This window comes from Primulina eburnea, chromosome 7, assembly GCF_022965805.1.
Source record: "Primulina eburnea isolate SZY01 chromosome 7, ASM2296580v1, whole genome shotgun sequence".
In the NCBI taxonomy this organism is placed as follows: Eukaryota; Viridiplantae; Streptophyta; class Magnoliopsida; order Lamiales; family Gesneriaceae; genus Primulina; species Primulina eburnea.
The window spans coordinates 27,882,729-27,954,817 of record NC_133107.1 but is presented as its reverse complement, the minus strand read 5'-3'; the positions used below and the strand labels follow the sequence as shown (position 1 = coordinate 27,954,817).

At 38.7% G+C, this 72,089-nt stretch overlaps 1 protein-coding gene across 1 annotated transcript; it reads left to right on the top strand.

Annotated features, from left to right (window-relative positions):
• Window positions 1–41,084: 41,084 nt before the first annotated feature.
• LOC140835824 (uncharacterized) lies at window positions 41,085–41,723 on the top strand. The gene is made up of 2 exons (XM_073201233.1): window positions 41,085–41,507; window positions 41,586–41,723. Exons 1-2 carry the CDS (start codon window positions 41,085–41,087, stop codon window positions 41,721–41,723), a joined length of 561 nt encoding a protein of 186 aa, XP_073057334.1.
• Window positions 41,724–72,089: the final 30,366 nt, after the last annotated feature.

The window sequence follows — 72,089 nt, the reverse complement described above, 5'->3', positions numbered from 1 at the left end:
AGCACCTCGAATCCTCCCATGGATATGACAGCGACACCCATAGAGACATTGTTGAAAAGGTTTCAGTCGTTTCATCCACCCACTTTGAAGGGATCGAAGACTTCCGTGGATTGTGAGAATTGGCTGGATGATATTGAAATGTTGTTTGAGTCTTTGGAATATACTGATGAGCGGAAAGTGAAACTGATAGGACACCAGTTACGCGACGTTGCAAAGAACTGGTGGATTACGATGAAGAGGTCATTTGAACACCGAGTTACGATCATTACCTGGAATGTGTTTAGAACTGAATTCTATCAGAGGTTCTTCCCAGTATCGTATAGGAAGGACAAAGGAGCCGAGTTTGAAAACTTGAGACAGGGCCATCTTAACATTGAGGAATATGTGGCCAAGTTCTCTTCACTGTTGCGATTTGCTCCACATGTGGCTGAACATGATGAGGTCGTCGTTGATCAGTTCATAAATGGCCTAAATCCGGAAATATTTACGTTGGTAAATACTGGGAGACCGAAAAATTTTACCGACGCCTTGAACAGAGCCAAGGGAGCTGAAGCCAGTCTGATGAGACAGAGAGGAGCTTTGTTTATGCTTCCAGCACCGGGACCACAGCAACCACCTCCTCGATTCGAAGGTGGCAGCAGCAGTGGTGGAAAGAAGGATTTCTTTAAAGCTATAGGAAAGCAATTCAAGAAGTCCTCGACAAAGCCAGAGCTATACGGGACCTTATTGCAATACTTGTGGAGGGAGGCATTCCACTGAGCAGTGCCGAGGAATATTTGGCAGATACTGTATCTGCAAACAACAGGGACATTTTTCCCAAGTATGTCCACAGAGAGGTGCCCAAGGATCCCAGGCAGCTGAATCATCTGGATCAGTGTCTCAGACAGGTATACGACCATCAGCTGTTCATTCTTTCCAGCCAGCACCATCTACCCATTCACAGCAGAGGCCAGGAAGAAGCCAAACAGTGAGCCAGCCTCCGAGACAGCAGGCCAGAGTGTTTGCTTTGACTGAGGAGCAGGCGCAGGATGCACCTGACGATGTTGTTGCAGGTAACTGTTTTATTTCTAGTTATCCTGCTTATGTATTGATTGATACTCGTGCATTTCTTAAATTATATCTGAGCGATTTGCTTTGATGCATTCTTTGCCTATTGAGTCGTTGTATGCGAAGTGTCTGTCTCTTCTCCGTTAGGGACATGTTTGATATCAGTGAAGTGTGTGAAATCTTGTAGATTGCAGTACGATGGGCATGAGATTGAGATAGACTGTATTGTGCTTGGGATATCTGATTTTGATTGTATTATCGGTATTGATATGTTAATCAAGTACAGAGCCACAGTCGATTGTTTCCACAAGATTGTTCAATTCAGACCTGAAATGGCTGAGGAGTGGAAATTTTATGGTAAGGGTTCTGGAGCCAGAATTCCTTTGATATCTGCAATGAATATGACTCGATTATTGCAAAAAGGAGCTGATCGATTCCTGGTCTATTCAGTTGATTTACTGAAATCGAGCCCATCATTGGCGGACTTGTCAGTGTTGTGTGAGTTTTCTGATATCTTTCCAGATGAGATTCTTGGATTACCTCTGATTCGAGAAATAGACTTTAGAATTGAGTTGATGCCAGGAACAGTTCCGATTTCGAGGGCTCCGTACAGGATGGCACCGATCGAGTCGAAAGAGTTGAAAGAATAGTTGGAGGATCTACTGGCCAAGGGTTACATCAGACCGAGTGTATCTCCTTGGGGTGCTCCAATATTGTTCATGAGAAAGAAAGATGGTACGATGAGGCTCTGTATCGATTACCGGAAACTGGCAACGGTAAAGAACAAATATCCCTTGCCTCGCATTGATGATCTGTTTGATCAGTTGCAGGGTTCTTCGGTGTATTCCAAGATCGATCTGAGATCTGGATACCATCAGCTAAGAGTCAGGGATTCTGATATCTCGAAGACAGCATTCAGAACCAGGTATGGACACTATGAATCTAAGGTCATGCCATTTTGTTTGACGAATGCACCGGCGGTATTTATGGGATTAATGAACCGTGTGTTTCAGAAATATCTTGATGATTCTGTGATTATATTCATCGATGATATTTTGATTTATTCCAAGAATATGATGGAGCATGCCGAGCATTTGAGAATAGTGTTGCGAATTCTGAGGGCTGAGAAACTGTATGCTAAATTGTCGTAATGTGAGTTTTGGTTGAGACAAGTAGTATTTCTGGGTCACATTATATCTAGAGACGGTATTTCTGTTGATCCCAGTAAGGTTGAAGCTGTGATTTCTTGGCCGAGACCGACACATCAGTGCCCGAAATTCGCAGTTTTATGGGTTTGGCTGGATATTATCGACGCTTTATTAAAGATTTCTCCAGCATTGCCAAACCAATTACACAATTGACTCAGAAGAATGCTCCATTTGTGTGGTCTGAAAAATGTGAGACCAGGTTTATAGAATTGAAGAAAAGATTGACCAGTGCTCCGGTTTTGACTATCCCGTCAGGTACTGGTAATTTTGTTGTTTATTGTGATGCATCTCATCGCGGATTAGGTTGTGTATTGATGCAGCGAGAGCATGTGATTGCTTATGCCTCGAGACAGCTAAAACCCCATGAATCTCGCTACCCAATTCATGATCTTGAATTGGCAGCCATTGTATTTGCTTTGAAGATATGGCGACACTAATTTTACGATGAGAAATTCGAAATATATTCTGATCACAAAAGCTTAAAGTATTTGTTTTCACAGTCCGAGCTGAATATGAGACAGCGAAGATGGCTGGATTTATTGAAAGACTTTGATTGTGAAATCAAGTACTATCCGGGGAAATCCAATGCAGCAGCAGATGAACTAAGTCGAAAGGTATGTTTTCTATCCTTATCGGCGATTGGTGTTTCGAACATGATAGAATACTGCTGTTTGTCTGGATAAGCCTTTGAAACAAATCCTCAGCCTTTGAGATTATGTGCTATTCGGGCTGAACCAGAGCTGATATTGAAAATTAAAGCGGCTCAGAAAGTTGATCAGAATATTCAGAACTCGATTGTTATGGTCAGAGCTTGTCATCAATCGGAGTATCGGGTTCGTGACGATATTTTGTATGTGAATAATCGTATTGTTGTGCCAAATGCTTCAGAATTGAGACACCGAATACTGACAGAAGCGCACAACAGTCGTTTTAGCATTCATCCTGGTGGCAGAAAAATGTATAATGATTTGAAGAGACAGTATTGGTGGAAGCAAATGAAATCAGATGTTATTGAATTTGTAGCCAAGTGTCTGAATTGCCAACAGGTGAAAGCTGAGAGGAAGAAACCAGGAGGATTGTTGCAGAGTTTGTCAATTCCTGAATGGAAATGGGATCACATTTCCATAGATTTTGTGACACAGTTACCGAGATCCTCCAGAGGTTGTGATGCGATTTGGGTCGTGATTGATCGATTGACCAAATTTGCATGCTTTATTTCATACAAAATGACATACCGATATGATCAGATGGCCGATATTTATGTTAGAGAAGTTATTAGATTGCACGGAGTGCTGAAGTCGATTGTTTCGGACCGTGATCCTCGGTTTACTTCGCATTTCTGGCAGAGTTTGCAGCAAGCTCTAGGTACAAAGTTACATCTGAGCACCGCATATCATCCACAGACTGACGGACAGTCAGAGCGGACGATTCAGACATTGGAAGATATGCTGAGAGCTGTAGTGCTCGATTTTAGCACAAATTGACAAGATGCATTGTCGCTTTGTGAATTTTTGTACAACAATAGCTATCAAACGAGTATTGAGATGGCACCATTTGAGGCGTTGTACGGAAAGAAGTGTCGATCCCCTCTTTATTGGGACGATATCTCTGAAGTTTCGGAGACTGGAACTGATATGATCAGAGATATGACTGAAAAAGTGAAACTGATTCAGAAGAAAATGAAGGCAGCTCAGGACCGACATGCCAAGTATGCCAATGTTCGACGCCGACCGTTGGTATTTGAGACTGGAGATCGAGTATTTTTGAAAATTTCACCTTTCCGAGGAGTTGTTAGATTTGGCAAGAAAGGGAAATTGTCTCCACGATACGTTGGTCCATATGAGATTCTTGAAAGGATAGGAGATCGTGCCTATCGACTTGCGTTACCGCCTTCATTATCTGGGATACATAACGTCTTTCATTTATCTATGATGCGGAAATACCTCCCCGATGATTCTTGTGGGGACCCGGGCTCTAACTCTTTTCTTTGGGATTCAATGGATCGTTAGTATAAAAAGTGGGTCAAATTTTTTGCTTTTCAACATTTATTCTAATGTTGTATAAACAAGCATAAAGTCTTTATTTATTTTACAAACATAATGTATAAACATAAGGTACAACATGTCTTGTTCCATCTATTCTCAACAACTAGTAATTAAATACAGTACATGTCAAAAGGACAACTACTAGTTCTTCTGCTATGCCCGAGATCACCACACTATGTCCATCTCTCATCCTCTGTGTGACCCAGATCCTGCCCCACCTGTTGTTATGCACACATACAAACATAACAACAGCCGGAAACTCCGGTGAGAACAAATCCCAGTATAAACATGTATACATGCGTATAATCAATCTAAAACATGAAACATGATATAATGAATGACATCCATATAAACATGCAATGCAATGCGAATCAAACAATGTCTGGACTCGACTCGACTAGAACACTAGGGATCCCGGTGTGAATAAGATGTCAATGGCTGTCACCTACCCTCCCACTCGGGGTGACTGTACGTCTTATTCCTAGACTTCGGTCTGAGCTGTATCAACGACCACAATAGGAGTCAAGGCTGCTCCTAAGCTGAGATACACCGAACATCTAGATAGTTGACAATGGCTGTCAACGACTCTCCTATCTTAAATGCAATGAATATCAACCTGTAACAAAGCATGCTCATATTCATATCTGAATATCACAATGATCTTACATGCTTGAATACAATTCTATAATCAAAGCATAATCATGTAACAAGATTTGAATATAACTCTATAATCAATTCATAAACATGTTACCATATATAAAATAATTCTATTATGTGATTTTGGTTGGGAACTCAAATAATATCTTATTTGAGTTGTGGCTTCCCAAACAAACATGGCTTATACCTTTCTTGTCGTTAGAATCAATCGAAGTCTCGAAGTCAATATCAAGTCTGTCAATCAAATCTGAAAGAGATACATTGATACACATTCTATCAATTCCTATTCCATTCAACACATCTATGAATCAATAATCTATCTTAATATCATTCGACGGCATAACTGTAGATTCTCGATAAACCAAACAACTCACACCTCAATAATCCATCATAAATCAAGCTAGAACACAATAATTCTGCACCATCTATTCGTAAAACATGCTGGAATTCATAGCAAACGCATAAGATATTATTTCTTCGTTCCGGTTTCGATTATAAACTCATAATCATCTCAAGAACATTTATCTCCAAGCATAATACATTTTCTCCAATATCAATATCCCAAGTCATGTAGAAACTGAGTGAAACTTACATCCTCTTATAGCCCTTGAAGCAAGGAACAAAAATCCCAACTCGGAATATAAATCGGAAGGCTAAATCTTAAGATATCTTACCCCAAACTTTAAAGAACTTGAGGATTCTTGGAGAAAAGTCTCGGTTCTCTGTGCTGGAAGTGAAGAAAACATGAATCAGCACAATTCTATATATATACCGTGCCATGTGTCACGTTAAGAAGAAGGGTGGCTTTCTCGCATGCAGCACCGCGGGTGCGGTCACGTTAGCACCGCGGGTGCTCTATGCTCTCGGCAACCCTATCATTTTCCCCAAAATAGCGACCGCGAGTGCGGTCTTGTCACCACGGGAGCGGTCTTTCTGCACCGCGGGTGCGGTGATGCTACGAATAAAATCTGCCAACTTACTGTCTATGCACCACGGGGGCGGTCTAGGTTGCACCGCGGGTGCGGTCTGGCTTCGATTTTTCTTGCTTAATTCTATCATTGCATGACCGCGGGTGCACTCCTGTTTTGGGCGCGGGTGCGGTCTTGCAAACTCTTAATTTTCATGTCTTTTCTCCTGTCCTCGCACGTCATGCATTCCCATATCTTCCAAATATCATTTTAACGAAAACTAATAATCTCGAGCCTTAAAATTCTCATATTATGCAGCCAGAAGAGACCGAGCAGGATGAGACTTGGAGTTATGTCGAGAAACCGATTCGGATTATCTATCGTAAAGAAAAACAGCTCAGAACAAAGACGATTCCTCTTGTGAAAGTTCAATGGACTCGTCAGGGCATTGAAGAAGCTACTTGGGAGACAAAATCAGATATGAGACAAGAATTCCCAGCATTGTTTCACTGATGTAAGTTCTATTTAGTTTCTATTGCATTCCTTCTTATTGATATGATGGATTACCTTTGATTTCGGGGACGAAATCATATCTTGGGGGGGAGAAATGTAATGTCCGGAAATTTAATCCTAGTAATCTGTAATTATTGATTTATAATTTGATATGATTATGAGAGGATTAATCGGGACACGAAATAAGATTACATGTGAAAAGTTGTGTGCGAGGACAGTAGCATAGGCACACATGCGCGACCGGATGCGCGCACATGCGCCAAATTGGCAGAAGACTTCGCGCATATGCGCAGAGGGTGTGTGCGCATATGCGCGAAGCCTATGCGAGGAACTCCAGAGAACCTCGCGCATATGCGCGGAGATGGGTCGCGCATATGCGCGAGGAGATGTGCATGATACGTGCGGAGACATAGTGTCTCGCGCATATGCGCCGAGTGATGTCGCGCATATGCGCGAGACGTGTGTTGCAAAGAAGCGAGACACTTGCCTTAATGCATGTAACGTATATATATATATATATATATATATATATATATATATATATATATAGACACACACATGTCTTCTTAAGCCTCAGAAAAAGGAAATCGAAGGAAACGTTGTCAAAATTGTTTTTGAAATCGTGGAGTCGTGATTGTGTACAATCCATCCGTCCGAATTGTAATCTGACTTCAGTACTGCAATCCTATCGACGTAGGCTACAACATGACGTAAGTTTTGTTACGTTTTGACATGTTTTGAAATTATGACATTGTCAGAATTGAATAGGATTCATATATAATGTTCTTGATATATTAGACATCGTAGAATCAAAGTCAGATTAAGAAACAGATCGATTATGGAATTGTTATGAATTTTCAAGGTATACTGATTTATACCGGACATATTTGAATTGTGACTGGATTATAGATTTTATTGGATATTGGTTATGGATTGTAACTGTTATCTGGTGATGTTATATTGATCGGGATATCGGGATTATACGGTTATACCGTTGATTTTGAATTATTGATCAGATTGGGATCGATTTGAGCAGTATATTGATATGATATTATTGATATTGCCATTGACAGATTGTGGGATTGATAGAGTTTGAATTCCGGACAGGAACGTCATCAAAACTGCGATAAACAAAAGGTATAAGTCAATGTGGTGTTGGGAGATCGACTCAAGTAGGATATACTTGAGTTTCCCTAAATCACATACTTATTATTATGTTTTATCATTGGGTTCATTGACTTGATTAAAATGCATGTTCTATGGATTTATAGGAGCATGCATTAGATGAGTAATCTTGTGACAGAAGTACCTGATAGTGGCGGGATCGCCACGGGCACATTGCACGATGTCACAAGATAGTATATTGATGATGGGACCACAGTCTATGACGGATAGGTAAGGACACTGGATGTTTGGTTATATCGACGTGGATAGAACTGAAGTCTTTTCTATTACTGTTGGTCGATATAGGAATACCAACATCTGGAAATCGGGATTCCTAGACTAGGATTGAGTCTAGTCTGAGTCGTGGAGTCACGAGCATTGTCGACAGTTTTATATTGATTATGTTTCAGAATTTGATACATATTACTGTTACCTGTTCATGATTTTATGTTTATCATATGATTGCATGTTTCATTGATTTATACTGGGATATCTTTCTCACCGGTATTATCCGGCTGTTGTCTTGTCTGTATGTGTACATGACAACAGGTGGGACATGAACAGGGTCAAGGAGATGAGGATAGATCGTGATAGAGTGGAGACTATGGACTTGGATTGTTAATAGGGTTTAAATACTTGATATTAGTTGTTGAACTTTAGTTTTATTAAATGTAGACGGTACAGGACTTGTACTTTATTTTATATAGATTTGTATATTCGGTTTATTCCATTAAGTTCCGCATTTAAAAAAAAATTAGACTTTTTTTATTATAATGGTTTTAATTAGTCCCAATGACGATTAAGAACTTGATTAGCGTCCGGGTCCCCACAGCATCACACCCTTAAGAGGTGCTGTCTTCAAAAACACATGGTCTCCAACCTCAAACTGCAATGGCCTACGACGCACATCAGCATAACTCTTCTGTCTCGACTGTGGTGTCTTCATCCTCTCTCGAATAACAGCAACAACATCAGCTGTGTGTTGGACCAACTCTGGACCCAACATCTTCCTCTCACCAATCTCGTCCCAATACAAGGGCGATCTACACTTTCTGCCATAAAGTGCTTCATATGGTGCCATGCCAATCGTCGCTTGGTAGCTATTATTGTACGTGAACTCAACAAGATGCAATTTGGAATCCCAGCTACAAGGATAATCGATAGTACAAACTCTGAGCATATCCTCTAGAATCTGAATAACTCTCTCTGATTGACCGTCGCTCTGGGGGTGATATGCTATAATGAATGCTAACCGTGAACCATAGCTCTGTACAAACTCTTCCAAAACTCTGAAGTAAATTTAGGGTCACGATCAGACACAATCCACATAAGGACACCATGAAGTCTAACAATCTCTGCTATGTACTCTTCGGCATACTGGTTCATGGAATACGTCGTCTTGACTGGAAGAAAGTGCGCTGACTTGGTCAACCGATCAACAATAACCCAAATGGAATTAAAATCTTTCTGCATTTTGGGTAGACCAGTCACGAAGTCCATCGTAATATGCTCCCATTTCCATTGAGGAATTGGCAATGTCAACAATGTCCCAGCAGGTCTCTGGTGCTCGATCTTCACCTACTGACAAATTAGGCACTGAGAAATAAACATGACAATATCTTTCTTCATACCTGGCCACCAATAGAGTCTACGAAGATCCTGATACATCTTGGTGCTGCCTGGATGTATCGAGTATGGGGCGGTATGTGCCTCTGTCAAGCCGTCTCGTCGAATATCATCACTAGTAGGAATACAAATACGACATCTGAATGTCACAAAACCATCTCCATTCAACCCAAATTCTGAATTACCTCTATCCTCTACTCTGGCTCTCAACTCTGTCAACTGTAAATCATTGACCTGCTCTCTACGGATCCTATCCGTCAATGTAGCCCGAATGACCAATGCTGAAAAGCGAGCAATGGTGCATGGGCATGGGCCGTCAGTGTAGCCCGAATGACTAACGCTGAAAAGCGAGCAATGGTTCCCCGAACCACCAAAGTTATCTCCTCTCGTTGCAAGTCCAACAACAACGGCTTCTGAATCATCGAACTCAAAGAAGAACTCGAATTACGGCTCAATGCATCTGCTACAACATTCGCTTTCCATGGGTGGTAACTAATCGTCATATCATAGTCTTTGACAAGCTCTAACCACTGTCTCTGTCGCATATTGAGTTCTTTCTGAGAAAACAATTACTTCAAACTCTTGTGGTCCGTGAAAATTTCACACTTTTCGACATATAAGTAATGTTTCCAGATTTTCTGGGCGAAAACCACAGCTGCCAGCTCTAGATCGTGTGTAGGATAATTCTTCTCATAGTCTTTCAACTGGCGAGAAGCATAAGCTATGACCTTTCCACGCTGCATCAGCATTGCACCAACACCTTTCTTTGACGCATCAGTGTAAACAACAAAGTCCTCTGAACCACTGCGCAATGCAAGTACAGGAGCTGTCGTCAACTTATCCTTCAACTCTTGAAATCCACTTTGGCAATCATTGGACCACTCAAACTTCATAGTCTTCCTCGTCATATTGGTTAACGACAGGGAAATCTTTGAAAAATCTGAAATAAAACGACGATAATAACCCGCCAAACCAAGAAAACTGCGTACCTCTGATACAGTTGTAGGAATAGGCCACTTCTGAATTGCCTCTATCTTCACTGTATCAACCGCTATACCATCCTTCGAGACAACGTGGCCTAAGAAAGAAATTTGCTTCAAGCAGAACTCACATTTCTTCAACTTTGCATACAATCTCTTCTCTCTCAGCAACTGAAGAACGACTCTGTGGTGCTCTGAATGAAGCTCTCTAGTCTTGGAAAAAATCAAAATGTCGTCTATGAAAACAATGACAAAGCTATCCAAATACGGCTTGAACACTCGGTTCATAAGATCCATGAAGACTGAAGGAGCATTAGTCAGACCGAATGACATCACAAGAAATTCATAATGACCATACCTAGTCCGGAACTCCGTTTTAGGGATATCAGACTCCCTAACCTTCAACTGATAATAGCCAGATCGCAGATCAATCTTCGAAAACACTGTAGCCCCCTGCAGTTGGTCAAAAAGATCATCTATCCGTGGCAACAGATATTTATTCTTGATAGTCACTTTGTTGATCTCTCTGTAATCAATGCAAAGCCGCAAAGACCCATCTTTCTTTTTGAAAAAAAGAACCGGAGCTCCCCAAGGCGAAGAACTCGGCCGAATGAAACCTTTATCCAAAAGATCCTGCAACTGCGTCCTCAACTCTTTCATCTCTGTAGGGGCCATTCTATATGAAGCCTTAGAAATAGGAACCGTACCCGGAACTAGATCAATCACAAACTCTACATCTCTGTACGGCGGTAAACCCGGCACATCATCCTCAAATACATCAGGAAACTCTCTCACAACATGAATATCATCAATATTCAATTTAACCACTCTATCAATATCAACAATTGAAGCCAAAAACCCATCACAACCTCTAAACAACAACTTCTAGCCTCAAGACATGAAATAAAAGGAAGGACCAGCGAAGTACCTGCACTGGCGAGCATACCTTCCTTATTGCCATCATCTGCAAATTTCACCGTCTTAGCAACTTAATCAATCACTGCACGATAGGCTGATAGCCAATCCATTCCAAGTATAATATCAAAAGCAACCATTGGAATAGCAATCAAATCGGCATAAACCACTCCCTCGTCAATTTGAACAGAGCACGCATACACAATAGATGTCGGGCACAACACATCCCCCGAAGGCAAAACAACATTAAACTGGAGGGGAAGAACAGAAGGGACTATGCCCAAAGATCTCAAAAATAGTTCAGACATAAAAGAATGAGTAGCACCTGTATCAATCAATGTCGTAGCTACTCTGCCTGAAATTTTAATAGTGCTAAAGATCATAGAAGAATCATGGTTTATACCTTCCTTCGTCATGGTGAAGATGCGACCCTGCACCTTCTCTTTACTCGCTCCTCTTGGACAGTCTTTGGCAATATGGCCTGCAGTGCCACATCGATAACAAGTATGAGTACCAAATCTGCAGTCTCCCCGATGATGTCTACTGCACTTGGGACACAATGGCTTCTCAGGATCAAATGGAACTGCCGGTGGTTTAGGACTCGGCTCTAACTTGCCTTTCCCCTTAAAGGCGCCCTTTCCTCTTTGACTCGAACCCTGACCTCTCTGAGCAATAGCCTGTTGCCTCGCCTGTCTCTCTCTGGAAATGTCTTTCTCATCTTGCTCGGCCAACAAAGCTTTAGCCACAATCTCTTTGAATGTCACCGCCTTAGACATATTGATGTCTCTTCTGATATCTGCTCTAAGGCCTCTAATGAAATGCGCACCCTTGTCTTTGTCGTTGGAAGCAATATATGGGGCAAACAGACAGCCCTCCTCGAACTTCAGAATATACTCGTCAACATTCATCCCTCCTTGACGAAGTTCCAACAACTTAGTCACCTTCCGAGCTCGAAGTGCATCTGGGAAGTACTTATCATAGAAAAGATCAGTGAACTCTTGCCACTTCAATGCCGGAACATCTACACCCACCTTGGTAGCATTCCACCAAATGCGTGCAGCTTTGACTAACATGAACACTGCACAACTGATTATGTCCTTGTCTTCATAGTTGAGATGATCGAAAATCACCTCAAGAGCTTTGATAGACTCTACAGCCACCAAAGAATCAGTGCTTCGTACAAATTCCGGTGGATCAATCCTCTTGAAAGCAGTAAAGATCCCATCGTTTCCAGCTGCTTGTGCCACTTGGCCATTCACTGGACCTCTACGTTGGCCTGTTCCTTGCATACGGAGCAACTGTTGCATCTGCTCACTATGGACCTTGGCTTGCTCTTTCAATAACTTTCCGAACTCGTCGACAACTCTAGATGAAGAACTATCCTCACCCTCTGCAGCTTTCCTCTTAGGAGGCATAACTCCTACAATGTGCTCACGCAATACATATCAACCAATAACAACGAGTAGATGTAGAAGAAGACACCGGACAGTTGAAAGTAGACGAAGTCATATGCATTGATCCGAAGAACGGGGCTCTGATACCACTAAATGTGACAACCTCGACCGGTTTTAATAAAATAACAACGGAATTTAAAATTTTACTCAAAATGGAAGAAGGATTTAAAATACATTTCAATGTATAATCAAAAGTATATACATGATCAATCAAATGATACAACAAAATACAAAATATCATTTTTGTGATCATGTCAAAAATGCTATCAAAATAGCCTTCTTCCTTGCTTCTCTTATGCATATGACTCCGGCCCCAATCAACGTCCTGGCTCGTCGCTCTTATCTGCATCACATGAAATAACTGAAATGAGTATAAAACTCAGCAAGTGGAACTCTTACATAGCAATGAATACATATATCATTCTCTGTAAAATGTGGCTTTGAAATCATTAAATACAATCAACTCTTAAAACATGAATAACATAGCATAATATAACAATAAGATGGTATTTCTCTTTTCTCTATTGGATTGATATCTATATAGTATCTCTGTCTCTGTACCTATATCCCATCGATATACATCGAAAACTGTAACGTCCCGAAAATTTAAAGGTTCACGCGAACCACATGCATGCAATTATTAAATTCCTTCGTATTTTAATTAATTGTTTTAACTGCATTACTTAATTATGTTGTGCATATTTACATGTTTAAAAATATATTTTCTACATTGTTGCATTAAAATGTAATTCTTCTAAATGATATTCGAGTTGCGATCAAGGAACGGGGACCGAGGGCTGAAAATGTAAAATATTTTTAGTAAATAATTATTTTTAATTATTTAAAATATGGCCGATGTTTTTTAGTATTTTTGAAAATAAGGGTTTTGAGGTGATTTTATACATCGGGACGTAAATTTTATCGGTGTTGGTTTTTCAACTAAAATACGAACTTTTTTGGCAACCCGGCTAGTAAATTCACATGTTTAATTAAACAAAATTTTTTTAAATTTTATTAAATCCTAATTAAACTAATGGGCTTAAATTTTAAGGCTTGATAGGCCTAAAGCCTAATTAAGTGTTAATTAGATATAAAATATATTAAACCCTACAATTTGCACCTAAAAAACAATCGGCCATCTACTTTGAAAAATCTGAAACACTTCCCACCCCAACCCCACGGCACACACTCACAATTCCAAGAGATTTTCGAAGGGTGCTAAGAGAGCAAGCCAAAGGATCCTCTCCGTTCTTCGTCGTCAACGTTTACCAACACTTAGGAATCTAGGTACTTATCCTGGAGGTCCTAGGTTCAAGTGTTGGGGAAGGCGAAAGAAACCACTTTCCAGGAGTGAGATATTCTGTGAGTGGCGGTGCATTGGCATGGGCCGAGGCCCATTCTGGACCATCCTAACGACCCATGACCAGTAGTGGTGCGTGGGTATTGGCCGAGGCCTTTGTTGGTTCACACTCAACAAGAAAGTTACACCTCTATAACATATCTAACCACTCCAATTGGCCTCATACCAATCGGCTCAACATACAAATTACCAAGAATTAAATCGCAACAACGCTACAATAGAACTACATATCAACTAATAACAACAATAATATAAACCATAAATCAAGATTCTTAACATCCAAACCATACTAAACTCGACCAAATAGTCAATAATCATATGAAATCTTAAATTGTACCGTTCACCAGGCTTGGCTATTACATTACATGCTAATACATGAGGTGTTCAAGAAATTTTTCCTTTAAAATTTCGGTTTTCATGCCTTAAAATTTTGAACTTCCGTTGTACATTTGAACACATAAAACCGATCCCCTTTCAAGTGGTATCATGAGCTAAGTGTACTAGTTTATGTAGCATATACATAATATTATATTGAGGTCGATTTCTAACCGCATGAGATGAAATTTTTGCAACAAAATCAAGGCTTTTTTGGGAAAATTTCGGGGAATGTTCTCCTCAAAAAAAAAATTTGCATGCATGTTGGCCGGAATCCGGCGACGGAGCTTCGGCGACGGCAATGACAACTAGAGTTTTCAAAAGGTGTTTTGAAATATCAAAGTGTCATGGGCCTTGAGTTTTTGGGCCATCGGATGGCTAACATATTTGTGAATTTTAAATGGGCCAAAATATTTTTGGTGAAAAATGTGTTTTCGGGCCCTTAAGTTTAAAATTACAAAAGTTGCAAATATTTTCTCATGAAATAAATAATTGAAGTTGGACTTTAGTTATTTATAGTAAATGGTGATTTACAAGAAATTCGGTTATAAACAAATTAATTAGAAGGTAGACAAAGGTGTTTGTAAACTTTGTTAATTTAGTTTATAATCGTGGCGGTTAGTGATTGGATCAAGATATATAATATTGGATCAATTAATTATTGTGATAATTAATTGATGGTGTAAGATATGTGATATTATGCATGAAGGATGATCAAAAGCCCAAGCCCAATTTGCTAGGTGTATGCTAGAATATTTTATGTTGAATGATTGTAATAATTATCAATTTATAAAGTGGGCTTGGTTTATGGCCGTTCCTACCTCATGAGATATATCTCTATTTGCCATTGATATTTATTTGTAAATATTAGAATAGTGGAAGATCAAGATTGGAAGATGGTGGCCTTGATGATTATGAAAATCGAAGACATGTAAATATTGGAATTTATGTAATAGTTGCATTTGCATCCCATGCATTTCCCTAGGATTGGACCTAGGCCCGTGCTTAGCTCACACGGGCCATTAGTTTTGGGGCGATTGATCATCCTTGTTATGTTCACAGTTTATAATATATGCATGATATGTTATAAATAATGAGTATGTGCGTTATTATTATGATAATAACAAAGTTGCCTGAATCCGACAAACATACAATCAAACATGGCGAGTTTTTAAATAAAATTAATGATGAGACCTTTCAAAATTAAAAACCCTCATTTTGAATAAGATTCAAAATTAATATCAAGCCCGAAAAGTGGAATTATAAATTTGTTTATAATTTCCATGTCTTCCATCGACAATGGGTACATGATGAACGCTACCCGTGCTCGGGGCTCAGCTCATATTATTGGGGGGGCCCTGGGTGCCGGAAAGCTGTGACATCCATTGACATGGTGATGTGAACAACGTGGAACTCCCATGATTTTGGCTCATATTATTGGGGGAACTCATGGCGACCGTCCATTAAGGTTCAACATCGATGGGTAAGGCTTGACACGTGAAGATGAACGACGTCATATTATTGGATCCTAATCAAACGTGAGACAAAATTTTACGTAAAGATTTGCATGGTGATGCAATTGGAAACTACCTTTTAGGGATTGTGATTGGCTGATATTATTCGGGATCATAATTCGCTAATTGGACCTTGCGTACCTACTGAGGAAAGGATTTTCCCGTTTTCACTAGAGGGTAGTGAAAATTTCAAAACAGTGGGAACGAAAATTTATGAAGTAAAAGTCCATACTTCATATCTTAGTAAATATTTTAAAATAGTTATTAACATTTATCTGTTTTACTTTTCAATACTTTTTGACAATGTATTCGATTCGCAATTCTTTATCTTTAATACTCGACAAACACGTATTAACAAGACCTAATTACCTCAATTGGATAATAAATATGAAAATCGTCTTGAATTCGGAAAGGTTAGCATATACACTTACTAAGTCGTCCCCTGTTGAGGCTCCGACTGACTGCACTCCTGAGGAATTGCAGACTTAAAAAGAATGGTGTGACCATGACTTGAAAGCCAAGTGTTATATGCAGGCTTCTATGAATGATGAAAAGTCGGTTCTTTATGTGGGTTCTTCATCTGGTACGAAGATTGATCCACGTGGGAAGGGAAAGAAGCGTTCTTTCCAACGTCCCAAGAAGAACGTGCCCTTGAAGAGGCTAGCTCTGAGTCCCGTTTTGGCAGCCACACCAGTCAAGGCTGACAAGACTGTTGATATTTGTCATCACTGTAAGAAGCCTGGACATTGGAGGCGTAATTGCTGGGAATATCTTTCCCGGAAGAGTTCTGGTAACGGTATGTTCTATATTGAAGAAAACATTTCAATTAACTCTACTTCTTGGGTATTTGATACCGACTGTGGCTCACATCTTTGTAATGAATTATAGGTGATGGGAAGAAGTAGGACACTTATGGAAGGTGAGACCTTCTTGAGGTTGGCCAATGGAGCAAGAGTTGCTGCCTAGACCGTGGGAAATGTTTACTTATTGTTGAACAATGATTTGAAATTGATTTTAAGAGATGTTTTGTTTGTACCTGATTTGGTGAAAAACATTTTTTCCATTTCTATGATTGATAAAAATGGATATTCTTGTTTATTTAGCAAAAGTGTTTGCAACATTTACAAGATTGAATGTTTAATTGGTACTGGAGAACTTGAAAACGATCTCTATATCTTAAAATTGAAAGATATTCCACTAAACAATGTCCAAGCAATAACAACAACAAACAAGCGAAAACAAGATACTCTAAATTCGGCACAATTATGGCATGCTCGATTAGGACATATTTTCCTAAGAAGAATGAACAAGCTAGTGGGAGTAGGCATGTTTGATATGTCTGATATTAATTCTCTCACGACTTGTGAATGCTGTCTGAAAGGAAAGATGACCAAAATTCCCTTTAAGGGCCATGTGAAGCAAGCCAAAGGGTTATTGGATTTGATCCATACCGATGTGTGCGGTTCGCTTAGCATCACCACTAAAAATGGACATGCATACTTCATCACCTTTACCAATGACTTTTCGAGGTATGAGTATGTGTATTTGATGAAATACAAATCTGAAGCTTTTGAAAGGTTCAAAGAATTCAGAAGTGAAGTAGAGAAACAGTTGGGACGAAGCATCAAGACACTTTGATCTGATCGAGGTGGTGAGTACTTGAGTGCCGAGTTCCAAGAGTATCTTAGGGAGAATGGATTCTCTTACAGTGGACTCCGCCGGTACACCGCAGTTGAATGGTGTTTCGGAACGTCGTAACTGGACTTTGATGCACATGGTTCGGTCTATGATGGGGTTCATGGAGTTGTCGCCATCCTTTTGGGGATATGCTCTTGAGTCAGCGGCACTGTTGTTGAAAAATGTTCATTCAAAGACAGTTGACAAGACACCATATGAGATATGGATGGGTAAGCCTCCCAAATATTCTTATCTTAGAATATGGGGATGCCCTGCTTATGTGAAGCAGACAGTGGGAGATAAATTGGATAGTCGATCCATTTTATGTTACTTTGTGGGATATCCAAGAAATTCAGTTGGATACTATTTCTATCATCCCCAAGAAACAAAGGTGTTTGTTTCTAGGAATGCAACATTTTTGGAAAAGGAATTTCTATTGGATAGAAAAGGGAGATGATAGAACTAGAAGAGGTTCGAGAGACACCCACAATTATAGAACCCACACCCGAAGAGCCAAGAGAAGAGATACAAGCTCCTAGAAGATCCGAGAGAGTCTCGAGACCACCTATGAGGTATGGTCTGCTTCTTGAAGAGGGCCATGATGAGCCTAACCATGGATGTGATCCGAGGACCTTCAAGGAAGCATTATCTGATGCCGATTCATCCAAGTGGCTTGAAGCAATGGAATCTGAGATGAATTCCATGCATTCGAACCAAGTGTGGAATCTCGTGGATCTACCTGAGGGAATTGTTGCCATAGGGTGTAAATGGATTTACAAGAGGAAACTTGGGGCGGATGGGAAGGAATTGACCTTCAAGGCACGACTGGTAGCAAAAAGATATACTCAAAGACAAGGAGTTGACTTTGAGGAAACCTTTTCTCCAGTTGCGATGTTAAAGTCCATTAGGATATTGCTAGCCATAGCCGCATGGTATTACTATGAGATATGGCAGATGGATGCCAAGATAACCTTTCTTAATGGGGATATTAAGGAAGAGATTTACATGTCTCAACATGAAGGGTTTACATCTATCGGAATTGAGCATATGGTATGCAAACTTCAAAGATCTATTTATGGTCTAAAGCAGGCATCTAGGAGTTGGAACCTTAGATTCGATAGTACAATCAAAGAGTTTGGTTTTACTAAAAATCCTGAGGAACCCTGTGTGTATAAGAAGGTCAGTGAGAGTGCTGTGACATTCCTGGTGCTGTTTGTTGATGACATTCTACTCATTGGGAATGATGTAGGAATGTTGCAATCAACTAAGATATGGTTAGCGAGTAAGTTCTCGATGCAGGACTTGGGTGAAGCATCTTTTGTATTGGGAATACAGATCTATAGAGATAGATCAAAAATATTTCTTGGTCTCACCCAGTCCACATACATTGATACCATTGTGAAGCGGTGCTCGATGGATGAGTCCAAGAGAGGACATTTACCAATGTGTCATGGCGTGTCCCTATCCAAGTCTATGTCTCCCAAGACTGATGCAGAGATAGCGACGATGACAAGCATTCCTTATGCATCTACGATTGGTAGCATCATATATGGGATGATATCTACACGTCCTGACGTGGCTTTCTCACTAAGTGTAGTGAGTAGATATCAATCGAACCCTGGTCTTCCATATTGTAAAGTTGTGAAACACATCCTCAAGTATTTAAGAAGGACCAATAAGTTGTTCTTAGTCTATGGAGGTGGAGAACTGAAATTGGAAACCTATACCGACTCTAGCTTCCAAAGCGATATCGATGACTCGAAGTCAACCTCTGGATTCATCACTACAAGAAAAAAGGCAAAAGACAATAGTTTTAACCGTTGTCATAGGTAAAATAAAACTGTTGTTAAAGGCCCTGTGGTTAAAGGGTATGCTCAAAGACAACGGTTTTTAACCGAAGTCGTAGACTATAAATGTGGGGACCCGGGCTCTAACTTTTTCTTTGGGATTCAATGGATCATTAATATAAAAGTGGGTCAAATTTTTCGCTTTTCACATTAAATCTAATGTATATACACAAACATAAAGTCTTTATTTATTTAACAAACATAATGTACAAACGTAAGGTACAAACATGTCTTGTTCCATTCTTAGTTAACAACTAGTAATTAAATACAGTACATGATAAAAGTACAACTACTAGTCCTTCTGCTAAGCCCGAGATCACCACGCTATGTCCATCTCTCATCCTCTGCGTGACCCAGATCCTGCCCCACCTGTTGTTATGCACACATACAGACATAACAACAGCCGGAAACTCCGGTGAGAACAAATCCCAATATAAACATATATACATGCATATAATCAATTAAACATGAAACATGCTATCATAAATAACATCATAGGCATAGGCAATGCAATGCGAATTAAACCATGTCTGGACTCGACTCGACTAGAACTATAGGGATCCCGGTGTGAATAAGACGTCAATGGCTGTCACCTACCCTCCCAATCGGGGTGACTGTACGTCTTATTCCTAGATTTCGGTCAGAACTGTATCAACGGCTACAATAAGAGTAATGACTACTCCTACGCTGAGATACACCGAACATCTAGATAGTTGACAATGACTGTCAACGACTCTCCTATCTTAAATGCAATGATTATCAACCTGTAACAAAGCATGCTCGTATTCATATCTGAATATCATAATAATCTTACATGCTTGAATACAATGCTATAATCACAGCAAACTCCTGTAACAAGATTTGAATATAATTCTATAAACAAGTCATAACATGTTACAAATAAATACAACAATTCTAGTATGTGATTTTGATTTGGGAAACTCAAATAATATCTTATTTGAGTTGTGGCTTCCCAAACAACATGGTTTATACCTTTCTTGTTGAATTAAATCGAAGTCTCGAAGTCGGGATATAAACTCTGTCACTCCAAATCTGAAATGACAATGTACAGACATACAATAACAATTTCCAACTCCATTCAACACCTATCTAATTCTATACGTAATCTTGGCACAATCTGACGGCATAACGACATGATTTCTCAATACCGATCAGTCCAACTCACAACATATAGCAATACATCTTAATTCTCAACCCATAATCATCATCATAGCCATATGCTATTATCCAAAATCTGCATAATTTAGTTCTAAACATGCTGGAATTCATAATAAATGCATACAATGTTATTTCTTCGATCCGGTTTCGAATATATGTTCAAAATCATCACAAGAACACATATCTATGAACATATTAAAGTTCCTCCAACACCTATATCTCAAATCATGCAGGAATCGAATAAAACTTACATCACCTTATAGTTCTTAACGCGAGGAACAAGAATCTCAACTCGGAATGAAAATCGGATGGCTAAATCCTTCAAAATCACAAGTCTAAGATGGAAAGGAAATGAAGGTTTTCTCCTTGTCAAACTCTCGGTCTCAGCATTCTGAGATGAAGGAGAACCGACCAGCACATCATATTGCATGGTTATGTACAAGTGTTATTATTTTTCAATCTCCACGCATGACCGCGGGTGCGGTGACTTAAGGAGCGCGGGTGCGCTGTGCTCACGGCACATTTTGCATTTTCTGAATTTCGAGGACCGCGGGTGCGGTCGCTGCACGACCGCAGGTGCGGTCGCACCACCGCGGGTGCGGTGTGGCTACGGGAATTTTACCAACTTTCTGCCCATTGCACCGCGGGTGCGGTGTCTACAAGCACTGCAGGTACGGTGTGCCTTCGAATTACAATGGCATAATTCTATATTTTAAGCCAAACTTCTTCATCTCTTATTTCTTATCTCTATGCACATTATTCATAGCATATTTATCAATTTAGAATGATCACTCAGTGTTCGGGGTATTACATTTCTCCCCCTCTAAGACATAAGTTCGTCCTCGAACTTGAAATAAATCAATTAGAGTATCTAAAACAGCATTACCATCTAAAACTGAATAAATACTTACATCAAGTAAATAACTCAGGATGTTTCTGGCGCATATCTGCTTCTGTTTCCCAAGTCGCTTCTTCGATGCCATGTCGACTCCATTGGACTTTCTCTAGAGGAATAGTCTTCGTTCTGAGCTTCTTTTCCTTTCGATCAAGAATCTGTATCGGTTGTTCAACGTAGCTCAAAGTCTGGTCAAGCTCAGCTTCGTCAGGACGAATGACATGAGAAACATCAGGCATGTATTTACGCAACATCGATACATGAAAGACGTCATGTATCCCAGATAGAGAAGAAGGAAGAGCCAGTCGATATGCTCGATCGCCAATCTTCTCTAAAATCTCGTAAGGACCAACGTATCTAGGAGACAGCTTTCCACGCTTGCTAAATCTGACAACGCCTCTGAAGGGGGAAATCTTTAGAAACACCCTGTCTCCTTGCTCAAATACTAACGGTCTACGTCTGATGTTGGCGTATTTCGCTTGCCTGTATTGCGCCGTTTTCATCCTCTTCTGAATGACTTTCACTTTCTCTGTCATGTCACGAATCATATCTGGCCCAAGTTCTGGTACCTCTGAGATGTCATCCCAGTATAGCGGAGATCTGCACTTCTTACCATATAAAGCTTCAAACGGTGCCATCTCAATGCTCGTCTGGTAGCTATTATTGTAAGAGAATTCGCAAAGAGGTAGGGAATCTTGCCAACTAGTGCCAAAATCTAGCACCACGGCTCTCAACATATCCTCTAAAGTCTGGATAGTCCGCTCTGACTGTCCGTCTGTCTGAGGATGATACGCAGTACTCAGGTGTAATGTTGTACCTAAGGCCTGCTGTAAACTATGCCAGAAGTGTGAAGTGAATCGTGGATCACGATCTGATACGATAGACTTCGGCACACCATGTAATCTGACTACCTCTCGAATATATATCTCCGCCATCTGATCGTGTCTGTAAGTCATTCTGTACGGAATGAAGCAAGCTGATTTGGTCAATCTGTCGATAACGACCCAAATCGCATCACAGCCGCGGGAAGATCGGGGTAATTTCGTCACGAAATCCATGGAAATGTGGTCCCATTTCCATTCAGGAATAGACAAACTCTGAAGTAACCCTCCGGGCTTCTTCCTCTCGGCCTTCACCTGTTGACAATTTAAGCATTTAGACACATATTTGGCGATGTCTGTCTTCATCTGCTTCCACCAGAACTGTGTCTTCAAATCATTATACATCTTTCTGCCACCAGGATGGATGCTGAACCGACTGCAGTGCGCTTCGGACATAATTTGATGTCTCAAGTCTGAAACATCTGGCACAACAAGATGGTTATTGACATACAAAACATGCTCACGCACCTGATATTCTGACAAGTGTCCTGATCTGACCATTTGAATCGATCTTTGCACATTCTGGTCTGTTCTCTGTGCTTCTTTGATCCTCCGGATCAGATCTGGCTCAGCTTGAATAGTAGCGAGTCGTAGTGGCTTCTTATCTGTATCAAATTCTAATCCAGAGAAACAGCAATTTTCAACGAGTTTTGTAACACCTATCGTCGATAAGGATAGAGAACAAACCTTTCGACTCAAGGCATCTGCCGCTGCATTCGACTTTCCTGGATAATATTTGATCTCGCAATCAAAGTCTTTTAATAGATCAAGCCATCTACGCTGTCTCATGTTCAACTCTGACTGAGAAAACAAGTATTTGAGGCTTTTATGGTCTGAATAGATCTCGAATTTCTCGCCATAAAGATAATGACGCCAGATCTTTAGTGCAAATACGATAGCCGCCAATTCAAGATCATGAATGGGGTATCGAGTCTCGTGAGTCTTCAATTGTCTTGAGGCATAGGCGACCACATGACCTCGCTGCATAAGAATACATCCCAAACCTCTGTGAGAGGCATCACAATATACAACGAAATCACCCGTACCTGAAGGAATCATCAAGACAGGTGCACTGGTCAGCCTCTTCTTCAATTCTAGAAAGCTCGACTCACACTCCTCAGACCATAAGAATGGCGCATTCTTCTGTGTCAATTGTGTGATTGGCTTGGCATTACGGGAGAAATCTTGGATGAATCGTCTATAGTATCCTGCTAGACCCATGAAACTGCGTATTTCTGGCACAGAAGTCGGTCTCGGCCAACTGAGCACAGCTTCCACTTTACTCGGATCTACAGAAATACCATCTCCAGATATGATATGTCCCAAAAAGACAACTCTATTCAACCAAAACTCACACTTTGACAATTTGGCATATAGTCTCTCATTTCTCAGTGTCTGCAACACAATTCTGAGATGTTCTGCATGCTCATTCCTGTTCTTAGAATACACCAGAATGTCGTCGATAAAGACAATAACAAAATCATCCAAATACCTCTGAAAGATTTGATTCATCAGTCCCATAAATACCGTCGGAGCATTTGTTAAACCAAAAGGCATGACAATAAATTCGTAATGCCCATACCTGGTTCAAAATGCTGTTTTCGGTATGTCTACATCTCGAACTCGAAGCTGATGATATCCGGATCGCAAGTCAATCTTAGAATAAACAGAGCATCCCTGCAACTGATCAAATAAATCATCAATTCTAGGCAAAGGATACTTATTCTTTATCGTCGCCTTATTCAGTTGCCTGTAATCAATACATAACCGCATCGATCCATCTTTCTTTCGCACGAATAGTACCGGAGCGCCCCAAGGAGATACACTAGGTCTGATATATCCCTTGGCTAAAAGATCTTCCAACTGTGCCTTTAATTCTTTCAACTCTATCGGTGCCATCCTATACGGAGCTCTCGAAATAGGAGTGGTACCAGGAATCAAATCGATACTAAAATCTACCTCTCGCACTGGAGGTAACCCTGGAATCTCTTCTGGAAACACATCTGCAAATTCTCGTACTATTGGCAAATCTGCCAATGTCGGGCTAGATTTCTGTATATCTACAGCATACACAAGGAATCCATCTGCTCCTTTCTGTAACAACTTATTCATAGACAAAGCCGAAATCAAGGGAATCCGAGATCTGGAACCCTTTCCGTAGAATTTCCACTCCTCTGCCATTTCCGGTCTGAATCTGACAATCTTGTGGAAACAATCCACGGTGGCTCTGTACTTTGTTAACATATCAATTCCAACAATACAATCAAAATCATCTAACCCGAGTACTATGCAATCTAGATCAATTTCATGACCCTCAAACCGTAAGATGCAATGTCTAACCGTGGTCACAGCTATCAAACCACTTCCCAACGGAGAAGTAATAGACACAACATCTAACAAAGACTCAACAGGCAAAGAATGCAATAATGCAAATCGTTCTGAAATGAATGTATGCGATCCACCCATATCTATCAATATATAAGCAGGATAACCGCAAAGAGAACAGTTACCTGCTATGACATCATCTGGGGCATCCTGGGCTTGCTCTTCAGTCAAGGCAAATACTTGAGCTTGTTGTCTCTGAGGCTGACTCCCTGTCTGGCCACCTCTGGCTCGAGGCTGGATCTGTTCAGGTGGCAGCTGAAATGAGTGAACAGATGAAGCTTGCCTCTCAGGCTGAGTCACTGAGGCAGACGACCCTGCAGCCTGAAATCTCGATGCACCACTTCTCTGGGGACAAACCTTGGCATAATGTCCCGGTTGCTTGCATATGTTACACCTGCCCACTACACCTTGACATTGTTCTGTGGCATGCTTACCTCCACAAGTACTGCAATATCCACTCATCGCCTCTAAACCCTGGCCAAGACCTCTCTGTCTTGACCCGCTGGAGCTCGAAGAACTGCTCCCTGCCCTCTTAAACTGTTTGCCCTTTGCTTTTAACGGATCCTTCCGCCCGCTGCTACTACCGCCGCTATCAAATCTAGGAGGATGTTGTGCTGGAGGTAGTGGCGGTCTTGGACTCGGAGCCACATACGGAACTCTCCGTTGTCTCAGCAACCCTGCTTCTGCTCCTTTGGCACGGTTCAATGCTTCAGCGAAATTATTGGGTCTCCCGGTATTAACCAATGTAAAGACATCAGGATTTAAGCCGTTTATAAACTGATCTGCCATGGCCTCATCATTACCTGAAACGTGAGGTGCAAAGCGAAGCAAGGAAGAAAATTTAGCAACGTACTCTTCAATATTCAATTGCCCTTGCCTCAGGTTTGCAAATTCAGCGCCTTTATCTTTACGGTAGGATACAGGAAAGAATCGCTGATAAAACTCTGTCTTGAATGCTTTCCATGTAACCTCAGTGCCACGCTGTTCTAGTGCTCTCCTTATATTCACCCACCAATACTTAGCCACGTCTTGCAGTTGATGGCCAATGAGTTTTACTCGCTTCTCGTCACTATATTCCAGAGACTCGAATAACATTTCGATATCCTCCAACCAGCTTTCACATTCGATTGCATTTTCTGTACCCTTGAGGGTCGGTGGTCGGAATGACTGGAATCGCTTTAATAGAGTCTCCATGGGCGTAGCAGTGACGTCCATCATATCTCCGGATGTGCTACCCTGCTCTAGCGCTGGTGGTCGTAAAGGAACGGCGGCTCTTCTAGAAGGCATGTATCTAATAATCCAACTGATTAGAATACAAGATATACAATTGTCTCAGCCCTCCTCTAGTCAGTTACCTCTGATCTAGAATCGGTTCTGATTCAGTCTTAACCAATACATGCTGTAATCAATCAAATAACGAACAACATGTAACAAGGAACGAAATAAACATGCTAGCACATCATAGAGCAAGGAAGAAGACTCGATCTACCCCGCTCATTCTATCCTATCTTAGTCTACAGAACCTATGCTCTGATACCACCTGTTGTGGGGACCCGGGCTCTAACTTTTTCTTTGGGATTCAATGGATCATTAATATAAAAGTGGGTCAAATTTTTCGCTTTTCACATTAAATCTAATGTATATACACAAACATAAAGTCTTTATTTATTTAACAAACATAATGTACAAACGTAAGGTACAAACATGTCTTGTTCCATTCTTAGTTAACAACTAGTAATTAAATACAGTACATGATAAAAGTACAACTACTAGTCCTACTGCTAAGCCCGAGATCACCACGCTATGTCCATCTCTCATCCTCTGCGTGACCCAGATCCTGCCCCACCTGTTGTTATGCACACATACAGACATAACAACAGCCGGAAACTCCGGTGAGAACAAATCCCAATATAAAAATGTATACATGCATATAATCAATTAAACATGAAACATGCTATCATAAATAACATCATAGGCATAGGCAATGCAATGCGAATTAAACCATGTCTGGACTCGACTCGACTAGAACTCTAGGGATCCCGGTGTGAATAAGACGTCAATGGCTGTCACCTACCCTCCCAATCGGGGTGACTGTACGTCTTATTCCTAGATTTCGGTCAGAACTGTATCAACGGCTGCAATAAGAGTAATGACTACTCCTACGTTGAGATACACCGAACATCTAGATAGTTGACAATGACTGTCAACGACTCTCCTATCTTAAATACAATGATTATCAACCTGTAACAAAGCATGCTCGTATTCATATCTGAATATCATAATAATCTTACATGCTTGAATACAATGCTATAATCACAGCAAACTCCTGTAACAAGATTTGAATATAATTCTATAAACAAGTCATAACATGTTACAAATAAATACAACAATTCTAGTATGTGATTTTGATTTGGGAAACTCAAATAATATCTTATTTGAGTTGTGGCTTCCCAAACAACATGGTTTATACCTTTCTTGTTGAATTAAATCGAAGTCTCGAAGTCGGGATATAAACTCTGTCACTCCAAATCTGAAATGGCAATGTACAGACATACAATATCAATTCCCAACTCCATTCAACACCTATCTAATTCTATACGTAATCTTGGCACAATCTGACGGCATAACGACATGATTTCTCAATACCGATCAGTCCAACTCACAACATATAGCAATACATCTTAATTCTCAACCCATAATCATCATCATAGCCATATGCTATTATCCAAAATCTGCATAATTTAGTTCTAAACATGCTGGAATTCATAATAAATGCATACAATGTTATTTCTTCGATCCGGTTTCGAATATATGTTCAAAATCATCACAAGAACACATATCTATGAACATATTAAAGTTCCTCCAACACCTATATCTCAAATCATGCAGGAATCGAATAAAACTTACATCACCTTATAGTTCTTAAAGCGAGGAACAAGAATCTCAACTGGGAATGAAAATCGGATGGCTAAATCCTTCAAAATCACAAGTCTAAGATGGAAAGGAAATGAAGGTTTTCTCCTTGTCAAACTCTCGGTCTCAGCATTCTGAGATGAAGGAGAAGCGACCAGCACATCATATTGCATGGTTATGTACAAGTGTTATTATTTTTCAATCTCCACGCATGACCGCGGGTGCGGTGACTTAAGGAGCGCGGGTGCGCTGTGCTCACGGCACATTTTGCATTTTCTGAATTTCGAGGACCGCGGGTGCGGTCGCTGCACGACCGCGGGTGCGGTCGCACCACCGCGGGTGCGGTGTTATCCTACCGCGGGTGCGGTGTGGCTACGGGAATTTTACCAACTTTCTGCCCATTGCACCGCGGGTGCGGTGTCTACAAGCACTGCAGGTGCGGTGTGCCTTCGAATTACAATGGCATAATTCTATATTTTAAGCCAAACTTCATCTCTTATTTCTTATCTCTATGCACATTATTCATAGCATATTTATCAATTTAGAATGATCACTCAGTGTTCGGGGCATTACAATAAAGACGACGGTGCAAAACCGTTGTCGTGGGTCTTGCGAAAACCGTTGTTAAAGGTCATGTGGTCAAAGGAGGCACTCAAAGACAATGGTGAAAAATCGTTGTCGTACATTTCTAAAGACGACGGTGAAAAACCGTTGTCGTAGCATTTGAAAATCATTTTTAAACTAAATATTGCGACAATTTTTATAGGAAAACCGTCGCTGATTAGCGACGGTTTACGAAAAGTCGCTAATGAGCGACAGTATTAAGATGAATTCCGTAGCTATTACTGTCGCTAATTTGCGACTGTATTTATATGAAGTCCGTCGCTATTTTGCGACGGCGTTTATATGTTTCCCGTCGCTAATTTGCGACGGCGTGTATATGTTTCCCGTCGCTACCTAACGATGGTTTTGCACATAAATTCCGTCGCTAATGTTTTACGGAAAATAAAAAAAAATATTTGATAATTTATTAATTATAATAATAAAAAAGTTAGATCTTTGTCATATAATAATATTACTTATAATCTTAAGTCCGAAATTAATTTGTGGAGGGAAAAGATAAAAAATTTTGTGGAGGGAAGAGATAAAAAAATTTTTGGGGAGGGAAGACACAAAAATTTTGTGTGGAGGGAAGAGAGTAAAGTTTCGTGTGGAGGGAGAAAAATTTCGAGGGAGAGAAGATAAAAATTTCGTATAGGTTGAAAATAAATAAGTGCGATGATATTTATAGACAATGCGTGAATTGGCGACGGTTTGAGCTACAACCGTCGCTAGTAGCGACGACTGTTCAAAAACAGTCGCTATTTTCAACAGTTTTGTATATACCGTCGCGAATTTGAATATCTGACGGTGTTTCTTGTAACCAATAGCGACAGTTTAATAATACTATCGCTAATTTGAATTAGCGACGGTTTCGTATAATCGTCGCCACATTTAGCGACGGGTATAATCGTCGCAAATTCAAACTAGCGACGGTTATTTATTACCGTCGCTAATTGCCGATTACAACGGTTTTTTGACAAAAAAATTAAAAAACGACAACGTTTTACAAAACCGTTGTCATAGTTCTACAAAAACCACATGAAAGACAACGGTTTTTAAAAACTATTGTTATAGCAAAAAAAAAAAACGGTCATAGACAACAGTTTTAAAAAACCGTTGTCGTTGCCCAAAAAAAATGCTCTTAGACAACGGTTTTTAAAAACTATTTTTGTAGCAAAAAAAAAAACTCTGATAGACAACAGTTTTAAAAAATCGTTGTCGTAGCCCATAAAAACACGCTCATAGACAACAGTTTTTAAAAACCGTTGTCGTAGCAAAAAAAGACACGCTCATAGACAACAGTTTTTGAAAACCGTTGTCGTAGACACATCAAAGAAAACGGTTTTTAAAAACCGTTGTCGTAGACGCATCAAAGACAACGGTTTTTAAAAAACGTTGTCTTTAAGTGCGTTTTTATAGGATACGACAACGGTTTTTGTTAAAACCATTGTTAAATTAAAAAACACAACGGTTATAATAAAAAGCCTTGTCTTTAATGTGTTGTTGAATCTATTTTTTCTTGTAGTGCATATTCATGCTCAATGGTGCTGCTGTCTCTTGGAAGAGTTCCAAGCAAGACAGTACTGCGGATTCCACCACTGAGGCAGAATATATTGCTGCATCAGCTGCAGCAAAGGTGGCTGTTTGGATAAGGTATTTCGTCCAAGAGTTGGGCATCATTCCTAATGGAGTTTCTCCTGTCCCGGTGTTTTGTGACAACACGGGAGCCATTGCTCAAGGAAAGGAGCCGAGGTATCATCAGAAGTCCAAACATATACTGAGAAAGTACCACATCCTCCGAGAGATAATGGAAAAAGGAGATCTCACGATTGACAAAGTCAGCTCCGCAGATAATTTTGCTGACCTGGACCATTATTTGAGAAGCATCGCTAATCGATGGGTTTGAAGCATATAGGTAATTAGATCTAGTGCAAGTGGGAGATTGTTAGAGTAGGTGCCCGTCGAGCCAAGTGTTGGCCGAGGGATCATGTTTAAACTCTATGTATAAAAAATCTTTATTTTAATAATATTTGAAATTATTGTTTTGGCACTTCTTTATCTGTATACCCATGCTAGTTGCATAGATAAAGACCTTGAATATACAAATAGTATAAAGAATATGAGATGCTCATATGATGAGTATCATAAAACTCATATTTGTAATACTATATATTCTAAACGGTTCCTAGTCGATTCAGCCACCACTAAGAAGGATATAGGCCGCTAGAGCTCGAGACTAGTATCTGCGATGTGAGTACAATGTTTCATTGGTAGGGGACATTGTGATGTCCGAACATGCAGATAGGTTCTCCTTGTAGAGTGCACTGAACAACCCTCCATTAAAGTACTTTCCAAGTGGTTCTCACTTATCAAGTGGAAACGTCTTAGTTTATGGTTGTACACCATTAGTCCTTATGACCCGGGACAACATTGAGACTTTATATGCTAGCATTACACTTTGACTTGTTTACCGACTCTTAAGGGGTCATTAGGTGGCAAGGTTGGATGTTTTGTCGAAACATATAGGAGTCGATGCATTGTAGTGGGGGATTCATCGCTTACCTTCGGGTATGGATATCCTATGTGTATGTAGTATGAAATCTCTGATCAGATTATGGTGGTAATTATGAAAGGGGTTTCATAGATTACACCATCGATGCAACTACAACATGACACATAGTATCGATTCATTGACAACTCTCGATACACCAATGGTTGTCGAATCGGTCGGGATATATGAGTTGAAGGGACCGTACTGTACGCTAACCATAATTGAATGGTTCTTGCAGGCACTATCATTTGATACCTAGGGAATCATGTAAGCGATGCTGCGAGGCGTTTAACATGACTAGTTGGGTACTATCAGACTTGAGTTCTGACGTTCTTGTTATCAAGGAGTTGATAAGTAAGAATGGAGCAATCGGGATATGCTCGTATAAGGACATGTTTAATCCGAATCACATCGAGATGTGAACCTACGGCTAGTTGTATCAATGAGCCATTGAGGGTCACACAAGTGCTAACTTTTTAGATCGCGTTGAGAAGTAAAATAGTTCAATGTGTTTAACGGCTTATAAAGGAGTTTATAAATGTAAATAAAAATAAAAGTTTGACTTCTATAAGGAGAATGTAACTTTTAATTTGAGTAAGTGTTCCTAAATTAAAAGTTGGCCAAACAAATAATGTATTCGAAAATTGTCATTTTCATAAACATTATTATGGACTAAATTAAATTAATTCAAGTGTTCAATTAATTAAACACTAGTGGGTCAAGTAGAGTTCAAATAATTAAATTAATTCAAGTGTTGAATTAATTAAATCATATTGGGTCTTGTAGTGCCTAATTAGAAATAATTATTAATCTAGTGGGCTTGAGTAAAATCAAGTAAAGGTTAAATGGTCTCAAATGTGTTTGAGACAATTTAAATTAAAGTTCATGGACCTTGTAATTGTTACAAGCCCAAGTAAAAAGCATGCTAGGAAGGTGAAGGGTTGGAGACAACTTTTGAGTTAATTGCATGGCATGCACATGCAACTTTTTGATACTACTTTTTCCACAACCAAGAAAAACACTCCTCATTCTACTCCACCTCTTGGCCGAAAATTACAACATTATTCTCTCCATTTTTCTCTTCATTTTGTAGAGCAAAAACCTTACACTTCTCAATGAAAAATACCCTAATTTTTCTAGTGCAACATTAGGGTGGTTCTAGCTTGCAAGTGGTGGGCTTGATTTTGAAGGAAGGACTCAAAGTCAAGGAGAGCTTGTAGATTTGTCTTGCCTTTGAAGAGCCAAGTTGTTTACAACTTGGTTGGAGCCATTACATCAATCTTTGAGATTGATAGGTATATTTCTAAACACACTATGAATGTCATAATTTTGTGTTTTTGTATATGTTACATGCTAATACATGAGGTGTTCAAGAAATTTTTCCTTTAAAATTTCGGTTTTCTTGCCCTTAAAATTTTGAACTTCCGTTGCGCATTTGAACACCAAAAACCGATCCTCTTTCAAATGGTATCATGATCTAAGGGTACTAGTTTATGCAGCATATACATAATATTATATTGAAGTCGATTTCTAGCCGCATGAGATGAAATTTTTGCAACAAAATCAAGGTTTTTTTGGGGAAAATTTCGGGCAGCATGTTGCTGCCCGAGGGGCTGCCTGAACGTTCCCCTCAAAAATAAAAAAAAAATTGCATGTTTGCCGGAATCCGACGACGGAGCTCCGGCGACGGCGATGACGACTAGGGTTTTCACAAGGTGTTTTGAAATATCAAAGTGTCATGGGCCTTGAGTTGTTGGGTCATCGGATGGCTAACATATTTGTGAATTTTAAATGGGCCAAAATATTTTTGGTGAAAAATGTGTTTTTTTGCCCTTAAGTTTAAAATTACAAAAGTTCCAAATATTTTCTCATGAAATAAATAATTGAAGTTGGACTTTAGTTATTTATAGTAAATGGTGATTTACAAGAAATTAGGTTATAAATAAATTAATTAGAAGGTAGACAAAGGTATTTGTATACTTTGTTAATTTAGTTTATAATCGTGGCGGTTAGTGATTGGATCAAAATATATAATATTGGATCAACTAATTATTGTGATAATTAATTGATGGTGTATGATATGTGATATTATGCATGAAGGATGATCAAAAGCCCAAGCCCAATTTGCTAGGTGTATGCTTGGATATTTTGTGTTCAATGATTGTAATAATTATCAATTTATAAAGTGGGCTTGGTTTATGGCCCGTTCCCACCTCATGAGATATATCCCTATTAGCCATTGATATTTATTTGTAAATATTAGAATAGTGGAAGATCAAGATTGGAAGATGATGGCCTTGATGATTATGAAGATCGAAGACATGTAAATATTGGAAGATTATGTAATAGTTGCATTTGCATCCCATATTCTCTAGAACAAACCTCTGCATCTCAGACTGAAGAGGCCTCAAAATCGCTAGAAGAGCCGTCACTGCGAATTTCCTGTTCAATGCATCCGCAACTACATTATATTTGCCAGGGTGGTAGTTAATGTCACAGTCATAGTTCTTCACTAGCTCCAACCAACGCCTCTGATGCATATTGAGATCTTTCTGCGTAAAGAAGTACTTGAGGCTCTTATGGTCGGTAAAGATCTGGCACTTCTCTTCGTACAAATAATTCCTCCAAATCTTCAGGCAAATACTACGGCTGCCAACTCTAGATCATGAGCAGGGTAATTCTTTTCATGGATTTTCAGCTGACGAGAAGCATACGCTATCACCTTCCCATGCTGCATCAACACTGCGCCTAGACCGAGCTTCAAAGCATCGGTATACAAAACAAAGTCTCCGGGCCCTGATGGCATGGCCAACACTGGTGCCGAGATAAGAGCTTGCTTCCAAGTATCGAAGCTCTCTTGACACTCATCGCTCCACACAAATTTCGCATTTTTCTTCGTCAACGACGTGAGTGAAACTTTGATAGAGGAGAATCCCTGAATAAACTTTTCGATAATATCCTTCTAGCCTAAGGAAACTACAGATCTCTGATGCATTCTGCGGTACAACCCAATTTCTGACTGCTGCAACTTTCATTGGGTCTACCTCGATACCGCTGCTAGAAATGATGTGGCCTAAGAATGCCACCTTCTCTAACTAGAACTCGCACTTACTCAAATTCACGAATAGCTTATGCTTCTGCAAGGTCTGCAAAACTGCGGTCAGATGTCTGCTGTGATCCTCTTGATTCTTTGAGTAGACGAGAATTTCGTCTATGAATACTATTACAAACTGATCAAGATACGGCTGAAATACGTGATTCATGAGATTCATGAAGATCGCTGGTACATTCGTCAAACCGAACGAAATCAAAAGGAACTCGAAGTGGCCATAACGAGTCCTAAAAGCAGTCTTGAGAACATTGACATCTTTCACCCTCAACTGGTGATAGCCAAAACTCAGATTGATCTTAGAGAATATTGAAGCTTCCTGTAACTGATCAAATAAATCTTCAATCCGTGGAAGTGGGTATTTGTTCTTCACTGTAACCCTGTTCAATTCCCGGTAGTCAATACAGCGCCTCATCGTACCATCCTTCTTCTTCACAAATAAGACTCGCGCGCCCCATGGTGAAAAACTCGGGCGAATTAACTCCTTGTCAAGAAGTTCCTGAATCTGCTTCTTAATTTCTGTCATCTCTGTCGGTGCTAATCGGTACGGTTCTTTGGAGATCAGAGCCGTACCTGGCATAAGCTCAATAGAAAACTCCACGTCTAGCTCGGGTGGCATACCAGAGACGTCGTCAGGAAAAACGTATAGAAATTCCCTAACAATTGGGACATCAGAGGCTGACTGACAGGATGCCTCGGGAACGGATATAAAAGTTGCCAAAAACGCTCGACACCCTCTATGCATGATCTTCCTAGCCTGGACACAAGATATCAAACGCGGTAAATGAAAGTACCTGTCTGGTTCGAATAAAAACTGCTCCATCCCAGGCGTTCGGACTAGAACGGATCTCCACTGAAAGTCGATTAAAACTCTGTTCCTTAGTAGTCAGTCCATACCCAAAATGATATAAAACTCTGGCATCGGCAAAACGATAAGATCCGCATAAAAAAGATTGCCATCAAGCCCGAGGTCTATGTCTCGGATCACATTAGTAGCTGCCAACTCCTCTCCAGAAGGCAGTACTACTGAATAGGCTATATCTAGCCCAATGGTCTTGACCTTGAGAAAATTAGCAAAGGTCTCCGAAATGAACGAATGAATAGCCCCTGAATCTATCAAGGCTTTCGTAGATGAAGCAGCTATAAAAATTCTCCCTGAAAGATTGACACATGATAAGTGCAATTCATTGTACTTTTATTACTTGTTTTTAACTTGGAATTTTGTGATTCTTGAGCAGGTTTTATGTGATTTGTTGTTGTTTTTGTTGTTGTAGTTTGGAAGATTAGAATGAGAGTTTGGAGTATTAAAATGTTGAATTGGAAAGTGCACAAGACACAGTGGCCGAAGCAACACCGCACCCGCGGTCACTACAGCACCGCACCCGCGGTCCCTGGACTTAGAAAATTAAAATTCTGCCGAAGCAGCACCGCACCCACGGTGCTATCTGTACCGCACCCGCGGTCATGCACAGACAAAGTCCGGAAATTCTGAAATTTTGGTGTGCTGCGCATGGGAGTTGATGACTTCTGTGTGTTGCGTACAAGACTTGTCTATGACTATAAAAGGCTTCTATTATTCATCATCTAGGTCATTGGGGAGCAAAAAAGAAAGGGTGGAGGCTACAAAGAAAGGATTGAAGCTCAAGTTCATCATCCTTAGGAAATCTTTTGCACACTTTTGGACAAAAGTTTCATTGCACTCCAAATCTCTTGTTCTAAGTTCTTCTTTCTTTGTTTTTACTTTTTATTTGATATGTCTTGTTTAAGATTTATGTGTTGTTGTGTTATTTTTATTATGAACTAATTCTTATTTCTAGAGGAAAGATGGAACAAAACTAGAAACCATGTGTTGGGATTTATGAATTATGCTATATAAGTTTTCCTTATTGTTCATTTGTTTTTTTTTCAATCTTAATGCTTTCATTTTATTGGCCATATCTTGAATGATTCTTATGTTTATAATTTATCACTTGGAAAAGGAAATTTATAAACAAGAAAGGGAAAAATACACCGATGGTATTTATATAGTTCGGGAGGAAATATATTGCTATTGAAGCTATTAAAAGAATTTATTGCTTATTGTGTTATTTAATTGTAGATTGTTGATGGGGACGTTACAATCTTTTGTTAGATAATTAGTATCTACTTAGCACTCGGGAGAGGGAGTAGATAATTTAGAATTCTTGGCTAATGTATAATAAGGACATTTATAATATAGCTACACAAAATAACACATGGTGGATATTTGCGTGAAATCGGACCTCTAGATCTTTTATTCCATAGTTATTTGTTATAAAAAGTCTGGTGTTATATTATAATTAAATTTATTTTCAATGTAGTTATTGGTGAAAACAAATCTGTCAATTGATTTTTCTAAATAAAATTGAGACTATTTTAATTGCAAGCATTAATATACATTTAAATACATACTCCTCGTGGGATCGACACTTGTACTAAAAAATACATTTTATTACAAACTTGACGTTGTGCACTTGCAAGCAATTAAGAAAACACGCAACAAGTTTTTTGCGCCGTTTCCGGGGAATATATATTTTAAATTTATATTAGTATTGTTACCAATTAGTTTTCATTTTAATTTAGAGCTGTTTTTATTGTAATACATTAATCATTGATTTGTGTCTTATCTTTGTTTGACAGTGCATGCAAAGATCGCAAAATCTTGACTTGCTTATCTTTGATCCTGAAATCGAAAGAACCGCAAGAAGATTAAGAAAGGCAAGAAGAGAAGAGATTCGAGCAATGGCTGAAAACAGAGATAATGAAAATCCACCCCCTGCAATACCCATCAGAGATCATTTTAGGCCAGTAATGAATGCTCATTACTCGGGCATAGCACGAGGGACTATTAATGCAAACAACTTTGAGCTTAAGCCAGCATTGGTAAACATGGTTCAACAGAATCAGTTTGGGGGAGCCGCTACTGTAGATCCTCATTTACATCTCAGAACATTCCTTGAAATTACTGACACGGTAAAAATAAATGGTGTTTCTGATGATATAATTCGATTGCGTTTGTTTCCTTTTTCTCTTAGGGACCAAGCAAGAGGATGGCTCCAATCGCTTCCTTTGGGGAGTATCACTACATGGCAGGAGTTAGCAACCAAGTTCCTTACTAAATATTTTCCACCTGCGAAGTCTGCACAGTTGAAGATAGAGATAAGTACTTTTAGGCAAACTGACTTTGAGCAATTATATCAGGCATGGGAACGTTATAAGGAGTTGTTGAGGAGGTGTCCAAACAATGGTTTTGAAGATTGGGTACAGATTGAATTGTTTTATAATGGTTTGAATGGACAAACAAGAGGCACTGTGGATGCAGCAGCTGGTGGCACGATATTTGCAAAATCACCTGATCAAGCATATGATTTGCTTGAACAGATGACCATTAACAGTTATCAGTGGCCGTCTGAGAGGTCAGGAGTAAAGAAGCAAGCTGGAATTTATGCCATAGATCCTATTACATCACTCACCGCTCAAGTTTCAGCTTTAACAACTCAAACTGCAGCAATGAATAAGGCTAGTACATCGTTGGTTGAAAATGCATCGGTTGTTACTGAAGAACCACATATTCCTGATGAGGCTCGTTATATCAACAATAGGAATTTTGGTGGCTACGGAGGATATCGAGGTAACCCTCCCCCTAACACTTTTCATCTTGGTTTGAGAAATCATGAAAATTTTTCATATGCTAATAATAAGAATGTGTTGAATCCTCCACCGGGGTTCAATACATCAAAGGGGGAAGGAAAACCTTCACTTGAGGATCTAGTTGGGACATTTGTTGTTGAATCTAGTAAAAGGATGGCTAGGACTGAATCTCGTCTTGATGGCATGGAAACTCACATGGGATATATGGGTGCCACAATGAAATCATTGGAGATACAAATTGGTCAATTGGCTAATGCATTGAGAGATCAAAATAAAGGTCAATTCCCAAGTAATACTGAAGTGAATCCAAAGGAGCAATGCAAAGCAGTAACTTTGAGAAGTGGAAGAGAACTTGAGGTTAAAAATTCCAAAGAGAAGGATGAAAATGAGATGACAATTGAAGAAGTTGAAACTGAGGGATCTAAAGCTGAAGTTGAAGTTGAACAACCTCCGGTATTTAAGCCAGTTCTTCCATATCCGCAGAGGTTCAAAAAGAAGAAATTGGATGATCAATTTGCAAAATTTTTGGAGATTTTCAAGAAAATTCACATCAACATTCCATTTGCTGATGCTTTAGAGCAAATGCCAAACTATGCAAAGTTCATCAAAGATGTGATGTCAAAGAAGAGAAAGTTGCATGAGTTCGAGACAGTAAAGTTGAACGAAGAGTGTAACGCCATACTCCAAAGGAAAATACCACAGAAACTCAAAGATCCAGGGAGTTTTACTATTCCTTGTGTTATTGGTGGTTCTAGAATCAATAAAGCTTTATGTTATTTAAGTGTCAGTATTAATTTAATGCCTTTTTCTATTTACAGGACTTTGGAGCTTGGCGAGGTGAAGCCTAGCACTATTACCCTGCAGCTGGCGGACAGATCACTAACATATCCACGGGGGATAGTGGAGAATGTTCTGGTAAAGGTAGACAAATTTATATTTCCTGCTGATTTTTTCATTCTAGATATGGAAGAAGATCAGGAGACTCCGATTATCTTTGGAAGGCCGTTCTTGGCCACCAGAAAAGCTTTGATTGATGTGCACAAGGGCGAGCTCACATTGAGAGTAGGTGGAGAAGAAGTCATGTTCAACATCTACAACACAATTAAAGAACCAAATGAGGTAAGTACTTGTAATAGTATTGATGTAATTGATTCATGTGTATCTCATGTTGGTGCAAGTAGGATGATGAAAGATTCCTTAGAGAGATGTTTGTTGGAATCGGCGTCTGCACTGGATGAAAATGATTGGGATGTGCAAGAGGAGTTACTTGCCCTAAATACATTTCCTAAAGAAAAGAGTGATGTGCATCATGTAGAACTACTTGAAGATGGAAGTAAAGAGGTGCCAAAAGCATCTCCTGAATTGAAGGAACTGCCAAGCCACCTTTGTTATGCATTTTTAGGTGAAAATTCGACATATCCGGTAATCATCTCTTCCTTTCTTATTTGTACTGAAAAAGAAAAATTGTTGAGAGTGTTGAGAAAATTTAAATCTGCTTTGGGATGGACAATAGCCGATATAAAGGGGATTAGCCCTACTGTTTGTATGCATAAAATCTTGATGCAGGAGTCATATTCACCCTATGTTGATCATTAGAGAAGGCTTAATCCAGCAATGAAAGAAGTTGTGAGGGCTGAGGTATTAAAACTGTTAAATGCTGGTGTTATTTATGCTATATCTGATAGCTCATGGGTTTCGCCAGTACAAGTAGTGCCTAAGAAGGGGGGAATAACTGTAGTGAGAAATGAGAATAATGAATTGATTTCAACTCGTCCAGTGACTGGTTGGCGAGTATGCATAGACTACAGGAAATTGAATGATGCGACTAGGAAATATCACTTCCCTCTTCCCTTTATTGACCAGATGCTTGATAGAGTGGGTGGTTATCATTATTATTGCTTTCTAGATAGTTATTCAGGTTACAATCAGATTGTCATAGCACCGGAGGATCAGGAGAAGACTACCTTCACTTGCCCCTATGGTACATTTGCTTTCAGGAGAATGCCATTTGGTCTGTGCAATGCACATGCTACTTTTCAGAGGTGTATGATGGCCATATTTTCTGACATGGTCGAGGAAATAATGGAGGTTTTTATGGATGTTATCTCTATGTTTGGTTCATCTTTTTATCACTGTTTGCAAAATCTAATGCTTGTTTTGCAGAGATGTCAAGCGAAGAATTTAGTTTTGAATTGGGAAAAATGTCACTTCATGGTTCCAGAAGGTATTGTGCTTGGGCATAAAATTTCGGCTAAAGGAATAGAAGTTGACAGAGCTAAAGTTGTGGCAATTGAAAATCTCCCACCACCGAAGAATGTGAAAGGGATCAGAAGTTTTTTTGGACATGTCGGGTTCTATCGTCGTTATATCAAAGATTTCTCTAAAATTGCTAAACCTTTATGTAATTTGTTAGAGCAAGATTCAACATTTATTTTTGACGATGATTGTTTGCAGGCGTTTAACAGGATCAAGAAAGCACTGATTTCTGCAACCATTATGATAGTGCCTGATTGGAAGGAGCCCTTTGAGCTCATGTGCGATGCTAGCGACTATGCTGTGGGAGCAGCATTGGGACAGAGGCGAGACAAGATGTTCAAGGCTATATACTATGCAAGTCGTACACTTAATGGAGCCCAACAGAACTATACAACTACTGAGAAAGAGATGCTAGCAGTGGTGTTTGCATTTGACAAGTTCAGAACATGTCTCATTGGCACCGATGTAACTGTTTTCACTAACCATGCAGCTCTTCGTTACTTGTTTGCCAAAAAGGATGCCAAGCCCAGGTTGATACGATGGATACTCCTACTTCAAGAATTTGACTTTGAAGTAAAAGACAAGAAAGGTTGTGAAAACCAGGTGGCAGATCACTTTTCACGACTAGAGCTGGAAGAAAGAACTGACGGGGGAGTTATCAATGAGTCGTTCCCAGACGAACAACTGTTTGATGTAAGTTCTAAACTCCCTTGGTTTGCTGATATAGCTAACTTATTGTCTTGTGGTACTCTTCCTCCAGATCTAAATCACCATCAGAAAAAGAAGTTCTTCCATGATGTCAGATTTTTCTTATGGGATGATCCTTGTGTGTATAAGAGATGTGCTGACCAAGTGATTAGGAGATGTGTTGATGGTGACGATGCAAACACAATTCTGGAACAATGTCATTCATCACCTTATGGTGGACATTTTGGAGCAACACGAATAGCAGCTAAGGTATTGCAATCAGGTTTTTTCTGGCCTACTTTATTTAAGGATAGCTATACCTTAGTGAAATCATGTGATAAGTGCCAAAGTTTAGGAAACATTTCTAGACGTCACGAATTGCCACTGACTAATATTTTGGAAGTGGAACTTTTTGATGTATGGGGCATAGATTTCATGGGACCCTTTCCCCCTTCTTTTGGTCAATCTTATATATTATTAGCTGTGGATTATGTTTCGAAATGGGTGGAAGCAATCGCCACCAGTACTAATGATGCTCGTGTTGTAGTCAAGTTTCTGCACAAGAACATCTTCACCAGGTTTGGAACACCGAGAGCCATCATAAGTGATGAAGGTACGCATTTTTTCAATAAAATTTTCAACTCACTTTTGGCTAAATACAGTGTGATGCACAAAGTGACACTAGCATATCATGCTCAATCGAATGGACAAGATGAAATATCCAACCGGGAAATCAAACAAATATTAGAAAAGACTGTAAATACCAACCGGAAGGATTGGGCTATAAAGTTGGATGATGCACTGTGGGCTTATAAGACCGCATTCAAGACGCCTATTGGAATGTCTCCTTATAGGCTGATTTTTGGTAAAGCCTGTCATTTGCCGCTAGAATTGGAGCATCGAGCATTTTGGGCAGTTAAGAAGTTAAACTTTGATTTGAAAGAATCTGGCGAGAGCAGAAAACTACAGTTAAATGAAATGGAGGAGTTCCGCAATGATTCATATGAAAATGCCAAGATTTTCAAAGAACAGACCAAGAAGTGGCATGATAAACTCATTGTACGAAAGGAGCTCAAACCAGGACAACAAGTACTATTGTTCAACTCCCGTCTGAAGTTGTTTCCTGGTAAGTTGAAATCGCGTTGGTCAGGTCCATTTTTGGTGAAGACAGTGTACCCTCATGGGGCGATTGAGCTAAACTACAGTGATGGGAGAACTTTCAAGGTGAATGGGCAGCGATTTAAGCCATACTATGGGACTGAAGTCAGGAATTTCAACAGTGTCAAGCTGAGCGAACCAAACTGATCAGACAATTGATAGTCAGGCTGAAGATGTTAATCCAAGCGCTTATTGGGAGGCAACCCAAATTTTTGTTTCTCTTTTGAAATTTGTTTTCAGTTTTGCTATTATTCTAGTATTCTTATTATGGGTTGTTTATATTTTTGTTAGTATAGTGTGTGCTTATATCTTCCCAAAACTAATGAATTCCACTTGTTTAATCTCAGAAAAAAAAAATTTGAAGAAGAAAAAAATTTTCCCCGAAGCAAGACCGCACCTTCGGTCTCTCTTACACCGCACCCGCGGTTGAGGATGAAAATTTTTTTAAGATATTGCCGAAGCAACACCGCACCCCCAGTCTCGTGACACCGCACCCGCGGTCGCACAATGTGGAATAAAAAAATAAATCGAGAGCACACCGCACCCGCGGTCTCTCCTATACCGCACCCGCGGTCGAACATTTTTAAACCAGAATTGGGCAGAAATCTTCATAATCGAAGAACAACTCTCAAAACTTCCTCCTCCATTTCGAAATCCTCACTCACTCAAACATTTTTCACACTCAAATTTTGTAATTCCTTCAACAAATTTACCACTACAAACCTAAATAGCTTCACTCATTCCATCAAATATCACTTTTCTTTCCACAAAAATCAACACCAAACCTAGGGTTTAAAAGGGGGCTCGAAAATTTCTTCAAGATTTGAATGGAGCTTTGATTTTGTTCTTCAAGAAACATTTCAACACACTCAAGGTGAGCAAATCCATTGCATATTTGTTGAAGAATCGAAATTATTGGTGTTAGTTCCTATGGAAGGAAATTACATTTAGTGAGGTCTATTCTTGATATTGTGGATATTGTTGATTGATTGTTGGGTATATTGTTGAAGTGTGTATATTGTGAGTACTAAGTTTGGGGGAGTGCTAGAATCATTGAAGTTTGTGAATTGGATTGAGGAGAAGTTGGTAATTGAAAGGTGTTCGATAAAATGCCTCCAAGAAAAAAACAGTCAAAGGGTGCATCTTCATCATCTGTAAATTACGATGCGAGCAGGTTTTGGGACGAGAAGGAGGAGGAGCAATATGGAAAAATTTTGAATAAAAGCATTGTAAAAGAGAGGGGATTTGATATGAGTTTTCCTCGATCCGAAATTGGAATAATGCTTACTGCTCGACATTGGGAGGATTTTGGCAGGCAGCCACAAGATACTGTCATTTCATTGGTGAGAGAATTTTATGCTAACCTCAAGGTTAGATTTGATCAATTGACGGTGTTTGTGCGAGGAAAAATGGTCGCCTTTGATGCACATATGATCAATACGTTATATGGTATCCCTCATGTAATGCACGATGAATATGAAGAATACCGAGGTGAGCATGTTGATTATAATAGTATTCTTCAAACAATTTGCATAGAGGGAGCAGAGTGGAGAATGAGGGATGATGTGCATGTCAGCCTAGCAAAGTCTGATCTGAGAACTGTTGCAAAAGATTGGTTTCATTTATTTCTGCTAGGATTAAGCCGACCGAACACACCACCACCGTCATCAAGGAGAGGGATATCCTTACTTTTTGCATTATGACAGGGAAGACAATTGATTTAGGTCAATTGCTTCAGAATTCGATACTTGATTACGCAAGAGGTAACTCTCCTAGTGGACTCCTCCACCCTTCTCTTATCACTGCATTATGCCAGAATGCGGGAGTGAATTGGGCAACGAATGAAGAATTATTAAAGCCAAAAAATGTCATTGTGGTCATTCAACGATATGGGGCAGTCAGAGGTGATCATGCTGCACCACGTCGAGCAAAAAGGGAATTCAACAGAAGGGCTGCAGAAAGACGTGCCCAGGCTCAAGCTCAAGAACCACAACCGCAACAAAGGAATAGGAGAGTAGGTTGACCCAGTTGGAAGAAGATATGCGAGTTCAACGCCAAGAAATGGATGCGTTTCGGTTTAGGACCGACACATTTATGGGATACATGATGGATTTTACATCGGTCTTGGTTCAGCAATTTCCATCGGCTTCAACCTCTGGCAATCCATTTCCACCTCCTCCACAGTGGCCACCCGTATACCACCCGCCGGAGTTCCAACCACCACAAAATGACGAAGATGATGATGATGGCGATGACCACTGACGGTCGTTGCCCGAGGTATGTGTATTCTCCTAATTTTCAAGCTTATTTACATCGAGGACGATGCACATGTTTTAGTTTGGGGGAGATCTGATTTATTTTTTATTTTGTGTGTTTATTTTTCTTTTGTGTGTTTATTTATTTATTTAGTTTATTTTGTGTGTTTATTTTTTTTTTAGGTTATTTGTTTGTGTGTTTGTAGTGTTTTAGTCATGAAATTTTTTATTGTGAATTGGCCAATGAAAAAAAAAAATTGCATGAAATTTTTTGTATTGAAAAGAAAAGTCATGCATTACATTAATGTTAATTGATCAATTTGAAAAATTTAGAGAACAATCATGAGATTTGGTAAATTTGAGACTTATAATTTCTGTACAACTCTGTGATTTTCATTTGACATCGAAATAATTTTTTGCAAACACATATATGATTGAGGCAATTCTTTGATTTTATTTGGGCCATTTATATTGTTCATAAATATTCATTTGAAGCCCTCTTGAGCCTATATGAGAAAAGAATTGTGTTTTTGAAATTTCTTGGAAGCCAAGCACTTTTCTTTTGAATATATATGTATTTGGTTGATGCATTGAGACACCATTTTCACGATGATTAGATTCTACTCTGTGTTGGTGAATTGAGATTTTGTTTAAAACTATCCAAACATCATTCGAGGCGAAATACGGACAAATTATGATTTAGGAATGATTGAGGTGATTTTTGGATCGATTGAGCCTTTCAAGATACCAAATAAAAAATAAATTTATCATTTGTCACCTCTTTGAGCTTATATGAATTAGAATGGCACACGTTAATATGTGTAAAAGACCCCCATTCGATGTTCCTTCAATTATCCCACATTTACTACCATGTTGAATATCTTAAACATTAATTTCCTACCTTTTCAAGGGAGTAAGAAATCAAAGGATCAAAGAAATGAAAATTCTCCTACAAAAGAAAAGAAAAAATGAATGATCTTACATTGATGAAGTTGGAGAAAAATGGGAGAAAAAGAGATGAAAAAAAAAATATATTGAGATAAAAGAAAAAGTGGAGTTTGAAAAAGAGATAAAAATTCAACTTACTCCCTTATTTGAACTCCTAATCGGGTATAGCCATGAACCAAGGCCTAACATTACAACCATTGAAAATCCTATTAACCTAGTCATAGTTGTCCAATATACTAGTGGAGAGTGATTGGGAGGATCTAGCTTATGGACAATCGATAAACACTTTCATTGAGTAAGAATTTTGATCAATTTTACTCACACCTCATTGCATCAAATATTTATTGGGTATCCATTTCTTGAATGAATATTGTTTTGAACCCAATTTTTACCGAAAAAGACCTCTTGATTTGTGTTTGTAAAAATTGAAATTGATTGAGAATGTTTTGAAACATGAGTTGAAGAGATTAGAAGTTAGAAAATTAACAGATTGCATTATTTTATCCGGATGAAAAATTGGTTGGATTGATTTGACTTGTGACTGCATGAAGAGTTGTTAATTTATCTCGAGGCCAAGTTCTTTAAAATATTTCATGACTTGTTTGTTTGTTGTGTTGTTTTGTTTTGCTCGGGACTAGTAAAATCTTAAGTTTGGGGGAGTTTGATAAGTGCAATTTATTGTACTTTTATTACTTATTTTTAACTTGGAATTTTGTGATTCTTGAGCAGGTTTTATGTGATTTGTTGTTGTTTTTGTTGTTGTAGTTTGGAAGATTAGAATGAGAGTTTGGAGTATTAAAATGTTGAATTGGAAAGTGCACAAGACACAGTGGCCGAAGCAACACCGCACCCGCGGTCACTACAGCACCGCACCCGCGGTCCCTGGACTTAGAAAATTAAAATTCTGCCGAAGCGGCACCGCACCCGCGGTGCTATCTGTACCGCACCCGCGGTCATGCACAGACAAAGTCCGGAAATTCTGAAATTTTGGTGTGCGGCACATGGGAGTTGTTGACTTCTGTGTGTTGCATACAAGACTTGTCTAGGACTATAAAAGGCTTCTATTATTCATCATCTAGGTCATTGGGGAGCAAAAAGGAAAGGGTGGAGGCTACAAAGAAAGGATTGAAGCTCAAGTTCATCAACCTTATGAAATCTTTTGCACACTTTTGGGCAAAAGTTTCATTGCACTCCAAATCTCTTGTTCTAAGTTCTTCTTTCTTTGTTTTTACTTTTTATTTGATATGTCTTGTTTAAGATTTATGTGTTGTTGTGTTATTTTTATTATGAACTAATTCTTATTTCTAGAGGAAAGATGGAACAAAACTAGAAACCATGTGTTGGGATTTATGAATTATGCTATATAAGTTTTCCTTATTGTTCATTTGTATTTTTCCAATCTTAATGCTTTCATTTTATTGGCCATATCTTAAATGATTCTTATGTTTATAATTTATCACTTGGAAAAAGAAATTTATAAACAAGAAAAGGAAAAATACATCGATGGTATTTATTAGTTCGGGAGGACATATATTACTATTGAAGCCATTAAAAGAATTTATTGCTTATTGTGTTATTTAATTGTAGATTGTTGATGGGGACGTTACAATCTTTTGTTAGATAATTAGTATCTACTTAGCACTCGGGAGAGGGAGTAGATAATTTAGAATTCTTGGCTAATGTATAATAAGGACATTTATAATATAGCTACACAAAATAACACATGGTGGATAGTTGCGTGAAATCGGACCTCTAGATCTTTTATTCCATAGTTATTTGTTATAAAAAGTTTGGTGTTATAATATAATTAAATTTATTTTCAATCTAGTTATTGGTGAAAACAAATCTGTCAATTGATTTTTCTAAATAAAATTGAGACTCTTTTAATTGCAAGCATTAATATACATTTAAATACATATTCCTCGTGGGATCGACATTTGTACTCAAAAATACATTTTATTACAAACTTTACGTTGTGCACTTGCAAGCAATTAAGAAAACACGCAACAACACACTAAGCTGAACCCAATAGTTACAAGAGCTAAACTCATAGACATGCGAAGGCCAGAGTTCTTCTAAACTAAATTCCCGAAAATAACACTGATTAGAGCATGCAATCATATCACAATTTCTAAGTTCAAAATCTCAACCCAAAACATAAATTCCCAAATACAAACTTAAAGCTTAAAGGTACCTGTCATGAGCATCGTCTCCGGGTTCGTCTACGCTGCATGGAGAGCAAAAACTCTACTTTGGGTAGGTAGAATCCCCTGCGGGCACTGCTTTAGCAAGTGGTCTGGACTACCACACTTGTAGCATTTCCCTGAGCATACATACACGCTCCAGCATGCCGGCGTGTGCACCTAGGACAGACTAGATGCTCTAAAGTCCTCGGGACTGCACGTCCCTGCTGCTGCTGTCCTCTATTTTTGGGTGGGCCGTGGAAAGGCCTCTTACTCGGATGCTGCTGCTGAGGAGGAGGGCGGGGTGGCACTTGGACTGTTCGCTTGCCCTGGCGGTCTCTCTCAATATCATGCTGGTCCTGCTCTATAGCTAGAGCTCTGGAGACAGCGACGTCATAAGTAGTAGGGCCAGCCACTCTAACATCACGGCGCAAGATCAGCCGCAGACCATCTAGAAAAAACCTCAGTTTGTTCAAGCATCCTTCATAATCAGGGGTACGAAATGGAAACCCCTCTCAAACTTACGGATGAACTCCGTAACAGTCATATCCCATTGCCTCAGGGTCATGAACTCCCTGGTCAACCTAAAACGCACCTCGTCAGTAAAGTACTTAGAGTAGAATACCTCAGTGAAGCGCGTCCAGCTCAGAGTAGCGAAGTTAAAGGCTACGGATGCTCCTTCCCACCATAAGCGGGCGTCTCCTCCAAACAGATAGGTTGCACAACATACCCTATCTTCATCTCCGAGCTCCATGAATTCGAAGATAACCTCGGGGATTTAATCCAGCACTCAGCAATTATAGGATCTGTCGTCCCTGAGAACTCCTTAGGTCTCATCTTCATGAATCGCTCATAGGTCGCCTCAGGCCCCGTCTGCCTAGCTACCCCAGCACTGTTCCCAGCAAATTGCGCGAAGAACAGATTCATCCCAGCTAACATCTGGACATTCATGTCTGGTGGAGGGGGTGGAGGTACATTCCTCTCCTACCTCTGATTCTCGTCGTTCTCCTGGTTAGGCTCATCATCCCTCGTGCGCTCAAGAATGCGTCTAAGAGGCATAATGTTCCATATATACAACCCATACGTAACCAACATGCATAATCCCATTATTCCTTTAAATTTAAATAAATACTGCATAATCATAATGTGGGGACCCGGACGCTAATTCATGTCTTAATCATTATTAATGTCAAATATAAAAATCAAGAAAAGTGGGACTAATTTTTTTTTTAAATACAGTATTAAATGCGGAACGTAATGGAATTCAATCTAATATACATATCAGTATAAAAGTACAAGTCCTGTACAATAAACATCAAATTAAACTAAGGTTCAACAACTAAATATCAAGTGTTGAATCTTATCTACAGCAACATCAAAGTCCGTATTCTCCACTCTAATCACAATCTCTCATCATCTCCTCGACCTTGATCCTATCCCACCTGTTGTCATGCACACATACAAACACGACAACAGCCGGATAACTCTTGTGAGAAATATATCCCAATATAAATCAAAGAAAATGCAATCATATAATTAATATAAAGCATGAAACAGATATCAGTAATATGTATCAAAATCTGAAAACATAATCAATATAAAATTTTAAATCAGACTCGTGACTCCACGACTCAGACTAGACTCAATCCCAGTCTAGGGATCCCGGTTTCCAAACGTTGGTATTCCATATCGAACATCAGTAATAGAAGAAACTCCAATTCTATCCACTTCGATATAACCAAACATCCGGTGTCTTGACCTATCTGTCACAGACTTTGGCACTTTCACCAAATCACTATCTTGTGTCAATGTGCAATGTGCCAGTGACGATTCCATCACTATCGGCACTTATGTCACAAGATCACTCGTCTAATACTCGTCTAATACATGCTTTCTATACATCAATAGAACAAGCATATCAATTCAAATCAATGCACATAATAACAATAAATATGTGATTTAGGGAAACTCCAGTATATCATACTCGAGTCGTTCTCCCGGTATTGACTTATACCTTTCTTTTATTGTAGTTCTGATGACGTTCCCGTCTGGAATTCAAAGTCTGTCAACACTCAATCTGGCAATGACAACATCAATAATACCATATCAATATACTGCTCAAATCAATACCAATCTAATCAATCTGGATTTAACTCAAAACCAACGGCATAACGGAACAATCCCGATATCCCGGTCAATACAATATCAGCAGATAATAATTACAATCTATAACTGATATCCAATACAATCTGTAATCAATTCATAATTCAAATCTGTCTAATATCAATCGATATACTCTGAAAAATCATAACAATTCCATAATCAATCTGTTTCTCAATCTGACTTCGATTCTACGATGTCTAACATGTCAAGAGTGCCATATATGAATCATATCCGATTCTGAAAATATCACAATTTCAAGACATAACAAAACGTGACAAAACTTACGTGATGTGAATCTGGCCGGGCATGGTGTTCAAATGATTGATAAGCAAGGGAGAAGGGCTCGTGATGCATGGGAGCACGTTGGAAAGCCGAAGGAACATTATTCAAGCATTATTTTGAGGAACCGAGGCTGCACGGACCCGAGCACGGACCAGTACACGGGGTCCGTGTCCATTACATTTGAGGAAGAGAAACCCGAGTCTACACGGACCCGAGCACGGACCTGTGCACGGGGTCCGTGTCCATTGTTTTCCCGGAGAGTAATTTTACAGAGCCTACACGGACCCTTACCCGGAGGCCTACACAGGGTCCGTGCCCTTTAGTTTTCACGGAGAGTTATTTTCCTAAATAAGAGTTTTATTTATTTTGATAACTAGATTTCATATCTTTTTGATTTGTAGTCAATATATAGACGAATTTTATTGATTGTAAACACAACATTGATTATTATTCATCTTTTATGATATTGAGAATTCTCTCAATACAAGCTTAAGTTTCGTTATAACTTTTGCGTTGTATCAAATCAAACTTATCAAAAGATTTATCTTTTGTGGCGTTTGTCAATCGAGTATCACGAGGGTTGCCAAGGACGGGTTCTTTGGAGGTTCTCTTGAAACGCGATTGTTTCTCTCGTGTTTATTTGTTGCTAAACTCTTGCTAGTTTAGAGGTGAATATCACACAATACTTGATTCAAAAGATCGGGAAAAACACACGAATCTTAATATCGTAATTGAATAGAGGGTGTGATTTATTTTTAATCGTGTTTGCTATTTATTCGTGTCAAGATTCACGTCATTTGGTATCAGAGCTCAAGGTTTTTGACTCGAGTAAGCGTATCCGTTCAATTCTTCGTAGGAGTTTCAATACCGATTTTCGTGTAGCGATTTCTACGTTGTTGTTGAATCAAAAAAAAAAAAAAAAATCGCGATTACTGTTTATCGCCGGAGTTACTATTCATAGTCTCCGAAGTTACTGTTCACGTCGGGTACTGTTCACGACAAAATTTACTGTTCACGATCGGGTACTGTTCATACGCCGTCCTTACTGTTCATAGCCGGCACTATTCATCCGACAGTTTACTAGTCATAGCCGGATTTACTATTCACGCCGGAGTTACTATTCACTCCGGAATCACTATTCAAACCGGAATTACTGTTCACGGTACTGTTCACCCGAAAAAAAAAAAAAGAGAGAGAAAAAAAAATATATTAATTTTGGAATCGGGTGTTTGTTGGAATTTTAGCGCTTATATTTCAGCGTTAAGTTTGTCCTTATCGTTTAGTCGCATTCTAGTCAATTTTTCGAAGTTTCTTGTTCTTGTGTGGTCTAAGTGAGTCGAATTTCAGACGTCACATGATTGATCTCATAAGTTTGATACGTGGAAGCCACGATACTTAAGAGCCCCTCGAGAATTCTCACTTGAGTGAAAATATTTGAGTGGAGTGAATTTTCATTGAAGTGAATTGTGAGGTTTTGTGGTGAGGGAAAAAGACGAGTGCGAGTGAATTTTCATTGGAGTGACTAGTGAGAATTTGTGGTGAGGAAACTTTATTCTTTATTGTTTTATACTAACCTTTTTCTTGCAGGTATAATGATTGACGGACGTCAATTTAAAACGATGTTAGGAGGATTGGATAGAAGGTGGGAGAAGGAGTTTAAGCCTCAACGAAAAAAATATCGGAGGTGTGAAGAAGAGGAGATGTATGATATGCATATTGATGAGAATAGGCGAGGTAGTAGAGTTGGAGGAGATACGTTGTTGAACATGGATCGTTATAGGAGATTTGATGAGGATAAGGGTTATAGAAGCCGGGAAGGGTATAGACTGAGTGGTACGAAGATGACAATTCCATTTTTCAGTGGGGAAGCCGATCCAAAGGTGTACCTTGAGTGGGAAGAGAGAATGGAGTGTGTATTTGAGAGCCGGGATGATTATACTGAAGCAATGAATGTAAGACGAGCTTGCAGTGAGTTTACCGACTATGCTACGACTTGGTGGGATAAGTTAGTATTGCGTAGGAGACGATGTTGGGATGACCCTATAGTTACGTGGGATGAGATGAAAAGGGTGATGAGGAAGCAATTTGCTCCAAAACACATTAATATGAGAGGTGGTAGGAGAGATGTGAATAGGGAGTTTTTGACATCCACTTGGCGGAGGAGCTTGGGAGAGAAAATCAGTGATACGCCAAAGAAGGAGTCGAGACGTGAAGCTAGCAAATATGAATATCAAGGTACATCTAAAATCTCAAATGTTAGTACTTATGATATTCAATGTATTTGGTGTCTAGAGTTTGGGCATGATATCACCCAATGTCCAAAGGAGGAGATGACTGTAGTAAAATTGCCAGTTGAACTTAAATCTCAAAGGGAGGTTGATGTTGCGGTTGGGCTTGGATCTCAAGTGGAGGGTGAATCCTTAGATGGTGAATTTGCCTCTAATATGTGTGCTAAAGAGGAGAAAGAAGAAAGTAGCAATAATTTGTTGCACGCATGTTATGATTCATCATTTATCTTTCTTGATCAACCTATTTCAATTGTAACTACTGATGATCAACTGTAATTTATTGTGAGGGTGAAAAAGAATTTACAATGGCCGAAAAAATGAGTGATCAAAAGAGTGAGATGGCCATAGAAAGAAAAGAAAAAGAAAATGCAAAAGAGGCCAATAAAAAAGAAAAGAAAAATGAATTTAAGGCCCAAAAGAGTGAGTATGAGTGTGATTTGATTTGGTATAAATCTCTCCAAGTACCTTTGTACAAAGGTGAGGTTTATATATCTAGTGACGATATAGCCGGTTCAATCCCGAGCATTGTTATTTCTCATTTGCAGGGTTATGATGAAGTTGTGAGGGGGAGACGAGCAAATGTGGAAGGTGTAAAAATGCAATGGGATGATCCATTTGGTGTTGAGGGTAATCACCGTGAGGTAAGCATAATTGCCAACGCAACAAGCATGAGGTATGATTTTAGTCCTTATCTTATTTCATTGTTATGTTGTATTCAAGAGTTTGGTGAGAGAATTGAGAGTGGGATGTTTAAATGGTCTAACGGTGAATTAACCTTTGTCCCTAGGAGTCATAGATTTGAGAATTATGACATATTGACTAGATCCAATTTAAATGTTAGTGATTGTGATTTTTCAAGAGTTGTCAAATTCATGAGTTTTTGTTACGACAATGAATTGTATGCATTATATTCAAATCTTTGTAATGAGTTAAATGTTTACATGGATAGTACGCCTAGTGTGTTCTATTTGCATGATTCCTACTTGTTTGATGAAGACTTTGGGAAGAGCATGGATGAATATAAGAATTTCTTTGCTCATGATGAATATATTTTTAAGGAGATTAAATTGTTCATGTTATGCTCATTTTATGAGTTACCCGCTAGTGATGCATATTGTTATGATTTCATTACTGATAAGATGCATGAATTTCTATGTTGGTTACATATGAAGAGGTATGTCGAATGGTGTTGTGACGAGGGTCTTGCATGTATGAAGATAGCAACTAGGCTAGGGTTTTATGACATGCATGACTTAATTCTTAGTCCTAGTAAGCAATATACTTACATTTGTATGATACTTGCATTGGTGTTAACTAGGTCTAAGAAAGGGAGGAACTTAATTTTCGTGATACTTAATGGTATTTTATCATTTGGTGTCATTTATTATTTGGTGTATGTTGAAATTTATGAGTTCATAGGAAAGGCAACTGTGATGTTGGAGTTTCCAGTGCTGATGGAGCGAGCTAGCAATAGCGCCTACGAACTTGAATTGAAAGGTAAGCATGTTGATAATTTGCTTATTGTTATTACTAACTTGCTTCGTTTTTGTGTAGGAGGGCAAGATTTGAGGACAAATCTTTTTGAAGAAGGGGAGTATGATGTGAATCTGGCCGGGCATGGTGTTCAAATGATTGATAAGCAAGGGAGAAGGGCTCGTGATGCATGGGAGCACGTTGGAAAGCCGAAGGAACATTATTCAAGCATTATTTTGAGGAACCGAGGCTGCACGGACCCGAGCACGGACCAGTACACGGGGTCCGTGTCCATTACATTTGAGGAAGAGAAACCCGAGTCTACACGGACCCGAGCACGGACCTGTGCACGGGGTCCGTGTCCATTGTTTTCCCGGAGAGTAATTTTACAGAGCCTACACGGACCCTTACCCGGAGGCCTACACGGGGTCCGTGCCCTTTAGTTTTGACGGAGAGTTATTTTCCTAAATAAGAGTTTTATTTATTTTGGTAACTAGATTTCATATCTTTTTGATTTGTAGTCAATATATAGACGAATTTTATTGATTGTAAACACAACATTGATTATTATTCATCTTTTATGATATTGAGAATTCTCTCAACACAAGCTTAAGTTTCGTTATAACTTTTGCGTTGTATCAAATCAAACTTATCAAAAGATTTATCTTTTGTGGCGTTTGTCAATCGAGTATCACGAGGGTTGCCAAGGGCGGGTTCTTTGGAGGTTCTCTTGAAACGCGATTGTTTCTCTCGTGTTTATTTGTTGCTAAACTCTTGCTAGTTTGGAGGTGAATATCACACAATACTTGATTCAAAAGATCGGGAAAAACACACGAATCTTAATATCGTAATTGAATAGAGGGTACGATTTATTTTTAATCGTGTTTGCTATTTATTCGTGTCAAGATTCACGTCATTACGTCCAGTCGAAGCTCTTGTCGATGGGAACACGGTACTAAAGTCGGATTGAAAATTATACAGACGGATCGAAATATAAAGACGTAAGGATTTTCAACTGTTTCTCTCTTCCCTTCCCTCGTTTCTCTTTCTTCTTCTAATGTTTTCTGAAGGCATGAACTTATATATATATCAAGTTGCATGTTAATGAAACGTGGCTCATTTTTCTTGAATTCCAGTCGGCACTCGGGTGGTTGCAATTTACCGCTCGGGCGTGGAATGTTCTGTCCGAGCCTTCAAGTTGTTAAACACTGGCGCTCGGGCGGTTACAAACTACCGCTCGCGCGCCGTAACTTCTGCCCAAAACATATTCTTATTGAACATTGGCGATCGGGCGGTCATTTTCTACCGCTCGGGCGCCAATAGTTCTGTCCAAAAATAGTATAATTCATATGCTTTGCCCAATCTCGTCTCGGAATGGCCCGTCTATAATCATATCAATTATCACCAAATCATTTCAGATCACGGTAATCAAAATCTCGGGCCTTACACATAATCTGATCATAAAATATTTCATGAAATCATGATGTCAAAATATTTCATGCTTTAAACAAAATGCGTCAACGTAAAACTTACAGACCGAAGACGTGACTTCGTCAGCTTCTCGAGATCAGTAGTAGTACCACACTTTACAAGAACATAGGCTCTGATTCCAACTATAGAGGCCCGTATTTCACATTTGTAAATTTTCGGAATTGTTTAAAAATTTTCTTTAAAAGAAAATAACTTGCCTCATTCATAAAATAAACTGATAAAAAATTTAAATGTTTAAAGTAGCAGCGGAAGTAAATACTGTTTTTCAAAACAACAACTTAAAATAATTCATCGTAACAAAATATTTTTGAGCATAAAAGATAAATAAACTGTAACATGAGGTCCTCGGGTTCCTACTACTGCCGACCCAAGATGGCTCACTGGTCCCCGCCCTCGGTCCCGACCTCATCAGTACCTACAACAATCAAGTCTAATGAGTCTAAAGACTCAGCATGCATATATCGTGAATAACAAGTAAAATATATATCATAAAATTTAATGTAATGTAAAGATATCATATCGTAAAGCGTAACGTGAAAATCGTGTCATGAATAATTATAAATACGTGCATAACTGAAAATCGTATGTTAAATGTTTGCTCGATAGAGCCTGACATAAAATAGCATATCATAATTTTTCTGTTGAGATAATGTTCTACGCGAATGGCCCATAACATAACATGAATCGTCTGATCAGACTAAACCACAGTATATATACTGGGCGGTAGAGATCATCACAACCCTTGGACTGAATATCCGTACCCATACATGAACGTGAACCGGTCGTAAGTCGTCGAGTGACGTAATAATCCCATAAGCTACAACCCCATAAGTGTGAAGTGGCCACAAGACATATCGCATATATCTCAATATAAACATTTTATATTTTATGCACGTAATATAATTAAAAATATTGTCTTATTTTACCAAATGGTTTGGATCGTTCCCAGGCTCGCTGCGACCTAATTCTAACATGAGAAACATGAAAATAAACACAACTTGACCAACATATCATAACCGAACTAAAAACGAGACAATTACGCCCAACAAACTTAGTATCTAACCATGACTCCGTACCAACCCGAATTAACATCGAACCATCGTTTAGCCTGATTAAAATACACCTAAAATACTGGAAAATAAATACCAGGGCTGTAATACACGAAAATTGTGCATGGAAGCCAAAATCATGAAATGCTCTTTCGAGAGTCACTTTGGCACATTGCACCGTAAATTCTCGTACGACCTCTAAACTTAACCAAATCACGAACGGCCAAAAAAATGACCTTCCAAACTTTATGAGGTACTGTCTAGTCCAATGCCATAGGCTAAAATCCAAACAATAACTCGTACGTGACCTCTGTACCGCAGTAAAGTTGCTGTAAAATTCCAGTGGCAGCAACTGTGCTTGCATCGCTTCGTTTACGTGGCTATTGGCCATTCGGGCTTGAAATACCGACCAGAGCCTCTACCCCACATCCTAAGGTGTGGTTTGAACCATGGCTAAGGGCCCTAGGCCAACATCAATCCAAACAAACACCTACGAAAAATCCGAAGCTCCACCCGAGACGCCATTGAGCAAGCGTTGGGTGTTTGCTTGTTTTTCTATCAAATGAAGGATCCAATAGATATGAGGTTAACCATGCTCCATGCTAGACATGCTAAGGTATTGTCTGAGTCATTGCTAAGGGCTAGAAGCCAACCACAACCCACCTAACACCATAAAGTCGAACCAAGTCACACACCAAAAATAAAACAGAAATCGAAACCGTGGGACACTTGTCTTGTTTGTTTTAAAAACCGATGAGAACATGAACCAAGCCATGAAAGGGCATCTTGGTCACGTCCTAGAAATGCAAAGGAAGAGTTCTAACCGAGGCTACATCCCCTAGGGCAGACAAGATCCGAACCCTCAACTTAGGCAATAAACCATGCAAATCGAAACTCATAAATCGCAGCATGGAGATTTGCTGTAAAAAATGGTTTAACTAGGGCGAAAGGGCTAACACCAATTGTATAATCCCTTCCTAACACACCATATAACATGACCATAAGCATCCTTGAACGCCTGGAACCGAGCCAACCCCTGAAATCAAAAAAACAAAACAACCGTGAAGGCACAAGGAAGGAGCCGAAAAATCTGCACCATATTTTCGAAAATTGCTTGACATGATTTCGGTTTTGCTTCAAAATTTAAGAACAAATATGGTTTAAAATATGTATATGACTTGATTGTAGAGAAAGGAATAACATATACATGCCTGGAAATTTTTGTTTGAAAAGAAAACAAACAAGACGACGACACGGCGCGGCGGAGGCGGAGTTCCTTTACTTTCTTGTTTTCTTCCTTGTTTTTCCTCTTGCTTCTCACGTTTTTTTAGAGGTTTTGCTACTGAATTTCGGTGGAAGTGGTGAGGGAGAGAAGGATAGGAAATGAAGGGAATGATTGCAAGATAAATGGAGAATTGAAATGGCCAACCCAACTTTCTATCCTAGTGTTTGATAGATAAGGAATGAAGAGTGATTTGATTTGATTTAGTGGAGGTTGTGGCCGATTTTATCAATCAAAATAAGGTAGAAAAATTGCTTAATTAATAATTATTGAGGATTAAATGTGATGGAATTATCTCCCAAGAAAATATAAGGAAATGAATTAAAGATGGAGAGTTGCCAAATATTTTAAATCCTATCAAGGAGGTGGCCGAAATCTACTATTAAATGGGGTGGAATATTGCTTAATTCAATAATTATTGGTGATAAAAAATGAAGGGATTATCTACCAAGAATGGATAAGGAAAGGAATTAAAAAGGAGAGTTGTCCAATTTTTTAAATCTTTTAATGTGATGGCCGAATTCTTGATAAAAAATGGAGGGAAATATTGCTTAAATATTGAATTTTATCTCCTTAAAGTTTTAAACACTAATTATGTATTTTAGTGAGTTAATACATTAATTTGGGATAGTAATTATCTTGCATGCATGGCTAATTTTTAAAATAAATTTACTAACATGTTAAGTTACAATTTCTTAAATGAAATTAGCCTAGATTAACTTATCTCAATTGGTCACATATTTTAATTTAGGCTTTTAATTAAATTATTGGACATAAAGGAACTTATTTACTACTTATCTCTAATTAATTAATTAAATCCCTAAATATTATTTTGCCTTAAAATAAATTATTCCTTATCTTAAATTAAGTTTAGGAATATTTTCTTATTATTAGAATTTATCTCAATACGCCGACTCCAATCCGGCCTCGCTTATTTAACTGAAAAGATAATAACTAAACTTATGCGATTTAAAATAAAAACAACTTTAAAATGCCTTAAATAATAAAGAAATCATTTTAATTTAAATGCTAGAAATTATGCATGGCTTATACGTAGTCTGATTTAACGGGTTCTACATAAATAGAAAACATCTCTTGGGAAAGCCTCAAGACCTGGTGGTCTTCGTAACAATAATGACATTTTTCGATATGCCACGGCTTGTTTACTAAGATCATCATAGATTATTAATGTGTGCATTCCATTATCACGGAAATATTCCCCCATGGCACATCCAGAATATGGGGCAAAAAATTGCAGAGGAGCAGGATCCGAAGCGGTGGCTGCTACAAGAATGGAATATTCTAAAGCATTGGCCTCTGAAAGAATTTGAACTAAGTGTGCTACAGTTGAGCGTTTCTGTCCAATCGCTACATAGACACAATACAATGTCTTACTCTCATAGGTAGACTTTGAGTTCAATTGCTTTTGGTTTAATATGGTATCGATAGCAATAGCTGTTTTTCCAGTTTGTCGGTCCCCAATTATAAGTTCTTGTTGACCCCGACCTATAGGAACCAAGCTATCTACCGCTTTTAACCCAGTTTGCATAGGCTCGTGCACAGATTTACGTTCAATAATTCCAAGGGCTTTCACTTCGACACGTCTTCACTCGGGATCGCTTAGAGCCCTTCTTCCATAAATAGGTACTCCCAAGGCATCGACCACACGCCCTAGCATAGCCTTTCCCGCAGGAACATCCACAATATATCCAGTGCGCTTGACAAGATCTCCTTCTTTAATAGCAATATCACTACCAAAGACAACAATCCCTACTTTCTCATTCTCAAGATTTAAGGCTATTCCTTTCACACCGATGGAAAATTCAACCATTTCCCCAGCTTGAATCTCGTTCAATCCTTAAACATGTGCAATACCATCTCCAACTGAGTGCACTTGACCGATCTTATCCACTTTCAAATTCATGTAAAATTTGCAAATTCTATTTTCTAATATAGTAGTTAGTTCTGCAGCTCATGGAGAGAGTTCCATAATTCCATTGACAACTAGATAGAAGGGAGAATGCCACGATAAAAGAGTTCTTAGGAAATAAAATAATGAGGAAACCCTAGTCTCCCAAGAGCTACAAACCGAGAATGGAGGAGAAGAAATGAGAAAAAATGAGCAACTCATCCAATTATATCACTTAAAAATCGAAACACGCTTCTACTGTTCACAGACCGCGGGTGCTGTGGGGACCCGGACACTGATCTTTTTCTTAATCTTTTGGGATTTAATTTCAATTAAGATAAATCAGGGTCTAAAAATTTTTCTTTTAAAATACAAGTGCGGAAGGTAATGGCATCTAAATAATATACATATCTGTATAAAAGTACAATAATGTACAACAGTCTTTCAATTAATCTAAGGTTCAACTACTAAAGTTCCAGTAATAAAACCTATCTATATCCAAGTCCGGAATCACCACGCTAAACTCATCTTCTCTCATCAACTTCTGACCCCGATCTTGTCCCACATGTTGTCATGCATACATACAAAACAAGACAACAGCCGGATACTCCGGTTAGAATAAATCCCAGTATAAAACATGGTAAACATGTATATACATAAAATAAATCATGAAATATTCTATCATGAATAACCTAAAAACAATAGATTTCATAATCTATGAAATTAACTCAAAATAAGCATGCAACACAAATCAGTTAAACATGCTATTCAAATCAAATCATAAAAACATGCTATCATGACTGAAAGCACTAAAAATGGGTTTCATAGTCTATGAAACCACATCCATAAACGCATGCAGTTCTAGTCAAATCATGTCTAGACTCGACTCAACTATAACTCTAGGGATCCCGGTGTGAATAAGACGATCTATCACCTACCCTCCCAATCTGGGTGACGGTACGTCTTATTCCTAGACTTCGGCCTGATCTGTATCCACACAATAGGAGAACGATCTTCCCTTAAGCTGTGATATCACCGAACATCTAGAAGTTTGACTGTTCTGTCAAGACTTCCTATCTTAAATGCAATGAATAAAATCTGTAAACAAAGCATAGTCATCTCAAAGGATATGAATATATCATCTATAACACATCATAATCATATCATAAAATAAACAACAATAATTCTAGTATGTGATTTTGTTGGGAAACTCAAATAGGATCTTATTTGAGTTGTATCTTCCCAAATATCACATGAATTATACCTTTGTCGTCCCTGTCTGATGAAGACGATGACCTGTATTCAAATCTGTCCATACCTGATCTGGCAATGACAATCACATAGATACAATATCAGTATATATCTCAGTTCATAATCTGTTCTGATCAATATTCAAATCAATACAACATCTGATCAATGTCAACGATAAAACATAATAATCTCGATCACTATCTAAACTGATTAGATGTCAGTCTGCTGATATTTCGACGGCATAACAACACAATCTGAATAATCCCGTCAAATCTCAACATCACAGATATAATACCAGAACTCATAATTGGTATTAATCTAACTCATAATCTCAACGATAACACAAATCTGATATCGAATCTCCGTCAATATCTTTTAAAAATCATAAAAATTACAGAAACAATCTTTTCTTTAATCTGACTTCAATTCTACAATGTCTACGGTAGTTGTCTACGGTAGTAGAAACACCATATCTGAACCATATTCGATTCTAGCAACATCATATTTTCAAAACATCTCAAAACTTAACAAAACTTACGTCCTTGTGTAGCTTGAGTCAAGAGGAACTCAGAACTGCATTCGGATTTGAATTCTAATGGACGAATCTTTCACAATCGCAAATCAAAAGGCGTAAGGAAAAACTCTCTCCAAGCCACGACCCTTTTTCTGAAATTCTAAAGGAAAAATGTGTCATTCTTATATATATACTGCATGCAACACTAGAAAACGTGGCTTATTTTCCAAGCTACACGCATGACCGCGGGTGCGGTGTGTTCAGCAGCGCGGGTGCGCTCAAGCTTCGGCAGCTTTATCATTTTCTGAATTTCGACGACCACGGGTGCGGTCTTGTTCTTACTGCGGGTGCGGTCACCCATCTGTAGCAGCACCGCGGGTGCGGTCCTTTTAGCACCGCGGGTGCGGTGTGGCTACGGCCTTTCTTACCAAAATTTCATAATTTATGATCGCGGGTGCGGTCATGTTTGTACCGCGGGTGCGGTCTTGCAAACCCTATTTTCTCATGTCTTTTCTTCCCTCATTGCATGTCATGCATTCTCATATCTTCCGACTCTCACATTGATGAAGATTAATAATCTTGGTTTATCAATTCTATAATTCTCGGGCATTACATTTCTCCCCCTCTTAGATCTGAGTTCGTCCTCGAACTCATAAAGTAATCAATTCAGATATATCAGGAGAAGTGTATAACAGAGTTTAAATCAAACCCTCATCTCAATGAATCTATTCTGAAATCTCTTTCTTGTATCAACCTCTGATTTCAAATCTGGAATAAGGCTTCATGAAGTATACTATCATAATACTTCTTAAACTAACTCTGACAGAATCAATCTTGCCATGTTGGTTATACAACATCCGTATAAACCAATCACAGTTCACAGTTCATCATCTGACGTTGGTTTCTTAAATCTGTTTCTTCTGAACTATCTTCCTCTTCCTTCGAATTTTCTTCAAAAGAAATCTGTAGTATTCACCGTATACTGTCTTGTCTATAACTATCTCATTACCCATCTGATAAGCTGATAGCTATTGTCACGCAAGGATAATAAATCATATCAATTAGCGCTAACATCCAGCACTCCATAACTCTACCAAAATCTTCCAATATCTACATTTTGACTGTCTGTCAATCTGTAAAACAATCTAAGCGAGAGCTCAGGATATACCCTGTCACGAATAAAAACTCAAGCAAAATCAATCAAAAATCACAATCTGATATAATCTAACTCAACAATCTGATTACTCTGACCATTTCTTGACATCGATCTTTGTCATTTGGTCATGTTTGTACGTTCTCTAGTACAAACCAATAGATATAGATTGAACAATCTGTCAATCACAGTCATATCATAACACAATCTGGAAAGTATTGCAATGATCTTATTACGAAATTCATCGAAATTTACTCCCCATGTCTATTCAGAAATATACCATTCGGTAATAAATCTTCTGATCTTTATCTTTCTGTCTTTTCTATTAACGATTCATACATATCAGTACAATTCCTGCCAATATTTCAACACAAATTCTGTTATAGCTGATCTCATCTGTCTATATCACAACTATCTGTTCGAATATCATACATTCTCAATCATCAGAATGAAAACTGAATCCACTACGGTGAATTTCTGACCCTATCTGTGATTTCAGATCCGAACTACTGACATAAACAAATCAGTTAATAACATAAATTAAAGAAGAAAGACCTACCTTGTAATGCCCGAGAATTAATTCCTGTAATCAGACGTTGATTAATTGACAGAATTGAGATTTCAGGAGCTAAAGCAAGGAAGCCGGGCGTCGGTACATTTTAAGTGGGGATGTTGGACAGAACATCTGGCGCCCGAGCGGTAGAATATGACCGCCCGAGCGCCAATGTTCAATAGGAACATCATTCGGACTGAACTTGTGGCGCCCGAGCGGTAGAAAGTTATCGCCCGAGCGCCAATGGATAATAAGCTAAGCATCCGGACAGAAAGTGCCGCGCTCGAGCGGTACTTTCTTACCGCCCGAGCGCGAGACGTGGAATAGGTGAGATGAGACACTTGCCTTCTTGCATGCATCGTATATGTGTGTGTATATATATATATATATATGTATGCTTCGAGATTGCTTCAGAAACGAGGATAAAGGATCGAGAAAAGGTTTCTGGAAAAGAATGAAATATCATTGCCTTTTGTGAGAAATCCGTCTGTCCGAATTAGAATCTGACTTCAGTACTGGGTTCCTATCGACGCAGGCTTCATCTGGACGTAAGTTTTGTTACGTTTAGACATGATTTGAAATTATGATATTGTCAGAATTGAATATCAATCAGATATGATGTTTCTGCTACAGTAGACATTGTAGAATTGAAGTCAGATTAAAGAACTGACTGTTTATGTAATTGTTATGATTTTTGAAAGATATTGACTGAGATTCTATATCAGAATTGTTTTAGTATTCAGATTATGAATTGTATTGACACAGATTATGGGTTCTAGAATTATATTTGTGATGTTCAGATTGACGGGGTTATTCAGATTGTATTGTTATGCCGTCGAAATATCAGTTGATTTAGATTGATCAGATTCAGATATGATTTCGATTAGATTGTGATATTATTGATATGACTCAGATTGTATCTTGTTCAGACATTGATCAGATTGTATACTGAATTGAGTATTGATTAGAACAGATTGTATATTGAATTATTCACTGATACAGCGTATTCGATATTGTCATTTCAGATTCGATATGGACAGATTTGACTTCGAGACTTTGTCTTCGTCAGACCGGGACGACAAAGGTATAATTCATGTGATATCTGAGAAGATATAACTCAAATCAGATCTCATTTGAGTTTCCCAATAAAATCACATACTTGATTATTGTTTATCTTCTGATATGATTATGATTTGTTTATAGACTTTATATTCAAATCTTTTGAAATGAACATGCTTTGTTTACAGATTGTTATACATTGCATTTGAGATAGGAAATTTTGACAGATAGTCAGATTTCTAGACGTTCGGTGTATCGTTACATAGGAGCAGACACCCTCCTATTGTAGATTATTCGATACAGATATGACCGAAGTCTAGGAATAAGACGTACGTCACCCCGATTGGGAGGGTAGGTGACAGACAGTGACGTCTTATTCACCCCGGGATCCCTAGAGTTATAGTTGAGTCGAGTCTAGACATGATTAGACTAGAACTGCATGCGTTTATGGATGTGGGTTCATAGACTATGAAACCCATTGTTATTGCTTTCAGTCATGATAGTGTGTTTCATGGCGTAGATTGTTTATACGCATGTTTATTTGATTGAGTTGCATGTTTAGTCCAGATAGGATTTGATTGAGGGCATGCTTAGAATTATGTGGTTTCATAGATTATGGAACCTATCACTTTTGATTGTGTTCATGACAGCATGTTTCATAAGTTATATGTATACCTACATGCTTACCATGTTTTATACTGGGATTTATTCTCACCGGAGTTATCCGGCTGTTGTCTTGTTTTGTATGTATGCATGACAACAGGTGGGGCTGGATCGGGGTCAAGAGGATGAGAAGAGAAGAAGAATTAGCGGGGTGATTCCGGACTTACTGTAGACGTGGTTTAGTACTGGAACTTAGTAACTGAACCCGAGATTAGTTGAAAGACTATTGTACAGTATTGTACTTTTATACTGAAATGTATTTTATACTGAAATGTATATTATTTAGATTCCATTACCTTCCGCACTTGACATTTTAAAAAGAAAAATTTTTAGACCCTGTTTATCAGAACTGATAATTAAATCCCAAAAGAAGATTAAGAAAAAGATCAGCGTCCGGGTCCCCACAACAGGTGGTATCAGAGCGATAGATCCTTTAGATTGAGATAGTCAGAACTGATAGATCCTTTAGACTGAGATAGATTGACATAGAAGAGAATGAGCGGGGTAGATTGAATTTTCTTTCCTTGCATGTAATTGCTAGCATGAGAATTATTTCAATGTTGACTTACATTGTGTGTGCTAGCATGATTTACTGCTTTCCCTATTACATGTTGTTGGTATCTGAGTTGACTACAGCATGTAATTATCAAGATTGAATCAGAACCGAGTCTGAATCAGAGGTATATGATCAGAGGAGGGCTGAGACGGATTATGTAGATTGTGTATTAATCTGTTTGATATTCAGATATACCGCCTCGGAGAATTCCAGAGAGGGATAGTACTTCGTCTGAATAGATGGATGCATCAGAAACTCAGCTAGAAGAAAAGATGAAAGAATTTCAGTTGTTACAGCTGCCGATTCTGAATGGTTCCGAGACATCCGAAGATTGTTAGAACTGGTTTGATGATATATAAATCTTGTTCGACTTACTTGATTGTACAGAGGAACAGAGAGTTAAAATGGTACCTTATCAGTTACGAGGAGCCACCAGGAGTTGGTGGATTACCAGCAGAAGAATGTGGGAACAGAGAGGTACAGTGATTTCGTGGGAAATATTCAGAACTGAATTTTATCGAACTCGTGCATTGATTCTCCTGCTTTCATCATACTCGTGCATTGATTCTCCTGCTTTCATTTTGATGTTATCAAACTTTTGAACAGCAACAGAAAGTTTATTTTCTTTTGTTTGATCATTTCCTTCACATAGCTGAATCAGATTTTCCCAAATTTCTTTGGTTGTCTTACACATCTTTTTTTGCTGGCAACTGCTGTATTTGTTTTTAGAATCTTCATGGGTCCATCAGTTATGACATACCACATGTCATCATCTTGTGCAGTTAAATGAGCCTGCATTCTGATTTTCCAATCATCAAATTCTTCTTTGGAGAACATAGAAATTTTGTTGAATGAAGTCATGCTAGCAAGTTTATAGATCAAAAGTATTCAAGAACAAGATTCAACTGCTCTGATACCACTTGATAGGATCGAATAACGTATCAAGAGTGTTTAGAAGGGGTTGAATAAACACTCACAATTAAAACTGATCTTTTATAATTTGGAGTTCAGTTTGGTGACAAACTGATTCTCGGAATCTTGTTGGTCAATGACAATCAGTTAAACTAAAGTAGTTGCGGAAAGTAACTGACTGAAAGATAGAATACGAAACTGAAAGAAAACACACAAGAATTGTTTCTGGATGTTCGGAGATTTCAATTACTCCTACGTCACCCCTTCTTTCTCAAGGATAGGATTTCCACTAAAAGACTTTGATCGAATACAAGATTTGTACTGACCCATTTCAGTTTGGACTTATCACTGCCAAAAGCTGAAACTCTTAGTATTACAAAATGTTCTCAGTGCGTAACTGATCTTAGCACTATCGAATTTAACGATTATTTCAAAGTGCTAGTGAGCTCAAATTGTAGCCTTAACTGCTACGAATAAACCAAGTAAGAGTGAGATGAGATTTTAGTAGAGTAACAACAAGCTTTTAATCAAGTGATTTTCTACTTATTCAGTTGTTCTTCTGTCATATTTATAACATTCCCTTCCAACGGTAACTTGAGATATATTTGAATCTTTGTATCCATTGATTGCCACTTCAATATTTCTTGGTAATTGTTTGCTTCATTTATTGTAATGCGGCGTCTTAATTTCTTTAGCCGAAAAGCGTTGTTCTAAGCTGTATTGATTGAAGTGCGGCGTTTCATATTCGGTTGCAGTCTTCTATGTCTCTTTGTCGGTTGACGTGTTCCAGATTTGCTGGTGAGGAGAATAACTGAATTGCGTTTCAGTTGCGTAGATTAGTTTACTAGATTTAGTTCCTGAGTTCAGTTTACTGGATCAGTTGCTGAGTTCAGTTTGCTCGATCAGTTGGTTCGTATTTTCAGTTGGTTCATATTTTTTCAAAGGCAGGAATTTAGTTTCCAACATCATTAAAAGTAAGAAAAATTTAAAATCAAGAATAATTACTTCTAGGGGCGAAAAGGTCATTTTACACATGGGTAATACGTAAAAGCTTGGCAGCGTTCCGAAGGATCATAATGCATTTTATATTATTTAAAATGTTGATTTTGATGAAAATATGGAATTTTATGATTTATGGTGAAGCTGTGCAATTTTTACTGTTAAAATCCTATTTTTGGAAAGATATGATATTTTATGGTTTTAAAATAAAAAGAAAAATATTTTGAGGGATGTGAATTGACTGTGACCAATTATGTATGATATGTGGGGGGTCCGTTTTAAGAAGAAACGGTGAACTTACAATTTTGTGGGGATGCCATGAGGGACAAGGCCCCAAAAAGTCCCCGTTTATGGGAAAAAGGCTCTAGAGGACTCCGACGATCATATTTTCATGGTGGTGAAAGGGGATCGGTTACGGTGACCGGAAGTGCAACGGAAGTTTTAAAAATCGAATTTTTATGTAAATTTTCGGCCACCCCTTATAATGTGTAGCAAATACAATAAACACCAAATATAACATACATAGGGTGTTTATAGAAATGTACCTATCAATCTTAAAATATTGATGATGGCTCCAACTTAGTTGATATACAACTAAACTCTTCAATGGCAAGACAATCTTCAAGCTTCCTTTGAGCCCACCTTGCTCAAATATTAAGCCCACCACCAACTAGCTAAAACCACTCTAATTTTGCACTAGAAAAATTAGAGCATTTTTCTTTGAGAAGTGTATTGTTTCTCCAACAATTGAAGAACAAAAATTGAGAGAAAATGAGGGAGAAAACTCCTCTAAATTTCGGCCATGTGAGGTAAGAATGAAGGGGAGGGAGACTAGTCTTGGTTTTGGGAAAAGTTGTTGTGTATTCCAATGCCATGCCTTTGGACATTGTAAAAGTTGTCTCCCAACTCTTCACCTCCCCATGCATGCAAGTCTTATTTGATTTTTAACAATTAAAAATCCATGGACTTATTTTTAATTATCTCAAACATATTTGAGACTAATTAAACATTACTTGAATTTACCCAAGTCCCACTAGTTAAATAATTATTTTAATTGAGCTCTACAAGACTCAATATGATTTAATTAATCCAACACTTGAATTAATTTAATTATTTGGACTCTACTAGGCCCACTAGTATTTAATTAATTCAACACCTGAATTAATTTAATTTAGTCCATAATAATGTTTATGAAGATCACAATTTTCAAATACATTATTCACTTGGCCAACTTTTAATTTAGGAACACTTTCACAAATTAAAAGTTATATTTCCCTCATAGAAGTCATACTTCTATTTTTTCCTTACGCCTATAAACTCATTTATAAGCCGTTCAACACATTGAACTAATTTCTCCTTTATAGATGTCATACTTCTAATTTTTCTTTACGCTTATAAACCCTTTTGTCAGCCGTTCAACACATTGAACTATTTTACTTCTCAACGGGATCTAGAAAGCCAGCACTTGTGTGGCCCTCAATAGTTCACTGATACAACTAGCCGTGGGTTCATATCTCCATGTGATTCGGACTAAACATGTCCTTATATGAGCATACCCCAATTGCTCAATTCTTATTTATCAACCCCTTGATAACAAGAACGTAGAACTCAAGTCTGATATTACCCAACCAACCATGTTAAACGCCTAGCAGCATCGCTTACATGATTCCCTAGGTATCAAATGATAGTGCCTGCAAGAACCATTCAATTATGGTTAGCGTACAGTACGGTCCCTTCAACTCATATATCCCGACCGATTCGACAACCATTGGTTTATCGAGATTTGTCAATGAATCGATACTATGTGTCATTTCGTAGTTGCATCGATGGTGTAATCTATGAAACCCCTTTCATAATTACCACCATACTCTGGCCAGAGATTTCAACCTACATACACATGATAACACATAGGATATCCATACCCGAAGGTAAGCGGTGAATCCCCGACTACAATGCATCGACTCCTATATGTTTCGACATGACACCCAACCTTTCCACCCGATGACCCCATAAGAGTCGGTAAACAAGTTAAAGTGAAATGATAGCACATAGAGTCTCAATGTTGTCTCGGGTCATAAGGACTAATGGTGTACAACCATAAACTAGGACGTTTCCACTCGATAAGTGAGAACCACTTGGAAAGTCCTTTAATGGAGGGTTGTTCAGTGCGCTCTACCAAGAGCACCTATCTGCATGCTCGAATATCACAATGTCCCCTACCAATGAAACATGGTACTTACATCGTAGATACTAGTCTCTAACTCGAGCGGCCTATATCCTTCTTAGTGGCGGCTGAATCGACTAGGAACCGTTTAGAATATACAATATTACAAATATGAGTTTCATGATACTCATCATATGAGCATCTCATATTATTTCTACTATTTGTATATTCAAGGGCTTTATCTATGCAACTAGCATGGGTATACAGATAAAGATGTGCCAAAATAATAATTTCAAATATTACTAAAATAAAGATTGCTTATACATAGAGTTTCATTGTGAACACTCGGCCAACACTTGGCTCGACGGGCACCTGCTCCAACAGGTGGAGCCTAGTGCCCATTTCCATGGGCCATGGGGAACTTAAGACTGATCAGTCAACTAAAGGATAAAAGCTAGTTATTTTGAAGGATCAAACTTCATCCAAAATGATAAAGGATTGAAAGCTTTACGACTAAAATGATTTTACGATATATGATTTATTTATGTTGAAAATGATTTTAAATGGTTTATTTATGTTCAAAATATTATTTAAATAAAATTATGATTTTAAAATGCATGTGATTGTATATGTATTATTTTCTATTCATGTTTAGAACGTGCCGAGTCGTTAGACTCACTTGGTTTGTATGATGCATGATATGACAATATTATGGGAGGCGCTGACAATTGAGTGGATCGAGTGCAGCAATACATTCCCGAGGGTCATTTATTTCCGCACTAGCTTGATAGATAAAAGATTTGAAAGATTTATGTTAAGGAATTAATTATAGATATTTTTATGCTTTATTTTATGTTAGTTGATCTTTTTAAAAAGTCGATATAGGAATTTTGGTGAGTTGATGATTTAGAGATTTTAAGCACTTGAGATTTCATATGTTAATTTATTATGATTTATGATTATGTTAAGTTATTATGTTTAGCCATTTCGAGTTTACTAGTTTAAAAAAAAGAAAAAAGTAGAGGACGTTTCAGTTGATATTAGAGCCAAGGTCTTCCCCAAAGGGTTGTTCCGAGAAGCTCAAGAAGTCGTGCCTCAAATATGTGAGTTTTACTGCTTTATATTTTATATTTTAAAATTCTTTTAAAATGCTTTTATGATACATGATATAGATGTTAGTCGTATGTTGCATGAAAGATTTTTAGTGCATGTTGGTTACGTGGTTTGGACTACATATACAGAGATGCCTCCTAGAAGGATTTTGCATAGGAATGATGAGGATAGACATGAGGAGGAGATTCCACAGCCTCCACCTAATCAAGATGCTAGTGCTTGTGTACTAGCCGGTATAGCTCGTTTACTATAGCAACATGAAGGAAATGGAGCGAGGGTTAGGTAGGAGGTTGCATATGAGCGTTTTAGGAAGATGAACCCCGAGGATTTTCATGGCACTATTGATCCATTCGTTGCTGAGGGATGGATTCGCTATTTAGAAGTGATTTTTCGTTACATGGATATGGCAGATGCTGACCGAGTTCGTTGCACTATTTATCTACTGAAGGGTTATGCTTCCTTATGGTGGGAGGGAGCGGAACGAGGGTGAACTTAGAGACACTGACTTGGGAAGACTTCAAGAGAGTATTCTAAGATATATATTTCATTATTGATATCTGTTCTAGCCTCAAGAGAGAGTTTATGAGTCTCCGTTAGGGGGATTGGTCTGTTGCTAAATTTGTGCAGAAATTTGATAGGGCCTGTCACTTTGTGCCCTTGATTGCGAATGATGCTGCTGAAAAATTACGAGACTTCCTAGATGGGTTGAGGCCGACTATCTGTCGTGATGTGATGCTTGGCGATCCTACTGATTATACTACTATCGTCGCCAAAGCTTTTAGAGCCAAGCAGTCACTTAAGGCTGCGTTTGGTTGGCCGGATTAAGTAGGATAGATTATTTTAACACTCTTTATCCTGCGTTTGGTATGATTTTTATTTAACCAGCTCAATCCCTACTATAAATGATTAGGTTGTATCACGTGTGATTAAATAATACCTCCTTCTTCCGCCGCCGCCGCACCGCCGGACCTTCGCCGGATCTCCACCGCACAGACGTCGAAATCGGACCGCCGACTCACCGCCGTCGCCAGACCACCGCCGGACTTCCGGACCGCCGCCTTCTGAGTGGAAGAACAAAAAAAAAGAGGAAGGACAATTTTGTCCTTTCAACAAAAATTTCAAAATTATCCTACACTTAAAAATCTTAGCAAACATACTACCATATATTACATTTCTATTACAATCATTTTTTTATAATTTACATACTAATCATTAGTTTATTTTATCATGTAACCAAACACAGCCTAAATATATAGATTGGGAGATGCAGCGAAAGAGGAATCATGCTCAGCAAGCTAGTCAGGATAATAAGAAGCTTTATACGGGATCGCCTAAGCAACCACAACCACCAAAACCACAAGAACAACCACCTAGGGAGAACATTCTGAAGAATGATGAGAAACCATGTGCAAGGAGTGCAATCGTCCACACTATGGCAAGTGCATATGTGGGGCACCTACAAGTGCTTCAAGTGCATAGAATTTGGACCCGAGGATAGGGATTGCCAAAAGTTCAAGCAACCCACTGCTGGAAGGGTCTATGTGATGCACAAGCTCCGGAGGCTGAGGCAGAGCCAACACTACACTGATTACAAGGTAACCTAGCTGTTTAACATCGTTACGATGCTTTTATTGCATGAAATGTTGAAATGGGTTAAGGGAATTGATTGGGATATTGAAGAACTTAGAGGAGAATAGGGTGCATGCACTACTTGAGATGGATTTAAGAGACAACATTGGGAACTTTTGGGATATAAATATACTTTTTAAGATTGTGAGGACCTCAAAGAAAAGTATGAATTAAGCTAAGAGGGTTAAGAGGGAAATGATTATGGGAGCCAAGCTTTTAAATTATCAAGGCAAGGCAATTTCGGGGATGGAATTCTATTTAAGGGGGGGGGGGGGGGGGGGGGGGGGGGGGGGGAGGGGGGAGATTTGTAACGTCGGAAAAACCTAATCTACGTAAACCACATGCATGCAAATTACTTAAATTGCTTAATTATTTTATTTAATTGATTTTTAAATGCTTGCATGATATTTGTTATATGATTAAAGATATGACTGCATGATTAAATGATTATATGACATGATTACATGAAATTGAAGGATTTTATTATAATATTCGATAATAGGCAAGGGAAAGGAGACCGGAGACGACCAAAACAAGTATATTTAACTTTTTTCATTAAATATTCTCAAGGCTTCCTATTATGATTAAAAATGATTTATATTTTCCTAAAATGTTAGAGTTCGA

What these genes read in the sequence shown, in the direction of transcription:
- LOC140835824 (XM_073201233.1), top strand. Translation starts at nt 41,085, where the DNA reads ATGCACAAAGTGACACTAGCATATCATGCTCAATCGAATGGACAAGAT. An exon ending in AGCTCAAACCAGGACAACAA is followed by an intron (nt 41,508 to 41,585) that starts GTACTATTGTTC and finishes TTTTTGGTGAAG; the next exon opens with ACAGTGTACCCTCATGGGGC.